This window comes from Pinus tabuliformis, chromosome 5_1 (assembly GCF_031772625.1).
Source record: "Pinus tabuliformis cultivar Carrire ecotype Pingquan chromosome 5_1, CPIR1, whole genome shotgun sequence".
Taxonomy (NCBI): domain Eukaryota; kingdom Viridiplantae; phylum Streptophyta; class Pinopsida; order Pinales; family Pinaceae; genus Pinus; species Pinus tabuliformis.
Genome location: NC_142305.1, coordinates 380338019 through 380410107, shown reverse-complemented (window position 1 = coordinate 380410107; position 72089 = coordinate 380338019).

Genomic DNA, 72089 nt, shown 5'->3' with positions numbered 1-72089 from the left:
AGGTAGCAGGGGAGGGTGCTGGAACCAGGTTTCTGCACCCTTGGGATGTTTTGATGTGGTTTGGAGGGGTCGCAAACCGTTCTGTGGCCTCGTGCCACTCTATACTAGTATCGGGCTTTCGCGCGGGTGTACCTTCTTATTAATGAACTTATTACAGATATGATTTTCTTGTACAGTCTTTAAGCAAACATTTAACAATAAAACCCAGTGTGCACAATTATAAAAAGATATAAATTCATATAACAGATGCATAAACCAGAATACAACAGATCCGTGATATTTCAAAAACAACTTATCTTTATTAATATCTTCTTTCCAGTACAACCTTCTTTCTGCCCTGCGCACACAGCTGTAGGGGTCCGCGCACACAACTGTAGACTCTATCAGGCCTTCGCGCACTCAGTTGCGAAGCCTCTATCTAACCACTGACACCCTTGACTCGAACTTATAGATGCAGAACTCTGATTACTTTTACCAACCCATAATACATCAGATCTAGCCCAGAACAAAAACTACCTTCTATCCTTAGAGCCTCGCTCTATTTATACATTCCCATGGTTCGCGGACCATGGGCAGACCGACTTACTTTTTATTATTCAATATTATTTTTGGGCGGACAACCCCTTGACTCGACCTATTACATTTCGCGCTATGAGAATTTCAGAGATTTACAATATTATTGCCCTAACTTCTAGGCTCTAAGCCCCAAAACCATTATGTGGGGCCTCTGCTACCCAACACTTTGTAAATGGCAATTTTTTCCATATTGATCTAATACAGAGACCCAAGCCATGGAAGCTGTACCAAGGAGATGTAGCCCAGGAGGGGTGAACTCCGTCATCAAAACATTGTTAAAGTGTCTCTTTGATGGTTTGTTGTACTTTGAATGTCTGTTGTTCAGTACTTGTTTTTGAAGCTATTTTGTTCATGTCTGTCACATTAAACTTGATGAAATTTACCTTTATCAATCACCAAACAACCTAAGGAAACTTATGCATAGGAAGAAATAAACAAGCACATGTTTATAAATCTATAATTGAAATTAGCATAGCAAAACTAAAATTCAATAACAGATCAAGTTGGTATTAGAGCAAAGGTTGATTTGCTTGACTGCTTGAGTTTTGTACAATTAGGGTTTTAATGGTTGCAAAATTGTGATGCTTACAAGGTTAAAGTTGCAGAGAGGAGAACGAAAATTGTTGGTTACAAATCCTAAGGTTATGCCCAGAAGAAGAATAGCCACAAGGCCACAGTCTCCACCACCCAAAGTTACAATTCCAGCCACACTTGAAACTCCTCAAGTTTTGCCTTCAACTGATATTGAAGAGGTACAAGCAGTACCAGTTTCTGAGCCTAAATCCACAACCATTATGTCTGGAGAAAGAGAGCTTGAAGGTCCTTCTTCAGAAGAGGAAGAATTCAAGAAATATTTCTTCACTTTAACTGAGATGGTTAAAGTCCTATATGAAGAGAGGAACACTAGAATGGTTGGAGAGAGTTCTAAAAGATCCACATGGAGAAGGAAGCTCAGAGGATAAAAAATATGAGAAGAAGGATTCAAAAGGTAATGGTGGAAAGACACCTCCAAATCCACCATCCTCATCATCTTCATCATCTCAGACAACATCATCTTCCACTACCACCACTGAAACTATCCATACTCATTCAAAAACCCCAAAAGGAAAAAATCCCTTACTCAAACTGGACATTAAATTTGAACTTCCCATGTACAATGGAGAGGTGAATGCAAAAAAGTTACACAATTGGATTTGCAAATTGGAGGTATATTGCAGAATTCAGAACCTTCAAGAAGATGACATAAAGATCCAGTTGGATTCATTGAGGTTAGAAGGAGCAACATTAGTCTGGTGGGAAGAAAAGACTCAAGAGGAAATGAAAATTCATGGTAATATATCCATTCCTTGGGTTGAATTTGTTTATGAAATTAAAAGACAATTTTATCCTTTAGCCTATATGCAAAAATCCATTATAAGTTGGAAAAATTTTAGGCAGCTTAAAGGCGAAATAGTCCAAGACTATACACATGAGTTTAGAAAGAGGGCTTTGTTGTTAGGAGTAAATTTGAATTCCCAAGATACACTGTTGAAATATATTGGGGGTTTACATTCCCATTTAAAACATACTATCCTTATGTTCAATCCAAGAAATTTGGATGAGGTTTGTGTGCAAGCTGCGCACCTTAAAGCAAGGGGAAAGAACATTTAGGAAGAGGGTAGTAAGAAGAAGCCTTTCAAGGGTAAGGAGAAAGAGAAGGGAGGAAAATGGAAGGGAAAGAAAAATTCAAGTGTGAAGAAAGAAGGGGAGAAAAGCATATGCCAACATTGTTCCAAAGGCGAGCATGATGAAGCCCACTGTTGGAAATTACATCTCGAACTAAGGCCCAAGAAACAAAAAAATAAGGGAAAACAAAAGACGACTGCTACCACACAACATGACCTTGGTTCAGATTCTGGTGATGAGACCAAGATTTCAGCCATGGTCACAAAAGGGAAAGAAGCTGTTGCAAGCACTAGTTCCTCACACAGTCAAAACAACACTCCAAATGAAGAATCAAGAATATAGTTGTTTCATGTGAGGGTAATTTCAAATCATACAAAGATTGATGCATTATTCGATAGTGGTTCACAATCAAACTTAATTTCAGAAGACTTGGTCAAAAAACTAAACCTTGAAACTGTACCTCATCATAAGCCATATCCATTGGGTTGGATAGTTAACAATGCAAACTTACAGGTTACAAGGAAGTGTTTGTTCAAGTTCACCATTACTAAAAAGTTCATTGATGAAGTTGAGTTAGATGTAGTTCCACTTGACATCTCAGGAATCATTTTGGGTAGTCCTTATTTGTATGATAGGAAAGCAATATTTTATTGCCATGAAAACAAATACTTATTGCTCAAGAATGGGGTGGAGTACATTATGGGAGCCCATCGCAAAACGTTGAACATTTCTTTGGTTAATGCACAACAGATGAAAAGACAAATAAATGCAAGTAAAAATTGTGTGATTCTCATGATCAAGGAAAAGAATGATATTGATTATGAATCTTTTGAAGGTTGTGATGACAAATTGAAATCTGATTTGTTTGATATGGTAAGAAAGCATGGCGAGATGTTTCAGGAACCAAAGGGGTTACCTCCCAAGAGGGGAATTCATCATGAGATTCAGTTGCAGTAGGATGTTCCACTTCCAAACATTGGCATGTATCGCATGTCGATTATGGAGAGCATGGAAATCAAAAATCAAAATCAATAATTGTTGAACAAAGGTATCATACGCCCATCTACTTTGTCACGTGGTTCGCCCATTGTTTTGGTGCCAAAGAGGGACGGAACTTGGCGCATGTGTGTGGATTTCCGTGCACTGAACAAAATCACGGTAAAGAATCATTATCCAATCCCAAGAATTGATGATTTTCTTGATCAGTTGAGGTATGAAAACTATTTCACTAAGTTAGATTTACGAAGTGGTTATGATCAAGTTAGAATAGCTGAAGAGGACATTTGGAAAACCAAATTTAAAACTAAACAAGGATTGTTTGAGTGGCTTGTTATGCCTTTTGGTATTACAAATGCTCCAGCTACATTCATGAGAGTAATGAATGATGTATTAAGACCATTTCTAGATGACTTTTTCATTGTGTACTTAGATGATATACTCATATTCAACAAATCCAAAGATGAATGTCATACATGTAAACAAAGTACTCGATGTCTTGAGAAAAGAACAATTGTTTTTAAAGATGTCAAAGTGTGAATTTTGGAAGACTTCTTTAGTGTATTTGGGACACATTGTTGGAGGAGGTGAGTTGAATATAGACCCCTCTAAAGTTGAGGCCATTCTGAATTGGCCCAAGCACAATACCGTTACAGGGGTAAGAATATTTCTAGGGGAAACGCAATATTGGAGAAAGTTTATTGCTATTTTTTCTTCCATTTCAACTCCATTACATGCATTGACAAGTGTCAAGAAATTCTTCCATTGGGGAGATGTATAGCAGAAAGAATTTGATGCTTTGAGGTAAAAGATCAGTTCAGCATCGGTATTGGCACTTCCGGACCTTAGATAGCCATTTGAGATTCAAACGGATGCTAGCGATTACACCATGGGAATAGTTCTTATATAGCATGGCAAGTCCATTTCATTTCATTCTGAAATTTTTAATGGAGCTTTAACTAACTATCCCTCTTATTAAAAAGAACTTTACGCATTGGTACAAAGTGTTAAGAAATGAAAACACTACTTAATGGGAAAATAAACCATTATCCTTACAGACCATCCACCATTGCAGTACTTACAGTCACAGTCAAAGTTGCAGCAGTCACGACATTTCAGATGGATGGGTTTTCTACAACAATTTCATTTGGTTATCAGGTATAAAAAAGGAATCTACAATAAGGTAGCTGATATGCTTCCAAGGCCTATTGTAAAATTCATCTGTTATACTCAAGCATAATTCTGTTTTGCATGAAAGTTACATTGAACAATATTCATAGTTACTTTCAAGATGTGTATGCAAGCTTGAGTCAAGGAAACCAAATTGAAGAGTTGGATTATCATGTACATAGCAATTTGTTGTATCATTTGGGTAATTTGTGTATTCCACAGGAAGAAAGAAATAGTATCATAAGAGAGGTTCACACTTCATTGATTGCTGGACACTTTGGTGTAGTCAAGATAGTAGAAAATCTCCAAAGGTATTATTATTGGCCACACATGTTCGATAATGTTTCTTGTTTTATAAGAGGTTGTTCTTTGTGTGCAACAAGTAAGCCTAGCAATAGGAAACTTGGATTGTACACTCCACTTCCTGTACCTTCACGTCCATGGGAGAGTATTTCAATGGATTTTGTAGGAGGTCTTCCATTATCAAGAAAAGGTCATGATTACTTTTATGTAGTTGTAGACAGGTTCAACAAAATGTGCATATTAACACCATGTAAAAAGAAAATTATAGCTGAACAAACAACTCACCTTTTCTTCCAAAACATTTGGGTTCATTTTGGTCTTCCTACTTCTATTGTAAGTGATCGAGATTCTTGATTTGTTGGGAATTTTTGTGATCTGGATTTAAACAAGAACGCAACAAAATACAGATATAACCATAAATACATAGATGCAGCAGAAATAATGCTTCATTTCATTAATGTAAAATACTGAAATATGATTACAAACAAAAATGGAAATAAACTAGCTAGGGCGATGGTAGCTTATGTCTGAGAAGAGATGTGGCGGCTACATGCCTCTGAACTGTGTTACAATGAGGCTCAGAGGCCTATTTATTGTTGAGAAATAATGGAGAACCCTAAACATCCAAAAACCTAACCCTAGAAGATGAAACGCCAAACTGTGGGCCCTATTTGGGTAAATTGGTACATCAATTTCCTGGGGTCGTAACTTTGGCGAACAATCTCCGTTTGATGTGTACCATAGCTTGTTAGAAAGATCTATTCGAGAAATACAACTTTGGGAAGAACAGCATAGGTCCATGAACCCATGTTGCTCCCAGTTTTCCCAAAAAATGTCGTTTAGGGCCTCAAAATAGCTTCGGAAGTTCAAGACCCGACAAACTGCTAAAAATTGTAAATTGTGCTACAATTAAGGAAACTGAAAAAATAAAAGAGACAGTTGTGGGGGTCCAAGTGGGATAGGTGGGTGGCCACCAAAATCCACCTGGATCATTCCTCCCCCCTTAGGAAGCAATGGTCCTCATTGTGTTGAGTTCCTCCCTGAGATGAGGAAAATTCTGCTGAACTGGGTCCCTGGTGAGCTGTTCTGCAACCTTTGATGTGTCCAGTAATGGTGGGAAGCATGGTCGAGGGTGGTCCACATTGAACACTTGGTGCAAGAAAAGGAATGGGGGAATTCTTTGATCCAAAGCATTGTTTCCCATAGCCTTGGTACTGGTGCAAGGACCATGTCGGAGTGGTCTGAGCTTCTGATGGGCTCTTGTAAGGCGTTCTTTCTGTAGATGTAACCAGACTTTGTCGCCCACTGGAAACTTGTGTGGAACTTGATGCTGATCCTGTCGTTGTTGCTGCATGGAGGAACCCTTCGCGGGGGTCATAGATGTGGCGGCGATCTTCCCCTTACTTTGGGAGCGAACCAAATAGAAAATGAATTTCCTAGTCTGGGATATGAGCTTGCTACCTCTCTTAGCAGTGATCAAAGAGGTGGTGGTAGGTGGGGCTACCTCCGGTATCTTGTATAATGAATTACCCAAAGAAATAATGACAACGCGAGGCCTTGACTCATACACAACATGTGGCCTCCATAAGTATGGCTGGACTAATAGTACATCACAAACATCCAGAGGTGCAACATCACACAATACCTCATCTGTGAAGGGCTTGATGCTGCAGGGAAGGTGGCACTTCTGGCGAACTTGGAGATCTCGTCCTTGGTGAAGCCACCTGATACTATACGGCTGCGGGTGTGGTGTAGTCGGTAGGCCCAACCGCTTCACAACCTCTGCTGAAATGAGGTTCTTTTGGCTGCCACTATCAACAATGAATTGTAGTGGCGAACCCTTCACCCACATTTGTGAGTGGAAAAGTCGCTCCCCCTCATCTGGATCTTTGGGCTCATTCTTCTTGATCTTGGTGTTGGCAATAGTGGAGCTGGGCTCCGCATCAATGATCTACTTCCCTTTTCCATTCCCCTTGTCGGGTTCTAACTCAAGGTCAGAACATGTATCTGATTCTGAAGCCTTCAACTCGGCCACCAACAACTTCTTGGCCCGACACCCACTTGTGTTGTGAGTGGGGCTCTTATGGAACTCACACCACTTTCTTGTGTCCTTCTTCCACTTCGTGGTGTTTTTCTTTTCTTGTGGCTTCGACTGGTTGTCTTGGGTTTCCCCGTCTTAGCTTTGTCCTTGGTTCTGCGATTTGGGGAAGCCTTTCCCTTGCTTCGGATTCACAGATCCAAAGTCTCGCTTCTTCTGTTTAAATTTTTGCTCGATCTTGACAACGTATCGGTATGCTGTGTCGAGTGAGAAGATGTTTAGGAATTCCATCTCGTCCTAGATGTACCTGTGTAGGCAGCCGTGGTATTTGAGTGCCAAATGTAGCTTAGAATACTTGATACCCAACTATGTGCGAAGGGTATGAAAAATGTTTGTGAACTCCCGCACATCTTGGTTCCTCCCCTGCCACAGCGTGATCCACTTTATGTATTTGTCCTCATAGCTTTTGACAAGGTAGTACTACTCCTTAATGGCATCCAAAAATGAATTCCAAGTGGGTGCGGCTGAAAACAGTGAGCTCGTACTTTCATCCTTCTGCTCGCAATAGGTTTCCCACCAGTCCTTGACATGGGGGACTGCTTTGAGAAGAATGAAAATAATCTTTTCCTGACTGGAAAAATCATGAACAGAAAAATACCCTTCTAGCAGATTTAACCATCTATCTACGACATCTGCGTCTATCTGACCCTCGAATATGGGGATTTCAAAATTAACTTGTACCTTAAAGGGTGTGGCGTTTCCAGAGTAGCTGTTGGAAGCTGATGCGTCGCCTCTAGGTAGCCGCTGAAGGATTTGGGCAAAGATGTCCATCATCACATTTCTTTGTCACTCGAGGGATTCTTCGAGCAAGATTTTGATAGGATCTTTTGCCCCCTCATCTTTCTTTTCATCTGCCATGGGAGGCCATCAGGATTTTTGAGGCTGGTCTTGCAAAGGTTCGACTAGTTCAAGCCCTAACTCCTTATATCCCGACCTCGTTGGGGACATGCAAAGAAAGATAGAGAAAGAGCAGACCACTATGATACCACTGATCCGGATTTAAACAGGAACACAACAAATTACAGATATAACCATAAATACAGAGATGCAACAGAAATAATGCTTCATTTCATTAATGTGAAATATTGAAATATGCTTACAAACAGAAATGGAAATAAACCAGCTAGGGAGATGGTATCTTATCTCTGAGAATAGATGTGGCAGCTACATGCCTCTGAATTGTGTTACAATGAGGTTCGAAGGCCTATTTATTGTTGAGAAACATTGGAGAACCCTAAACATCCAAAAACCTAACCCTAGAAGATGAAACGCCAAACTGTGGGCCCCATTTGGGTAAATTGGTACATCAATTTCCTGGGGTCCTAACTTTGGCGTACGATCTCCGTTTGACGTGCACTATAGCTCATTAGAAATATCTATCCGAGAACTACAATTTTGGGAAGAGAAGCATAGGTCCATGTGTTGGTTGTGTTATATTCTTTCCACGACTAGCTGTCGTAGTTAACCGGGGGGTTAGAAAGGGGGCAGAGCCCCCCCTTCATTGTGCCGATTGCGTAGCGGGGGGGGGGGGGGGGTCACAGGGGGTTTGGAAAATTTTGGTTTTGGACCCTACGTTAGGTTGGGTAGACCTACCTATGGTTTTGTGCATGATTTTCGCACATGGTTTTGGACGTGATGACTTTCGGTCCATGGTTTTGGACGCGATGGTTTTCGGTCCATGGTATTGGATGCTTCGGCATGTATAAATATGTATTGTAACATTAAAAGGAACATAATGAGAAAAATCAAGCTAGTAGTCCCGGTTTTCGGATCCAAGGGAAAATCTCTATGTATATGTGTTTTATGTGTTATGCTCTCGCATTGTTTATTTTGTGTGTTTTAAGAATTCGTATGCAGGTAATTTCTGTACGGGGTTAAAACCTACATTTGGAATTAGATCTGTTTTGGCTTCAAGGGGATGCCTTTGTTGCTGAGGGGTTTCGCTCGGGCTTGTGGTATACCTTGTTCAGTGGGAGATCTGCGAGATCGATTCTGGTGGTGAAAGAAGATGGCGAGCAGTGGAAATATAGAGATTGAGAAATTTAATGGTCAGAGTTTTGAGTTGTGGAAACTCAAGATGGAGGATCTGTTGGTGGATAAAGATCAATGGATCACAGTAGATCCAGATACTAAACCAATGGGAGTGTCCGATGAAGAATGGAAGAAGTTGGATCAGAAGGCAAAGAGAACAATACGATTGTGTGTCTCAGATTCAGTATTGCTGAATGTATCAGGGGAAGCTACAATGAAGGCTTTGTGGGATAAGTTAGGGACTTTGTACCAATCTAAGTCTCTAGTGAATAAATTGTTCCTGCGGAAAAAGCTGTATAACCTGAGGATGAAAGATGGAGACTCGATGACAGAGCATCTGAACACATTTAATACTGTGGTAAGTCAATTATTATCTGTTGCTATTAAGATTTTAGATGAAGATAAGTACATCAGTTTGTTGTGTTCTCTACCAGATTCATGGGATAGTTTGGTTATTGCAACAGGTAGCAATACAAATGCCTTGCAGTTTGATGAAATAGTCTCATCCTTGCTGAGGGAGGAAATGAGACGAAAGAATATGGAGAACTAGAATGGTGATGCCTTGTCTGTACGAGGACGGTCCTAGAACATAAACAAAAATAAGTCATCGAGTGGGAGATCTCAATCTAGAGGGAGATCTAAATCTCCAGGAAAACCTGTAAAGGTGGTTTGCTGGAAATGTGGAAAGGAAGGGCACTACAAAAGGGACTGTAAATCTAAAGCTCTTGACAAAGGAAAGGGATCTGATGATGCTCCTTTTGCAAAGGCGAAAACCACCTCATATGAAGGTGGGGATGTGTACTTGGCTTCTTCAAGTACACATGTAGATAATAAGGCATGGTTGATTGAATCAGGTGCATCCTTTCACTTCACTCCCCATAAAGAGTGGTTTTGCAAGTATGAGAAATATGATGGTGGTGATTTCTTCTTGGGGGATGACATGAAGTCTAGAATCGTTGGTCACGGAAAAGTAAAGTTGAAGTTGCAAGGTGGAAGGGTTAGAACACTTCCGAGTGTTCTGCATATTCCTGCATTGGCCAAAAATCTAATTTCCGTAAGCAAGCTGGATGATGCAGGTGTAAAAACAGTGTTTGAGAAGGATACCTACAAAATGGTTCGGGGAGCACTAGTATTGATGCGGGGAGTTCAGATTGGAACTCTGTACAAGCTACAAGGTAGCACTGTTATTGATGGGTGCAATAGTTCTGTGGTTCCTGAAAGTGGAGTAGAAAATCTAGTGGTCTTTGGAGAGAAGACCATGCTATGGCATCAAAGGCTTGGACATATTGGAGAGAAGGGCATTCGAATACTTCATGGCAAAGGTATGGTAGAAGGTATGAGTAATAGCTCTCTGGATTTTGATTTTTGTGAAAATTGTGTATAGTTGAAGCAGAATCGAGTGAGTTTCCCCTCTGGTGGTAAGAGGGCGAAACAGATATTAGAGCTTGTGCACAGTGATGTATTTGGACCTGTGAAGGTTCCATCACTGGGTAAGTCTGTGTACTATGTATCATTTATAGATGACTTCTCAAGGAATACATGGATATATTTCCTTAAGAAGAAATTTGAAGTCTTTGACAGGTTTAAAGAATTTAAGGCTCTGGTGGAAAACCAGACAGAGAAGAAGATAAAGGTGTTGAGGACAGATAATGGTGGAGAGTTTTGCAGTAAGGAATTTGAAGCATTCTGTAAGAAGTGTGGTATAGGATGGCATAAGACTACTCCATACACACCTGAGCAAAATGGATTTGCAGAAAGAATGAACACAATGTTGATGGAAAGGGCAAGAAGCATGCTCAGTGGTGCCGGGTTAGGACAGGAATTCTGGGTAGAGGCAGTGGAGACAACATGTTACTTGGTCAATAGATCACCTTCATCAGCGTTGGAGGATAAGACTCCACAAGAGGTATGGACTGGTAAGAAACCCTCTCTTTCACATTTGAGGGTATTTGGATGTGATGCATATGTACGTGTTCCAAAGGAGAAAAGAACCAAGTTGGATAGTAAATCTGAAAAGTGCATCTTTATTGGGTATAAGGATGGTTTAAAGGGTTATAAGCTTTGGAACCCAGTAACAAGGAAGGTTATGTACAATCGAGATGTGGTGTTCAGAGAGGTGAAAGATGTTATTAAACATGAAGTCCAACCAAAGGAACCTGAGAAGATAGAGTTTGTGCTTAAGGAGGAAGAATCAGAGTCTACAACAGAGGAGGAATCAGAAGATGAAAAGCCACAAACTCCGAGTGTCAGAAGATCAGTTCGAGAAAGAGGGCAGCTAGAAAGGTATAGTCCATCTACTTTATGTTCAAATTTTGCTTTATCTCTTACTGATGATGATCCCAGAACTGTGAAGGAAGTAGTAGATTTAGAGGATGGAAAACTCTGGAAAGAGGCCATGGTTGATGAAATGGCATATTTGCACAAAAATGAGGCCTGGGATATGGTGGAGTTGTCGGTTGGAAGGAAACCCATTGGAAGCAAATGGGTGTTCAAGAAGAAGACATATGTAGAAGGACAGGTGGAGAAATACAAAGCTCGGTTGGTAGCAAAAGGTTATTCCCAGGTGCCAGGAATTGATTTTGGTGATATTTTTTCTTCTGTTGCCAAGGTAGCTTCTATTAGATTACTTTTATTTGTTGTTGCTTCTTTTGATTTTGAGGTAGAACAGATGGATGTGAAGACAACTTTTCTTCATGGGGATATGGAAGAGGAGATCTACATGAAGCAACCTAAAGGTTTTGCGGTGAAGGGTAAGAAAGAAATGGTATGCAAGTTAAAGAAGTCTTTGTATGGATTAAAACAATCACCAAGGATGTGGTATTAGAAATTTGATACATTTGTACGGGGACTTGGCTTCACAAGAAGCAAACCAGATCACTGTGTGTATTTTAAATTAATTGGTGACCGTGTTATTTATCTGGTCTTGTATGTGGATGATATGTTGCTGGTCTGAAATGACAAAGAAATTATCTAGGATTTGAAGACCCATTTCTCCTCCAAATTCAACATGAAAGATCTTGTTGCTACAACTATATTTTGGGCATGGAAATTAAAAGAGATCGGACAAAGAGGAAGCTCTGGTTAAACCAGAGGAAGCATGTTGAGACAATATTGCAGAGGTTTAATATGTAGGATAGTAATCCGGTGAAGTTTCCTATTCCTGTAGGTGTAAATTTATCTACTGAACAGTGTCGTAAGACACAAGAAGAGGAAGAGGACATGTCTCGTGTTCCATATGCAAGTGAAGTCGGTAGCCTGATGTATGCGATGGTTTGTATTAGACCAAACATTGCACATGCAGTGGGAGTATTGAGCAGGTTTATGTCATAACCAGGGAAAGAGCATTGGACAACAGTGAAGCGGGTTTTCAGGTATTTGCGACACTAGTGATTATGGTTTGTGCTACCAAGGAAGACTAGGATTGGACAGAGTGTTGGATATTCATGGCTTTGTTGATGCAGACTGGGTTGGAGATCTAGATCAGAGAAGATCTACAAGTGGGTATGTGTTTAGCCTCTTTGGAGGTGCAGTCAGTTGGATGAGTAAGAAACAATCTGTAGTGGCACTATTAACTACAGAGGTAGAATACATGGCAACCACTCATGCAAGCAAGGAAGTATTTGGTTTCAGAGATTGTGTTCAAGTATGGGGTTAGTAGAGGGAGATATAAGGATAAACTGTGACAGCCAAAGTGCAATTTTCTTGGCAAAGAACCCTGCATATCATTCAAAGACAAAGCACATTGATGTTCAATATCACTTTTTGAGGGATATGATAGAAGACAAAAAGGTGTTGCTAGTAAAGGTGGACACTTTGAAGAATACTGTAGATGCATTGACAAAATCTGTGAGCTCTGAGAAGTTCTCTTGGTGTAGAGAAACAATGGGCATTGTAGGGCTGGATGATCCAAAAATGGATCCTGGATAAACCTCTAAGTCTAAAAGACTTCATGTAAGAGGTAAAAGGTGCCAAATGGGACGAATCCTTTGTAAATCAGAGGAAAATGAAAGTTGCAGGCTGTTCTTAGAAATAGTCTCATCGCAGAGATCTCCTCATTCTGAATCCAACACAACTTGAATGGGTGAGAACGGACTCCGGATGAAGGAGTTATTGTAAAATTAATATTGCCCAATGTCCTTATAAAAGTAGGCAATTTCATTAAATTTTGAACTATATCGAAAAATTTTGATTTTAGTATAGGTTCACGGGCCAATCCATAGCTGACACGTGGTAGGTAGGGATTGGGCCATGTGGCCTTGTTTGATTGGTCTAAAAGGAAATATCGCATCACAATTATTTATAAGGGAAGGACCTTGGGCCATCGGCGATTGCGATAAGCGATTGCTGCTTTATCGCATCACACAGATTCATGGCTGGACTTAACAAAGGCTGAGGTTGATGCGACATGCGATCGCCGATTATCGGCATCGCGGACCAAGCATTGGCGATATGTATCGGATCGACGTATGACATAAGGGATGGACCCCGGGTTGATGCAACTTGCGACTGCGATCGCCGATATCGGCGGATCGCTGTCGGCGATCCCAAAAGGGAAGGACCCCGGCCTAGTGACATGCGATATGCAATCAGCTGGACCTGATGGGATGATAAGCCAGATTCTATATATTTTCAAATATGTTGAAAGGTGGTTTTATATGTATTTCTGCATGTTTTATTGTATTGTGAAATACAAAGGAGCAGGCTAATTGCGATATGTGATGGCGATCCCCAGGCGGACCCGATGGCGCTATAAAGTGGGATTATGAATGTTTGAAGTTCGATATATTGGGTTTTATGTGGATTTCCCATGTTTTGACAGCGTTCTCTATGTAAACAGAGAATGACTGTTACTAAGGAATTTAAAGCGCCGATTGCCCTTCTATTCAAAACAAATGGCCACCATACCTTGGGACGTTATCAATGATGAAAACGTAGATAGGGAGGCGAACGGACGGATAGAGAGGAACAACCAGAGGCACGACCAGAGAGGCACGCAAAAGGAAGGCATTTTGGAGAACCAAAGAGGCTTTGGTAACCATCCACGAGAGCTGGAAGCTTTATTCTTGGTGGACTCGAGGAGTTCGAGCCATCTCGGGGGATAAATCCCATTGTTGTAGAGCTAGCGAGGGGGAGCTCAAAAACAATAATGATTCCAAAGAACCCAAGGAATAAAGAACCCGAGAGCAAAAGAGCCCAGGGATAGGGAGCCGAGAGCCAACGAGCCTTAATCCCAAGAGGGACAGAGAGCCACAATCCCACAGAGAAGCAGGAGGTGGAGCGAGAGAGGCCAGGAGACCCAGAGAGAGACCGAGATCCAGAGAGTCAGGGCTGGTTTGAATTCGAGCGCACTGTTAGCTTCAATAGTTGAGGAAAACGATTATGAGGGAGTCAGAGAAGCCAGAAGCTCAAAGGAGCTTAGGGCACTGACTGAAAGAATTAGTCCAGCGAAGTCAAGATCTGTTTTGCAGCTAAAGGACAACCAGGGGTAAGATAGTATTCTGAGCCCATTGGTTCATTTGTAAACCATATAGAGTTGAGTCACAGACTTGTAAAAGAATTCAGCCATAATCCAAAAGAGCCTAATCGAGTTTATTAGAGCTCAAGGAGACGTAGCCCAAGATATCAGGGCGAACTCCATATTACATTTTGTCTTATATGTATTGTTTACTGCTGCCTTATTCACTGTTATATGCATTTATGTATATGTTCAAGCATATTTAAATACCAACATACACAATAGATTTTAAAGCACATAACAACCAACAATAAAAACAAGCATATGCCTATACTTTAAAGCATTTCTTAATTCCACATTAGTTAATCAAATAAACTTGGGAATATTCAAGCTTTGGAAGTGGGAGAGGTTCTTGTAAGCTAGACAAGAAGCCTAAGTGCCCCATTTTCAGATCAGGTGGTATCGAAGCTTAAGATTGATTAACCACACCTTTAAGAAGGTTATATCAGAATGCTTGTTTGCAGACTGACTATTTGCTGAGTTTGCAGAGGTAAAGGGGAAGCTATTGATAGCTCAGTCCAGGAAGGACAAGAAGGAGAAGGGCTGAAGGCATTCTTCTATCCCAAAGGACCTCAAGGAAATCTTTGGAGCACAAGAGGTTTGTTGCAAAAGGTTTCTGAATAAGCTATTTATTTATCTTGTTGAAGTTTTTTTTTGTTCATTGGCATAATGACAACTTCTACAAATGTATCCTCAAATTCCTTCTCCATCACAAGAATCTTTGATGGATACATGAAGCAAGAAATGTCCACCATGATGGATATGGTGAGAGAAATGTATGAGGATGGAAGGAAGAGCAGTATGCTTAGAAAGCAGTTGAATTCCATGAAGGAATAGAAGTAGTTGCTTGCTGACAAATTGCAGGAAATGGAGAGGCAACTTCATATTGCAAATATGAACCCGAAAAGGATGCATGAGTTGGAGTCACAACTCTTTGTTGCCCAAGAAGCCTTAGTCAAGTATCAGCTTGAAGAAGAGGCAAGCCATTCCAGTTTGTCTTCAAATTCTTCTGAGAATGCTTGTATTGGTTCTTTTGAAAAACATACTAAAGGCATAGGTTCCAAGCTAATGTCCAAGATGGGCTATGAGGGAAAGGGCTTGGGAAAGCATGCACAAGGTATCATTGAACCAATACTGATTAAGGAAAGGCCAAAGTATTTGGGTCTTGGCTATGGACAGTCTTATGGAGAGAGTTCCAACGCTGCCATGAAGGCCATTGAAACCGTTCCAAGAAGGAGTTTCATTACAGGTCCTCTATCTCAAGAGTGTGAAGATTGTGTTCAGGAGGAATGCAATGGCTTGAAACATCATTTGCAGGGTGTAGGTGTTCAGAAGCACACCCTTGAACCAGAGAGTTGTGGAAACTCTAACAGCCTTGAAGAGATTGATGGGATTCCAAAGGGAGCCACTTCTTCATTTGCTTCACCTCCTTATGAAGACAATAAAGGTGAAAGAGGCAGGTATAAATTTGGTTCTAACCATAGTCCTTTTGATTTTGCAAAGCATGATAAATTTCCACATAGATATGGGAAAATAATTGCATGTTCCTTTTGTGGTTTGGATAACCATCATGTTTCTAGATGTTGGAAGAGAATGGCCACATACATGAAACTTTTGAAGGAAAAGAAGCAAGCAGCCAAAGGTCCATTGGACAAGGCAAATCATGCTGTCAAGAGGATGCATATGTGTTGCACTTACTGCCATAAGCAAGGGCATCTTGCTGAAAGGTGTTGGACTCTGAATCCAGCAATGCTTCCACTAAAGCTGAGGGAGAAGGTGGAAAGAGAAGATGGCAGAAATGGAAAGGAAGATTCCATGACTGATGTGTCTCAGAATGATTCACATATTGATGCTGATGTGCAGACAAAGGAAGGACCTTTGAAATGGATTGGTAAGAAATGGTTAGAATTCTTATCCAATTAAGATTGCATGTCTATTAATGCATCTATTTGCATTTCCTTGTTAATGGAATGCAAGTTGCAGGATTTTACCAAGAATGTGAATGGAAAAATTTGAGTAGGAGGCTTACTTTGTTTTGCAACATTATGTTCATTTCAGCTTCAAAAGTATAGTGTACTTAAGCAAAAGTTGAAGGATGAAATGCATACATGAGCATGAGATGCATGAACACAGGGATGTTGAGGCTTTCCTTGTATTTGGACATGTATGTGTGATTAACTTGCAGGGTTGATTGCTTTGACATGCATATGATGTTGACTTGAGAGAAGTTAACTTGGTCTCCAAATGGAGATAGTGATGAAGTATTTCATCTTTTTGAAAAAGAGTCCTAATGGTCTTTTTCTACATGCTTGACTTGAAGGGTCATTGTTTAAAGGCATGTTTTGTGGGCTGGTTATCTAGCCCATCATTTGTATGCAGATGTAAGACATGGATGTGTTCACAAGATGTGAAAATCTGTTTCTTTTGTTGAAGCATGAGTTTAGTCCATCCAGTTGTTTTCTGTATGCCTGTTGCTGTTAACAGTGTTGTTGGCAGGTTGTCAAACAGGTACAAATAAAAGTTTTGTGGAGCGGATGTACTTCACATTTTTTTGAGCCACCTTGGATCAATGATCAAGGAAAAGAAGATTAAACCACCTTCTGTGACCAGTACAACAGAAGTTCTGCAGGAAGACAAGGAGGAGGACAACTCTTCTAAGGAATACCAGCCCATCCAAGAGAAGGGAAGTGGTTAGAAACTTTGGTTAAAAGGCACTGTGCAAAGGCAAGTGTAGGGGAGGCTGAAAGAAGAGGGTGAGTCAGTCTCATTTATTGTTCAGATCAGTATATCAGTATTTTGGAGACCAAAAGTTCTTTTAGTGGGAAGGCGTGATCCAAAAATGGATCCTGGATAAACCTCTAAGTCTAAAAGACTTCATGCAAGAAGTAAAAGGTGCCAAAGGGCACGAATCCTGTGTAAATCAAAGGAAAATGAAAGTCACAGGCTGCTCTCAGAAATAGTCTCATCGCAGAGATCTCCTCATTCTGAATCCAATGCATTTTGAATGGACGAGAATAGACTTCGGATGAAGGAGTTATTGTAAAATGAAAATTGCCCAATGTCCTTAGAAAAGCAGGCAATTTCATTAAATTTTGAACTATATCAAAAATTTTGATTTTAGTATAGGCTCACAGGCCAATCCACAACTAACATGTGGTAGGTCGGGATTGGGCCATGTGGCCTTGTTTGATTGGTCTAAAAGGAAATATCGCATCGCAATTATTTATAAGGGAAGGACCTTGGGCCATCGGCGATTGAGATAAGCGATTGCCGCTTTATCACATCACACAGATTCATGGGAGGACTTAACAAAGGCCGAGGCCGATGTGACATGCGATCGCCGATGATCAGCATCGCGGACCAGGCATCGGCGATATGTATTGGATCGGTGTATGACATAAGGGATGGACCCCGGGTCAATGCAACTTGCGACTACGATCGCCGATTTTGGCGGATCGCTGTCGGCGATACCAAAAGGGAAGGACCCCAGGCCTAGAGACATGCGATATGCGATCAGTTGGACTTGATGGGATGATAAGCTAGATTCTATATATTTTCAAATCCACCAAAAGGCAGTTTTATATGTATTTCCACATGTTTTATTGTATTGCAAAATACAAAGAAGCAGGCCAATTGCGATATGCGATGGCGATCCCCAGGCGGACCCGATGGCACTATAAAGTAGGATTACGAATGTTTGAAGTCCGATATATTGGGTTTTATGCCGATTTCCCATGTTTTCATAGCGTTCTCTGTGTAAACAGAGAATAATTATTACTAAGGGATTTAAAGCGCCGATTGTCCTTCTGTGCAAAACAAACGGCCACCATACCTTGGGATGTTATCAATGATGAAAACACAAACATGGAGGCAAACGAACGGATAGAGAGGAATAGCCAGAGGCATGACCAGGGAGGCATGGCAAAAGGAAGGCGTTTTGGAGAACCAAAGAGGCTTTGGTAACCATCCACGAGAGCTGGAAGTGTTATTCTTGGTGGACTCGAGGAGTTCGAGCCATCTCGGGGGATAAATCCCATTGTTGTAGAGCCAGCGAGGGGGAGCTAAAAAACGATAATGATTCCAAAGAACCCAAGGAACAAAGAGCCCGAGAGCAAAAGAGCTGAGGGATAGGGAGCCGAGAGCCAACGAGCCTTAATCCCAAGAGGGACAGAGAGCCAAAATCCCACAGAGAAGCGGGAGGTGGAGCGAGAGAGGCCAAGAGACCCACAGAGACACCGAGAGCTAGAGAGTCAGGGCCGGTCTGAATTCAACCGTACTATTAGCTTCAACAGTTGAGGAAAATGATTCTGAGGGAGTCAAAGAAGCCATAAGATCAAAGGAGCTCAGAGCATTGACTGAAAGAATTAGTTCAGCGAAGCCGAGATCTGTTTTGCAGCTAAAGGACAGCCAGGGGTAAGATGGTATTCTGAGCCCATTGGTTCATTTGTAAACCAAATGGAGTTGAGTCACGGACTTGTAAAAGAATTCAACCATAATCCCAAAGAGCCTAATTGAGTTGATTAGAGCTCAAGGAGACGTAGCCCAAGATATCAGGGTGAAATCCATATTACATTGTTGTCTTATGTGTATTGTTTACTGCTGCCTTATTCGTTGTTATATGCATTTATGTATATGTTCAAGCACATCTAAATACCAACATACACAACAGATTTTAAAGCACATAACAGCCAACAATAAAAACAAGCATATGCCTATACTTTAAAGCTTTTCTTAATTCCGCATTGGTTAATCAAATAGACTTGGGAATATTCAAGCTTTGGAAGTGGGAGAGGTTCTTGTAAGCTAGACAAGAAGCCTAAGTGCCCCATTTTCAGGTCACTGGATAAATGGCTAAGCTCTCTTGTAGCCCCCCGTGGAAAGAAAACAACAAGTGGGAGAATGTTGGGTTGTGTTATATTCTTTCCACGACTAGCCGATGTAGTTAACTGGGGGGTTAGAAGGGGGGCAGAGCCCCACCCTTCGTTGTGCCGATTGCATAGTGGGGGGGTCACAGGGGTGCAGGTAACCCCACTCTATGGGGTCCGGGGCAGTGCCCCGGAAAATTTTGGTTTTGGACCCTGTGTTAGGTTGGGCGAACCTACCTATGGTTTTGTGCATGATTTTTGCACATGGTTTTGGACATGATGGTTTTTGGTCCATGGTTTTGGACGCGATGGTTTTCGGTCCATGGTATTGGATGCTTCGACATGTATAAATATGTATTGTAACATTGAAAGGAACATAATGAGAAAAATCAAGCTGGTAGTCCCGGTTTTGGGATCTAGGGGAAAATCTCTGTGTATATGTGTTTTATGTGTTATGCTCTCGCATTGTTTATTTTGTGTGTTTTAAGAATTCGTATGTAGGTAATTTCTGTATGGGGTTAAAACCTACACCATGGACCCATGTTGCTCCCAGTTTTCCCAAAAAATGTCGTTTAGGGCCTCAAAATGGCTCCAGAAGTTCAAGACCCGAAAAACTGCTAAAAATAGTAAATTGTGCTACAATTAATGAAATTGAAAAACTGAAAGAGACAGTTGTGGGGGTCCAAGTGGGATTGGTGGGTGGCCACCAACATCCACCTGGATCATTTTGGTCAAATTTGTGGGACTTGATGGACACAAAGTTGAAAAAGAGTACAACCTTTCATCTGCAAATAGATGGACAAACTAAGGTGGTCAACAGAACAATTATTCATCTTCTTAGAGGATATTGTAGCAAACATCCCAATTTGTGGGATGAACAATTGCACTACATACAACATGCATAGAATAGGGAGATGCATTCTTCCACAAAAACATCGCCATTTGAGGCATGTTATGGGTACTTGCTGAGCTCACCATTGGACTTCATCTTTGAGAAAGATGTCACCATCGATGGTCACAATGACATCGATAAGGTAAGGAAGTTCATAGAGAAAATTTAGTTGATATATCATACAGTGCAGGAACAACTTGAGGATAGTAAAAAAAACTACAAGGTAAGGCATGACAAACACCGGGTTAATCACAAATTTCAAGTTGGCGACGAAGTTTGGCTATATATTAGCAAGGAGAGACTTTAAGGGGAAGGTAAAAAGTTTAATCCAATCCGTTATGGCCCTTTTAGAATTATGGAAAATATTGGTAACAATGCATTTAAGCTTGATCTTCCTCCTTATATGCAAATATACTCTGTTGTTAATGTTGATAATTTGAGATTGTTTGAGCCTCCTTTGATTGATGATCAAGGAGAGCATGTTCAGCTACCATCAATAGATGATTTCTCGCTAGAATATATTGATGAACTTCAGCAGGATCTCATACTTGACAGAAGAACCAAGACTTCGAAAAGAGGGGATGTCGAATACCTTAGAGTGGGACTCAAGGGACAAAAGCCTTCTAAAGCCAAATGGTTGTAGATTGAGAAGGTGAGGGAGTTGTACCCTCACTTGTTGAACAATTGATAGTATCTTTTTGGGTCCAAAAGGCTTCTAGTGGGGAGGAATGATCAGGCGCTCAGTATTTAGCTCAAAAATAAAATTCCTTAGAATGGATTGAAACTTGAACGACTGCGTCTGTCTCAAAAAATGATCCTAACACAAATTGTTTCATTGAAAACCGAGTTCGTATGAGGAAGTTATTGAGTTCTGTTCGCTTTGCTAAATAGGCGAAATTTGCAAAAAAAATACACAGTCACTGCACAGTCAATAGTCCGTACTAATGATGTGGAAGGTGACTGCATAGGGTCAATTTGGTCAACATTCAATCACAATTTGACAAGTGATATATTCTCATTGGGTTTCAGATTGGTGCGTTGGCGCGGTTCTGTTGGTTAGTTTTTGGACCAATGAAAGAATGCCACGTGGAAAGCCCGAAGGCCACCATGTGGCACCTCCCAACGACCTAGGGCTTGACACTGTTCAACAAAAATATATTGGAGGCACCGGGGTTCGACCTTGTGACCTCCAACACATAGTCCACAACTCTATACCACCTCTTCTACCGCTTGTTCCTTACCCCCAATGTTCTTCGTTTATAATTAAAGTTAAACAGTTATGGAATGAGCGGTTAGGGGAGGGCCAGCCCGTAGGCTAGCCCTCACCATGTGATCGCGACAAACGGTTACCGTAAACAGTTTTGGTGGCGGCTCCACAAACCCAAACCCGCAACAGTCACTGCAGCATGTGAATACAAATGCAGTTAACACCAAACAGTTAAGGTGGGCGACTCCATAAACCGTCACCTTAACAGTCAGTGCGAAACATGTGAACAGTTCAGGGTTACGATTAATGTTATGGTTAACTAACCCAGCGGATAATGCGACACTGACCACGACATGTGACACTCCGACGAGACAGCCAGTGGTTTCGAGAAATGGTTAGCCTAATTCGCATGATTAGCTCTAATCATTCCAGTTAAACCCGACTTATATTTAATTAATCTGGAGTTTAAAATGGTGGTGTTTTAGCGGACTTCGACAATTTTGGCGCCAACCCCAAATTTAGCGGCCCTAACTGGAGTTATTTTAGATTTAGAGGAAGGGAAAAACTGTCAGAGGCATAATTGGAGCAATTTTCGACCAAATTGACACTAGGAAAAGGTGTTCCTATCTAATTTCAACATTATGAACACATTGCTGCAGGTATCAGGAGAAATAGAGCTTTGTAAACAACATTTTTTCCATATTGAGCTAATACAGAGGCCCAAGCCATGGAAGCTAGACCAAGGAGATGTAGCCCAGGAGGGGTGAACTCCTTCATCACAACACTATGTTAAAGTTTCCCTTTGATGGTTTACTGTACTTTGAATGTCTGTTGTTCAATATTTGTTTTTGAAGCTATTTTGTTCATGTACGTCACATTAAACTTGATGAGATTTACTTGTTTCAATCACCAAACAACCTAAGGAAACTTATGCACATGAAGCAATAAAGAAGCACATGTTTATAAATTTGTAATAGAAATTAGCACAAAAAAAATAACATTCAATAACAAATCACTACTTGTGATCCTATGATATGTCATTCCAAGTTAATCATGGTTGCTTCATGATCGGTTAATGTTTTTCTAAGTGTTTAAGCCTTCTTTTGAGATTCTAACTTTCAAAATCACTTTCTTACACATGCATAGTTCTTGTTGTATTCATAAGCACACCGTTTCTATGAATCTCATAAATCAATGTCTATCTCCTATAACAAGCATTGTGCAGTCCTTAATGGTAATGTTTGTGCAGTCCTTGGAATTAGTATCTACACAACCTCTAAAAATAGTGCTTGCACAGTATCTAGAAATAGTGACTGCACAGTTCTTAGAGATATTGATTATGCAACCCTCAGTGGTAGGCATTGCACAACTCCTGGGCATTGTGCAGTTTTTGATGACAGTGTTTACGCAACCAGTAAGACAATAACTTTGAAATCCATGTCAACAGTTAGTGTGAAACCTCAATTGGCATCTCTCTACATCTTAATTGTAATGTTATCTTCATTCTTGTGGTTTTTCTCAATTGTCAATTTTGCGCATCTTCACTTTCACAAGTGTCGCTTTGCGTTTTCTTCTCTCTGGTATGTGTCACTTCCAATTTTTCTAGCTTTTGCAAGTGTTGTTTTAAATCTTTCTTATTTTTCAAGTGTCGCTTATGATTGTTTTCACTCCTAAATGTGTTTCATCTTAGTGCACCACTATAGGAAGCTCTAGCGCACTCTCTGCATTAAATAATCATATATATCATAAGGATATGCGCTAGACACTCCCATAGCTTAGTGCACTTTCTAGTTGTAGTCAAGACTTGTATCGTAACTTATCTTTCTAGTGTCACAAAGCTATGTTTCAACTGTTGTACTTAGAATTAAGTGTCACTTTGTTGTAATTTCAAGGTATGCTTGTTGATTTTGGGTATTGAGCATGCTTTTGGCTTGTGTTGATGTTATCTAAGTATGGGATCACTGTTTCAAGACATGTTTTCATGTCTTTCTCTCTCTTGTCTAGCTGATCCCACACTTAGGAATTTTTGGAGCATTCGCTGTATTTGCAACTTGCTATATCCCTCCTCGTACTGTGCATTGCATAGTATTAAGTCCTAGTGAAGCACCCTTTCCTCCTGGAACTGTGCATTGCACAATCACTTCCTCCAATGATTACGCATTATACAATAACAGTGCTCAGTCCTTGCCTCCTGTCCCTGGAAACTATGTAATTCTCTCTCCCATTTAGTCTTCCACTATTCCCTGCACAATATTAGTCAAAATCCAGGCCTCACTGCCTCCTCGACCTTCATGGTTGTGCAATCCTTTGGCCCAGTCTTCCTTGAACTGTGCATTTCATAATAACAGTGAGCAAGCCTGCCTCATTACATCAATGCCTCCCTCAACTGCGCAGTTTTGTCTTCCAGTCCCTCAAACACTATGCATTGTGCAGTCATAGTGACTAGACATTCATCACTACCTCCTGGAACTGCGCACTTCACACCCCCTTTGTTGTTGAAGAAAAGTGTAACTAGGTTCGGTATTTGTAAATGAAATTTTGATCTTTGTACTTGTCAAGAAAAAAAAATATTATTTTTGTAAATTAAATGAAAGAGTTTCTTGCTCATTTCATAAGTTTGGAAAAATTCATAAAGTCAAAGTCATATGTAAGAAGCTCTTCTTGAGTATTTATGTAATGTATATGGGTCAATCTAGTGTCAAAGAGCCCTCCAAGACAAACACCATCCTCTAAAGAAGAATACTATCAGAAAATGATGAAGAAATAGTCATATAACTGTCAAGTTGGCTCATAAAAGGTGACACACTAGTTTAGTGGTCATGTCGGCTTATTTATGGAGACTAACTACTATATATACCCCGTTGAACTTCGCAGAACAGTGGAACAGAAACTCGGACATCTTTGAGATTTCGAAACATCTTGCAACTTTGGATAAGGAGCAAAAATATCTTCGCATACACCTCTGAAGTCTCGGTCAAGCACAGTGGTATAGGGTCTCAGATGAGGTGCATGAATACTAGTCTCTGCAACTTCGGGTATAACTACAATACATAATTACAGTGTGATATTCTCGGTGGTAGTACTCTCAACTATGGAGCTCTCAGTGCAAGAGGAGAATCACAATCATGTTCTGGGCATAGTTATGATAATAAGGATCTTAGTGATACACTCAACATGCTCTCTAATCAAGTTACAGTCTTCATATAGTTGTAGAAGCTCGGTGATCTCACAGTGATGCATTCACATACTCAACACAGTCATAATTTCGGTAATATAACATTCATGGTCTCTGTCATAATGAGGACAAGATCATGATCTCGGTGCACAATATAGAAACCTTGTTGACATGATGAAGATCTCAAGTAAGAATGAAGCAATGAAGGAGCAACAATCATGACCTTGGGGAGCCTAGGTACAGACCTTAAGAAGATCTCGGTACAGTTAAGACCTTGATGAAAGTGCAAAGATGTTACAGCAGCAGTGAAGATCTTGATGATGACCTCAGTGGTGCAGCAATGATGATTATCTCAATAGTGACAAAGAAGAGGATTGGTGTCTTGGTCTTAGAGTGGCATAGTAAGTCAAGGGTCATGGTTTGAATCTCTATAAGAAGAATTATGTGTGGGTTTTCCTCTCCAAGAGGGAGAGGTTTTGGCCTTGGTAGAATGCCAACATTTTGTGTTCTCTTCTCTTTGGTTTTGGTAGCTATTTGATGAAATAAGAAACACACATTCTAATAATGTCAAAGAGAATATTGTGCTAATAAGAAAATTAAAAATGCCTCGCAAATAGTTATCAAGTCAAGAAGAATCTAATTAACTACATGTGCCCTAGATTCTTCAACATGGTATCGGAGCTATGGTTGCAGTCTAAGGAAGGGCAGAAAAGAGACATACAAAGATCTGTATTCGAGAAACATCAAAGCAAGGTGGAAGGTTTGAAGGAGAAAGTCTACAACAATACATGGAGCATCAACTTCAGTGATTATATTCATACACTCAACTCATGTTCAGTTTGATGGAATGTATCAGTACCATTCCTGGGATCCTCACTTCTTGATCACTGAACCTTCTCTATGAAATAAAAGACAATCTTAGCATAAATTATAGACTCAGGGATATATATATGGTAAAACTGACCCAAGGAGTGCCTCTCACAATCCAGGTTATGCCATTGTCTCAATCTACTGCAACGAGGCAGTTTCGGTAATAAGACAGTCTCTCTATATAATACTACACACAGTTTAGTTATCTATTAACAAGTTTGGGCTCTCCATACAATGCCTCTCTACACAAATCATATGTACAATGCATCACTGTCTCGGGACAATGCCATTCCAATACACTTATCACAGTCCTAAATTTTGTCTATGATCTCAATGGCATAGTGCTCAGATTAGAACATAAGTCTCTCTATCGTAGGTTGTATAATGCTTGATGTAGGCGCTTGCTGATACACTCCGAGGAATATAGAGTGTGATAAAGTCCACTTGTGGAATAATAGTATCACTAGCATGTCAACAATATGCTCAAATGTAGAAGTCGAAAGTACCTTAAAAGATGAATTGGGAGTCAAGATGATCTCAAAACAGTCTCGGTGATGTCAAGATCACAAATGTCATGATGCTAGAAGGTCCCCAAAGAAGTTTTGGTAAAAGGATACTAGTGGTTCATGATGGGCAGCTCAAGCAAAAGAAGCATCAAGGTGAAGATCTCCTCTTCACATGCCAAGTAAGTATCTTTCATGTTTTTGGTTTAATGACTTTGTTTTGCAAATAGAAATATTGGAGGATAGTCATAGTTCTCATGAAAAAGGTCCTTGCATAGAATAAGGAGGATTATCATAATCCTCATAGAAAAGAGAAGTCATTAATATCTATGGAAAGGTCTCTGAAGATCAAGTAGTGCTTGAATGTATCAAGAGACTCATAGGAATCATATGAAGTCACTCAAAGGTCCTCACATGCCAAAAGAGGAGACACAAAGAGAGATATATGAAATACTAGAAGATATATTCTCTGAAATCATGGTAAAGAAGGTCACATCACTTAGACCTACACAAAAATTTGGTCCACTAAGAACAAGCAATAGAGATATGTCCAAAGTCCAATGATTTGGATGCCAAGAATATGGACACTACAAAAGGGATTGTCCTAAACTTAAAAATGACAACAACAAAAAAAGAAAAAGGGAAGAAGCTCATATAACTCAAGAAGTGAAAGAAGAAGACAAGAAGCATAAGAAGGAAGATCCACCAGATCTCTACTATGACTAAGTCAACCTCTTTACTTAAATTCTTCTTTCAAAATTTTGAGTAGTATAGGAGCATGTAGAAATAGAATAGAATGCATGGTTAAATATATCTTCTAGAAAATAGGAGCATGGTGTAGATATAGCTCGAGATATTCATGTAAAAGGAGCACACCTAGTATAGGACCTCTTCCGCGATGAAATAATAATTGATCATGATTAAGATCTTAGAAGGCTTCCATCATCATGAAGAAGAAACATTTGCAGGATAAGGGTCTTCAAGATCCTCTGATAGAATCTTCAAAAGGAGGTTCATAAATAAGAGTAGATGTCTCATTGGGTGTCCCACTGAGACACCCAATGATGCTATACAAACCAGTTACCAATCTGATTCTTCTTATGAGAAATTCTTCAGATTGAGAATGACAAAGTATCATCGTAAATACCTCCCTAGTTAAGAGGGAGTGTTGAAGAAAAGTGTAACTAGGTTTTGTATTTGTAAATGCAATTTTGATCTTTGTACTTGTCAATAAAAAATAAATATTATTTTTGTAAATTAAATGAATGAGTTTCTTGCTCATTTCATAAGTCTGGAAAAAGTCAAAGAGTCAAATTCATATGTAAGAAGATCTTCTTGAGTCTTCATGTAATGTATATGGGTCAACCTAGTGTCAAATAGCCCTCCAAGACAAGCACCATCCTCTAAAGAAGAAGACTACCAGCAAATGATGAAGAAATAGTCATATAACTATCAAGTCAGCTCATAAAAGGTGACACACCAGTTTAGTGGTCATGTTGGCTTATTTATGGAGACTAACTACTATATATACCCCGTTGAACTTTGCAGAATAGTGGAACAGAAACTCGGACATCTCTGAGATTTCAAACATCCTGCAACTTTGGATAAGAAGCAGAAATATCTTCACATATGTTAGAAAAATATTATATATGACAGAGAAATGCAAGACATATAATATGCGGAAAAACACAAACACATAAAACCAGAGAGACACAGATATACGTGGTTCACCCAGTTTGGGCTACGTCCACCTCGAACAGTCAGTCCTACCTTTCTATTATCGAGCAAAATGAAGAGACACAACCTACAGCAGATCCATTGTAATATCCTCTGTTTTCTCTCACAGTCTCACCTCTTTGTTTCTTGCTCTGAGAATACACATATATTCCACAACCTAAATACAATACCCTCATACAAATAGAGGGGTTGCCTTCTAGGGCAAAAAACCTAAACTAAACATAAATTCTACTGTTAAATCATCCGCCTAATGAATGGCCCAGATTGACTAGAAATTACTATACTTTTACAAGGCAATTTTAGCTTCGGGGGCGCTGCCCCGAAACCCTCGCCGGGGGACCGCTGGCCCCAGACTCCCCCGCATGGAGGGGTGTACAATCTTCTTGGGGTATACATCTGGCTGAAACAAAGACCTCTAAATTAGGATGATAATCATGCTCCACACCCAACAACATACACCTCTGAAGTCTCGGTCAAGCACAATGGTATAGGGTCTCGAATGAGGTGTAGGAATACTAGTCTCTACAACTTCAGGTATAACTATAGTACGCAATTATAATGTGATCTTCTCGGTGGTAGTACTCTCAACTATGGAGCTCTCAGTGCAGGAGGAGAATCACAGTCACATTCTGGGCATAGTTATGATAATAAGGATCTCAGTGATACACTCAACATGCTCTCTAATCAAGTTACAATATTCATATAGTTGTAGAAGCTTGATGATCTCAAAATGATGCATTCACATACTCAACATAGTAATAATTTCATGAATATAACATTCATGGTCTCTGTCATAATGAGGACAAGATCATGATCTCGGTGCATAGTATAGAAACCTTGTTGACATGATGAAGATCTCAAGTAAGAATGAAGCAATGAAGGAGCAACAGTCATGACCTCGGGGAGCCTAGGTATAGACCTTAAGAAGATCTCGGTATAGTTAAGACCTTGATGAAAGTGCAAAGATGTTACAGCAACAATGAACATCTTGATGATGACCTTAGTGGTGCAACGATGATGATTATCTCAACGGTGACAAAGAAGAGGATTGGTGCCTTAGTCTTGCAGTGGCATAGTAAGTCAAGGATCATGGTCTTGGTGTTCGCCAATTGGAATCTCTATAAGAAGAATTATGTGCGGGTTTTCCTCTCCAAGAGGGAGAGGTTTTTTCCCTTGCAGACTGCCAACATCTTGTGTTCTTGTCTCTTTGGTTTTGGTAGCTATTTGATGAAATAAGAAGCACACATTCTAATAATTTCAAAGAGAATATTGTGCTAATAAGAAAATTAAAATTGCCTCACAAATAGTTATCAAGTTAAGAAGAATCTAATTAACTACATGTGCCCTAGATTCTTCAACATTTGCCTCCTCCTTATTCCTGCTCCTGTCCCAAATTGAATTAGTGAATTGCATGAAGAAGTTGTTGGGTGTGGAGCCTAATTATTCATCTTTATTCAAAGGTATAACTGCATTGGAGCCCAGTTCGTAATGGGGCGGCAATGCCGCCGGTTTTGTGCTGCCAGGGGGGGGGTGCGACAATGATTCATTAGATCCCCCCCCCCCTTACAGGGGCTCGGGGGAAACATCCCCGAAGCTAAAAATAGAAGTAAAATTGCCTTGTGAAATGTTGTAATTTCGTAGTCAATCTGGGCCGTTCATTAGGAAAATACCCGATGGTAAAAGTTATGTTTAATTTAGGGTTTTTTTCCCTAGAAGGCAACCCATCGCTATATATGAGGGAATCGTATTGCGACTATGTATATGTGTGTATTCTGAGTGAGAAAGAGAGAGGAGATTGTGTGAGAGCGAAGAGGGAATTACAACAGATTTGTTGTAGGTTGTATCTCTTCATTTTGCTGGATAATATAAAAAGAAGAAATAGATGTTTCTCCATGGATGTAGCCCAAATTGGGTGAACCTCGTATATCTGTGTCTCTCTTGTTTTATGCATTTTCTGTGTTTATATTTCTGCAATTTTTTATGTGTTCAATTGCTCTATAATATATAATTTTGTAACAACTGGTATCAGAGGCGAAGGTCTATTTGGCTGATAAACTCACAGAAGAGAAGGGTTCCTAGTTCGAGTGGGAGTGTTATATTCTTTCCATGACTACCCCACGTGTTATCACCAAAATAGGACCCTCATAGGCTGCTGATCAGACTATCTCGGTGTAACTATTTCAAACCAATCTTTTAGCTAAGGCTTAGCCTCCTCAGCCTGAGAGGGCTCTCTCAAAGGGTTAATGATTTAGATTAAAGATATGAATAGATGGCTAACTCTATGGTTTGTAATTGTATATGTTTATAGGTTGAAAGATGAAGGCTGGCTACCATTGGGTTGTGGAGTCAAAGTATGTTTCAGTACCACATCAAGATTAGCTTAACATGAAGTCAGGGCATAGAGAGTTTTTATGCATCAACAAAAAAAAGATACAATGCAAGGAAACACAGTTTATAAATACATGAAGGAAGTTAGAGCATGATTGATGAGTTCTAAGTAACATGTATTCATACCACTGCAAGTAAGTGAAAGAGGAAAGACATGAGACAATATGACATTAAAAAATCTCTTTGAATCCTGAATAGTGAAGCCAAAGCATTCTACCTAGCATGGAAGTCAAGGCATTATAGAGTTCAAGTGCAGAAATGAAAATACAAAACATTGAAACATAGTTAGTTTATCTATGAAGGAAGTCAGAGCATCATTGATGCGTTCTAAGTATCATAACTAAAAACCACTGCAATTTAAGTATTGGAAGATTCCATCATAACAAGAACATACAAGAACTCTTCATGAATCTTGAGTTGTCTAAGTAGAAATCTGCATTAGGTTAAAAATATACACAGTCTGCACATAGAGCAGCAGCTGAGCCAAAAAGTCTCCAACCCTTTGCTAATTTGACCTCTTGCTCTATATAAAGCATTTAAAATTATGATTCCATCATCCCTCATCAATATAATTCGAATTTTCCATCAGTGACACCTATTCTAACCATAAAACAAACCATTAATTAGAACTAGCTGTTAACTAGGAGTGCTAGTGACCTAATACAACTAGGAGTGTAACTCCTTATCATGATTACAACAACCTTATCTAAGAATTTAAAGCATTATTTGACAAATTTCAACCTCAAGAAGTTTAATTTGATGAAGCCTCCCACGTGGTCATCTGACTGTTGAAGACAAACCTAGAAATTAGGGAACATGTTTCCTTGTTTTTAGGTTTAGGATCCCTGAAAATGGCACGTGGGACAGAGCCTTTATCTCCTCATCCATGACACATTTTTTGAAAATGAAGGAGGTTTTTGTATTCCATGATTTCTAGAACAAAAACCTTTCTTTTTTTTTTAAATACTTCTCTAGCTGTCCCGAATCTATCCTTGAAAAACACATGTCAAACAGGAAAAATCCGTTCTCTGAATTTTGGGTTTCAAAGAAAGCTTATTATCTCCCAACTGAAAACACTTATGAAGAAAGTGAGATAGGTTATTTTATCTGGAGAGTTTATGAAGAGAAACCTCCTTCATAATTCCAAAATACCTTTTCATGTGACCAAAAACTGATCTTGAAAAAGACTGCTAAAACCAAAAGACCAAGCTTGACTTTCAGCAGTTTTGTAGCACAAGTTTAACCATAAATTCCTCCCACCTCAGAATGAATTTGAAGAAACTGAAAGAGGTTTTTGTATTTCAGCATGTTAGGAAGAAAAGACTCTTTCATTTTTCAAAATTGAGTTCTCAACTGCTCAGGAAACCTTTTGGAAGTTAACTAGTAAAAACAGTTTTTCTGCTGAAATAGGCTGCTTCAGGGGTTTCGTAGCGCACTACGAAAACTTCTAGTTCAGTGATTTCGTAGCGCAAAACTGGTTTTTTACACTGTCTATTCTATGAAAACACCTAGAGTGAGTTTTTCACTATGAAAACCTTGATACAAGTTTGAAACATGGAATTTTAGGTGATGTGGGACCAGTGATGGGCAAGAACGGAGTGTTGACCCTATTTGACCATACCAACAAGACTCTTTTATAGATCTTAGACACGAAAACAACCATGGAAAGACTAGACCAAGACTATCATTAACCCTTTGGAATCAAACTGATGTCAAAACACATGGTGAGGCTTTTAGGACATGGAATGACGCTATGAAACTTTTTGGAAAAGAGAATGACACTTGTTGAGATGAGATGACTCAAAACCTATAAGACTATGACTAGAAACAAGGCAAACTTTCCAAAGCTTAGAAACAAAAATTTTAGGGTGATAATAGTGGCTCCACTAGGGATAGTGTGCCCTTGTGGTATACTAAGAACTTGTAGCTCCAGTACCGCTATCCATCCTCTAGAATAAAACTCTGAACTTCTGCCCAATCTGCTCCTCAAGCCTTTAATGATTTCTGAAAGAAGAATTCAAACTACACCTACTGAAACAGATGCTCAATCAACCTACCTTGAGCTTATTTGCGCATTCCTACCTACCCTATCAGCTGCAATCTCCACTTGTAGCTCAAGGAACATGAAACTTCCAATGAAGCCAGTCGTCGATCTGATCTGACACTTGAATCTCTTGACTGTGCTTGAAGCAAAAATAAGCAAGATACTGAAATAACCAAGGTAGCATGAGGTGTAACTATTCTTCAAGATGAAAATATAACTGGAAACCTGAACAGTAAATCTTTTCCATGTAGTCAGCTATAGGGTCAAAAAACACATGGTTAGTTTGATGATTCCCATAACATTCTATATCTTCAAACAACTGATCCTCAACTACACAACATTTATTTGACAAGCTATCCAACTACTTTTCTGAATGATTCCAACAAACAATGTAATTTTCCTCATTATTATCATCATTCTTTGGTGTAAGCTGCTGCAAGGAATTACAAAAATGAACAACCTTTTCCTCTGCCTGAGGGTCATAAAAAGTTTCTTCCAGCATTTCTTCTTGGTGTTTGTAATCATGTTCATCTTGATAATGATCCGAAGACTGACAAGTCTGCTGCATCTCTACATCAATCTCAGAGGATGTAATATGATTTTCATAAGTAAACCCCTGCTGATCTTCATGCTGCATTTCATGGGATGTTATACTTTCTTCTTGGTGTTGAAATGTATTGTTATGAAGAGCCTCTAAAATTTCTTCATCCATAAATTCATCATCAGCATAACAATCCTCCAAATACTGAATAAGACTTAAAGAATGTTTACAACAATCTTTGAGCAACAATAAGGAAGGATGACATTCTTTATACATCTCATAGAATTCATCATGAAAGTTAGCAAGCAAATATATTGAACCATTTTCCAAACTTTTGTACCAAGACCATGCTTTTCCTTCTAAAGTGGTCATAAACATCCTCATGAGACAATCTTCAGGAAACTGAACCTTAAGATTGTGTACATGCATATGAAACCTAACCAAATGAAGAGCAGCATTGTCTTTCTTTTCATATTTGAATATCGAAAGATCCTCTAACCAATCAACCTTTGGCATAGGATTTAGAAAACCAGGGATATGAGACCGATTCATAGGAGCATACCTGGCATTCATTCTTGCAGTGGAACTCATCTTGAAACTTCATCAAGCTACTGATCTTCTAGTAGTGGAGTCACCTTCCAATTTCTTATTCGATGTGTGGAGTCGCCAAGGTAGTTTTGCAGCCTCAAAAAGATGTCTGAGCTCCTGCTACCTTCAGAAGTTCAGCCTCTAATTTCGGGAATGAATAGACTTCAAGCTCTCGGCAGACGCACCAAAATGTTATCACCAAAATAGAACCCTGATAGGTTGCTGATCAGACTATCTCGGTGTAACTATTTCAAACCAATCTTTTAGCTAAGGCTTAGCCTCCTCAGCCTGAGAGGGCTCTCTCAAAGGGTTAATGATTTAGATTAAAGATATGAATAGATGGCTAACTCTATGGTTTGTAATTGTATATGTTTATAGGTTGAAAGATGAAGGCTGGCTACCATTGGGCTATGGAGTCAAAGTATGTTTCAGTACCACATCAAGATCAGCTTAACATGAAGTCAGGGCATAGAGAGTTTTTATGCATCAACAAAACAAAGATACAATGCAAGGAAACACAGTTTATAAATACATGAATGAAGTTAGAGCATGATTGATGAGTTCTAAGTAACATGTATTCATACCACTGCAAGTAAGTGAAAGAGGAAAGCCATGAGACAATATGACATTAAAAACTCTCTTTGAATCCTGAATAGTGAAGCCAAAGCATTCTACCTAGCATGGAAGTCAAGGCATTATAGAGTTCAAGTGCAGAAATGAAAATACAAAACAGTGAAACATAGTTAGTTTATCTATGAAGGAAGTCAGAGCATCATTGATGAGTTCTGAGTATCATAACTAAACACCACTGCAATGTAAGTATTGGAAGATGCCATCATAACAAGAACATACAAGAACTCTTCATGAATCTTGAGTTGTCTAAGTAGAAATCTGCATTAGGTTAAAAATATACACAGTCTGCACATAGAGCAGCAGCTGAGCCAAAAAGTCTCCAACCCTTTGCTAATTCGACCTCTTGCTCTATATAAAGCATTTACAATTAGGATTCCATCATCCCTCATCAATAGAATTCGAATTTTCCATCAGTGACACCTATTCTAACCATAAAACAAAACATTAATTAGAACTAGCTGTTAACTAGGAGTGCTAGTGACCTAATACAACTAGGAGTGTAACTCATTATCATGATTACAACAACCTTATCTAAGAATTTAAAGAATTATTTGAAAAATTTCAACCTCAAGAAGTCGAATTTGATGAAGCCTCCCACGTGGTCATCTGACTACTGAAGACAAACCCTAGAAATTAGGGAACATGTTTCCCTGTTTTTAGGTTTAGGATCCCTGAAAATGGCACGTGGGACAGAGCCTTTATCTCCTCATCCATGACACATTTTTCGAAACGGAAGGAGGTTTTTGTATTCCATGATTTATAAAACAAAAACCTTTCTTGGTTTTTTAAAATACTTCTCCAGCTATCCTGAATCTATCCTTGAAAAACACGTGTCAAACAGGAAAAATCCATTCTCTGAATTTTGGGTTTCAAACAAAGCTTATTATCTCCCAACTGAAAACACTTATGAAGAAAGTGAGATAGGTTATTTTATATGGAGCGTTGATGAAGATAAACCTCTTTCATAATTCCAAAATACATTTTCATGTGACCAGAAATGGATCTTGAAAAAGACTTCTAAAACAAAAAGACCAAGCTTGACTTTCAGCAGTTTCATAACGCAAGTTTAACCATAAATTCCTCCCACCTCAGAATGAATTTGAAGAAACGGAAAGAGGTTTTTGTAGTTCAACATGTTAGGAAGAAAAGCCTCTTTCAGTTTTCAAAATTGAGTTCTCAGCTGCTCAAGAAACCTTCTGGAAGTTAACTAGTAAAAACAGTTTTTCTGCTGAAATAGGTTGCTTCAGGGGTTTCGTAGCGCGCTACGAAAACTCCTAGTTCAGTGATTTCGTAGCGCAAAACTGGTTTTTTACACTGTCTACGCTACGAAAACACCTAGAGTGATTTTTTCACTATGAAAACCTTGACACAAGTTTGACACATGGAATTTTAGGTGATGTGGGACCAGTGATGGGCAAGAACGGAGTGTTGACCCTATTTGACCATACCAACAAGACTCTTTTATAGATCTTAGACACGAAAACAACCATGGAAAGACTAGACTAAGAATAACATGAATCCTTTGGAATAAAACTGATGTCAAAACACATGGTGAGGCTTTTAGGACATGGAATGACGCTATGAAACTTTTTGGAAAAGAGAATGACACTTGTTGAGATGAGATGACTCAAAACCTATAAGACTATGACTAGAAACAAGGAAAACTTTCCAAAGATTAGAAACAAAAATTTTAGGGTGATAACAGCACGTGTGGGGGAAGAAGTCCCCCTTGTACATTGCGTCGGGGGGTGGTAGTCCCCCTGCACAAGGTCCAGGGCAATACCCGGGAATTTTTTTGGACCCTATATTAGGTGGGTGGACCTACCTATGGTTTTGTGCATGGATTTCACACATGGTTTTAGGCATGATGGTTTACAGTCTAAGGTATTTTATAGATCTGGTCAAGGGAACTACGGTTATGTTCTAATCCAGGGTTAATGGATTGGGGTTTATGGATGCTTTGGCATGTATATATATGTATTATAACATTGAAAGGAACATAATGAAAAATCAATCTAGTAGTACCAGTTTTGGGATATAGGGGAAAATCTCTGTGTATATCTGTTTTATGTTTTACACTCTCACCATTATTTATTTTCATTTTTTAGAATTCATATGCAGGTAATTTCTGTACAGGGTTAAAACCTACAGGGAGGTATGGCAGAAGATGGTAGGTTTAGGGTCGAAAAAATTAATGGCCAAAAGTACCAGCAGTGGAAGATGCAGATGGAAGATTATCTATATAAAAAATATTTGTACCTACCATTGAGAGGAAAGACAAATAAGATGACGAGTATGACAGACACAGAATGGGATATTCTCAACAGAAAGGCACTTGGAACAATATGGTCGTGCCTAGTGGCGTCGATAGCCTTTAATATTTCAAAGGAAACAACAACAAAGGGTTTAATGTCAGCATTGGCCAAATTATATGAAAAACCCTCAGCCTAAAATAAGGTATTTATTATGAAGCATTTATTTAATATGAAGATGTGAGAACATGGATCTGTTGCTGATCATTTAAATGAATTTAATACAATTACCAGTCAGTTAATTTCTATAGGGGTAACTTTTGATGATGAAGTTAGTGCTCTGTTATTTCTATGCTCATTCCAGAATGTTGGAATGGTTTAGTTATGGCCATTAGTAACTCTATCTCTGGATCTAGTACTTTAAAGTTTGATGATGTTGTCGGTGCAATCCTTGGTGAAGAAATGCGACGGAAAAGCTCCGTGAGACATCAGGTAATGCTTTGATTGCAGAGACTAGGGGAAGAAAAATGGAAAGAGGAAAGAGCCCAGGATATCACAGTAAGTCAAGGAAAGGCATATCCAAGTCTAAATCAGAGATAGTGTGTTGGAATGCGGAAAGAAAGGACGCTTGAAGAAAGACTGTGAGTCTCGAAAGGGAAAATAAGGAGACGTGCAACAAGAAAAAAATCATGAAGCAAATATGACAGGTGATGTGTTGCAAGATGCTTTGATTCTTTCTTAAGAAAATATTATTGATGCCTATGTGGTAGATTCATAGGCCTCATTCCATGCCACACCTGATAGGAAACATTTTAATGATTATGTTCTAGGAGATTTTGGACAGGTTCGTTTGGGTGATGATAAACCTTGTAAAATCATTGGAATGGGTAAAGATATTATAAAACAACAAAATGGAAACCAATGGCTATTGAAGGAGGTAAGTCATGTTCCAGATCTGAAGAAAAATATAATTTCAACAAGGCAATTGGGAGGTGAAGGTTTTGTAACTACTTTTACAGATAAAAGATGGAAGGTCACTAAAGGAGCCTAATAATAACAAAAGGAGAAAAAGTTGGTACATTGTATTTATGCAATGGTATTTATAATTTTGTTAATGCTTTAACCTCTACAGGAAAAGACACAACATTGTGGCATCATATGCTCAGGTACATGAGTGAGAAGAGGATGTAGATTCTTCACTCAAGAAATTTGTTGCCAGGTTTGAAGCATGTTGATTTGGAATTGTGTTTATGGAAAACAGAAGAGAGTCAGATTCTTCAGAGTTGGGAAAGAAAAGAAGAGCGAAAAATTAGAACTTGTGCATACAGATGTATGGGTACCTACTGATGTATCATCTCTCGGTGGCTTTCATTATTATGTTACTTTTATTGATGATGCAACCAAAAAATCCTGGATTTATTGTATTTGAAATAAACCTGATGTATTTGATACTTTCAAGAAATGGAAATCTTTGGGTGAAAATGAGGCAGGAAAAAGGTTGAAGTGTCTCAGTTCAGACAATGGAGGTGAATATTCCAGTAAAGAGTTTGATAAGTGTGTTCAGAGCATGTAATTCACCAAGAGAAGGCAGTTCCAAGAACGCCACAAGAAAATGATGTGTTAGAAAGGATGAACAAGACAATCATGGAGCATGCAAGGTGCATGAGATTGCATGCAAGATTGCCTTTACAATTTTGGGAAGATGTTGTAGATACTGATGTTTATCTAATAAACATAGGGCCTTCAAGTTCCTTGGATGGAGGTATTCTAGAGGAGGCATGGACAGGTAAAAAGGTAAACTACTCATTTTTAAAGACTTTTGGCTATCAAGCCTTTATCCACATTAATAAAGAAAATAGAAAAAATTTTGAGGAAAAATCAAAGAAATGTACCTTTATTGGATATGGTGTTAATGATTTTGGTTATCGCTTATATGATTATGAAAATAAAAATCATTAGGAGCAGAGATGTCATATTCAATGAAAAGGTTTTGTATAAGGATCAGATGCAAGAAAATAAACAAGAAAAAGAAAACAAAGAATACACAGTGCTTGATGAGATCACAAAAAAAGTGAAGGTGCCTGAAAATCATAATGATCAACAATTAGAAAAACAACAACAAACACAACAATAACAAGCACCTCAAACACCTGAAAGTGGTGTTAGAAGATCTATCAGGATAAGTAGACCCCTTGAATGATACTCTCCTTCATTATATTATGTATTTTTGATTGATTCTGGTGAACCAAAATGCTATGAAGAAGCAGTGCAAGTAGAAACCAAGAAGAATTGGGAGCTAGCCATGAAAGAAGAGATGGAATCCTTGGTACAAAACCAAACTTGGGACTTAGTCAGGTTGCGTGCAGGTAAAACAAAATTGTAGAATAAATGGGTTTACAGGTTGAAGGAAGAATATGGAAGTAGAAGAAATTATAAAGCTAGACTTGTGGTGAAGGGTTTTGCACAGAAAAAAGGTATAGAATTTGATAAGATATCTTGTCTCGTTGTTGAAATGACTTCAATTAGAACTATTTTAAGTCTAGCAGTAGCAGAAGATTTGCATCTTGATTAGTTGGATGTAAAGATGACCTTTCCCCATGGGGATTTGGAGGAAGAGGGCTATATGCAGCAACCACAAGGATATGAGGTCAAAGGGAAGGAGAAACTAGTGTGTGGGTTGAAGAAGAGCTTATATGGCTTAAAATGGGCTCCAAGGCAGTTTATGTCTGAACAAGGTTATACTAGAAGTCACTCTAATCATTGTGTTTATTTCAAAAGGCAAAATGATGGCAGCTATATTATATTATTATTGTATGTAGATGACATGCTTGTTGCAGGGTCTAACATGTAGGAAATAAATGTGCTCGAAGGAAAATTGGGAAATTCATTTGCAATGAAGGATTTGGGTGCTGCAAAACAAATCCTTGGTAGAATAACTAGAGACAGGAAAAATTGCAAATTAACATTGTCTCAGAGTGAGTACATACAAAAGGTGTTGGAAAGATTTAATATGTAGAATGCAAAACCAGTTATTACACCTTTGGCTAGCCATTTAAAATTACGTAATAAGATGTGTCCCAAGACTCAGGAAGAGATGGCTTATATGTCTAAAGTTCCATATGCATATGCAGTTGGAAGCTTAATGTATGCAATGGTATGCACAAGACTTGATAGTGCACATGTAGTGGGAGTTGTAAGCAGGTACATGAATTATCCAGGAAAAGAACATTGGATGGCAGTGAAGTGGATTCTCAGGTATTTGAGAGGTACCACAAATCAATCATTATTCTTTGGTGGTTCAAAAATTTCTCTACACGGATATGTTGATGCATATATGGTATGTGAGAGAGATAACAGGAGGAGCACCATAGGGTATGTGTTTACTATAGGTGGAACATTTGTTAGTTGGGTTTCAAAATTGCAAATTGTTGTTGCACTCTCAACAATGGAAGCTGAGTATGTTGCTGCTACAAAGGCTCTCAAAGAAATGATTTGGTTACAAAGTTTTCTAGATGAATTGAGTAAGAAGAAAGAATTGGGAAGGTTGTACAATGAAAGCCAGTGTTCCATTCATCTTGCAAAGAAATCTGCATTTCATTCCAAGACTAAACATATACATCTCAAGTACCATTTCATACGGTTAGTGTTGGAAGATGGTGTTAGCATTATGGTACATGTGTTGTCCTTGATGGAAACCCACTCACAGGTCAGTTCAGATTTGATAAATGGAAACTCGCATTGTAACAAGTCAATTAAGAGGTAACAGGGTAATGGTACAGAAGAACAGGATGATGGGACAAAGGACTACAGATCATAATCAAGTAATTGAAGAAAACGAATGTTTTAAGTTGTATACGGTAGTTCACTTAGTCCAAATAGTGTATACAAGCGGGTTCACAGAAAAAATGGCGCGTATACATGTGCACACACTTTTACAAGAGGAAATGAGTGTATGGGAGTGAAAGTTAAGGTTAATGAATATCAAGGGTCCATACCATGGTATTAGCCCACAATATTGAGCGGAATAACGGTTACTTGATCCCATCTAAGAATACCATAGGTTCTAAGTGTTGTTTTGGTCTGAGGTATTGAGAAAGGCTAAAACTATATAAGGAGGAGAAGATCAAAGGGCTAAGTGTGCAAGTGAAAGGGTTTTTTCATGAATACATCTATCAAAAGTATATTTATGTTGTATAGGCTATGGTTATGATATGATTTGAAATATCTTGTGCACCTTTGGATACAATTTTGGATCAGGATCATGAGACCTGAAATGACTTATCATTGTATGATCTGATAATGGATGGGATAGATCTGAATGCTAACGCATGTTTTATCCTTTAAATGTCATGATCTAGGTATGTCTGAAGTCTGGAATAGTTACAATGTTATAAGTTATTATTTGCAGATCTATACATTGGTTCAACTTGGTGAAGGCGCATATACACGCTGTTTCGGCACTTTCAAGTAGCGTATGCAGAAGAAAAGCTTGTTGTTCAGAGAAGACTGATCTATCTGATTAGTGCTGCTGGTTTACTTCTATTTGTAAATGATGTCTTCATTAGATCTGAAATTAAACCTGGTTGTATAAGGAGATTGACTCTGGTTGATTTATTGATTGAGTAGGAAGGGTGAGCTTTGTTGCTATCTATTTAGAACTTTGTAATTTGATAATAGATCTTCAAAATGTCACTAGTTGGTACAGTTTTTAGTTTAGAGGTTTTATGAGTCAGTATCTTTAGAGGTATACGCAGGCTGGGTTAAAGGAAGTAGCGTATACATCCAGGTTGGCTTCATTGAAGTAGTGTATACATTCTGTCATATTAATTTTTAGGTTGCAGTTGGTTCTGTTTGGTGATGCAATGTTTTGGGTTCAGCTTTGTGTTCTAGTGACAATGATCTGATTGTTCATATTGACTGATTTTTGATAGATGCAGTTGTATTTTATGGTTATATTATAGTAGTGGTTGATATTGAGCTTCAATGTTACTAATGGGTCCAGTATGAAAAATTGATGAAATGTGGCCTACATATTGTGTTGTTGTGTACCAGGATTATCCAGTGTGAAAATTTATGAAACGTGGTCCCAGGAGGAAGAGTGAAGGTAGTAGCCTTCTGTAGGTTGGTGCCTACGTACTGGTAAACATATCAACTAGTATAAGGTAGTAGCCTTCTGTAGGTTGGCGCCTACGTACTAGTAAACATATCAACTAGTATAAGAGCTAGGGGGTTGGAGCTCCCTTTCAGTAGAAGCTAGAAAATGAGTGAAGGTTGTAGCCTTCAGTAGGTAGATGCTTGCATACTGGAAAAGTCTGCACCAGTACAAAACTTGTAAACACCTTTTATTATAAGAAGATTGAAGACTGAGATGACAACAACAATGGTTTTTTCCCACATTGGGTTTCCACCTGAAAAATCCTGGTGTTCATGTGTGCTGCTTATGTGTGTTGATTTATTTTGTTCTTACTACATATGTTTACTGCTTAGTAAATGCATCACACTCTGATTTAAGACAATGAATTAGTTGTTTATCAAAGTTTATTATATATACATTGGTTTCATTCTTTATAAGTGTGGACATACGAGGGTTGGTTTCAGAAAAATAGTGTATACAATTTGAAAAGGAAAAACATCATTGTGAAAGTTAAAATACTGATTCACCCCCCCCTCAGCATTTTTCCCAACAATTGGTATCAGAGAAGATCCCTTAGAAGAAGCTTGATCGCTTGAAGGGAGATCTCTCAAGATGAACAATCATGAAGGAATGGGATCTATCAGGCAACCAACCTTCAACGGAAATAACTTAGCATATTGGAAGATAAGAACCAGAGCCTTTCTTCAGTCACTTGGAGCTGATGTTTGGGAAATTTTGGGAGGATACCAATATCCAGGAGCAGTCCCCAAAGATCCAACTGAAAAGAAAGCATATGAAAACAATGCCAAAGCCGTCAATGCATTATTGGGAAGTCTATCAGAATCAGAATTCATTAAAGTCGTGCAACTCAACACAACTAAAGAAATATGGGACAAAATCATCCAGAGCTACGAAGGAGACTCCCAGGTAAAATGTGCTAAGATACAAAATATCAAAATTCAATATGCAACTCTCAAGATGCATAGTGATGAAAGTATTGCTGTTTACTTTTTATGAGTAGATGAGATTTTAAATTGTATGAAGAATCTGGGTGAAGAAATAAAGGAGGCCACTTTAGTAGAGAAAATTTTAAGATCTCTATCTTCTAAATTTGAGTCAAAAGTATCTGCCATTGAAGAGAACCAGGATCTCCAATCTATTACTGTTGTTCAACTTCATGGAATTTTAACTGCCTTTGAAATGAGAAAATGAGGTCCATCGGATATTAGAGAAGACGCTTTCAAAGCCTTGGAAAAGGGAAAAGAAAAGGAAGATTTCAAGGAATCAGGATATACATCAGAAGAAGATGAGGTAAACTTTGTGAAGAAACTTCTACGGGGTTTCAGAAGATTCAAAGGTAAGCTTCCCTTCAAATGTTTTGCTTGTTGTAGAGTTGATCATTATGATGCTAAATGTCCTCATAAAGATAATTATGACAAAGGAAAGGAGTCTGCAAAAGGTAATATAAAAAAATTTGTCAATAGAAGAAGTTATTATACTCATGAAGATAGTAATGAATTGTCTAATAGTGATGAAGATGAATCTGAACAAGATATTAAACTACTCATGGCTTATGCCAATGATGATTTTATGGATGCCTTAGAAGAGGAATATTTTCTTGAAGAAATCACTCAACTTAAAATCTGTTTGGAAGAAAAGAATATGGTCATGGACACTTTGACACATCAACTCACTGAAAGAGAAAGCACAATGAAAAAATAGAATGTGAAGTAGTGGGTCTAAGAAAAGAACTTGAGAAGACAAAATCTCTGAATCTTAGATTTGTTAAAGGATCAGAAACCTTAGATGAAATCATCAAGGTTCAACGTTCTCCTCTTATAAAGACTGGTCTTGGATATATTGGAGAAACATCCCAACCAGAAAAGCCTTCAACCATCACCAGAAGCTATCTTGATGCAGCAAAAACTAGTGAACAATGTGTCAATCCTTAGCAAAAGCCTAAAGGTACTCCCCAGGTAAATCATGCTCATTTTACTCCAAGGGTGAACATCAATAGAAGCACCAACCAAAAGGTGAACAATACCAAAAGATTTTATGATAACTTAAACTTCTTCTTTAATGGACAATGTTTTTCATGCCATAACTTTGGTCATAAGGCTGTTCAATGTGTTGCTTACAAAACTATCATGACCAGAGAAGCAAGAAAACAAAGGAGCATGACAGGAACGAACAAAATCTCTTATAATAATTTTTCTCCTCTTGAATATTAAATTGAATGTTCATTTTGAAATAACTTTGGTCATGAAGAATCTGAATGTAGGAGAAAATTTTGGCCAACAATTCAAAAGGAAGAAACGTCATCAAATTCCAAGGTATGGAAAAGAAGGAATTTCAGTCAGAAAGATGTGGCATAGATCTGTTTGCAGAAGGACAAGAAAATCAGTGGTACACTGATAATGGATGCTCTAAACACATGATAGGTGATAAAGATAAACTCCTTTCGTACAAAGCTTTAGAAAAGGAAAAGAATGTCTCTTTTGAAAATGACACACCAATTGTCATTAAGGGTAAAGTTTCTATTTATTTGAAAGAAAAGGTTAAAGATGGAAATGTTATGTATGTTGGTGGTTTAAAGCATAACTTATTGAGTGTTAGTCAAATGTGTCATCAAGGAAATTAATTTGTATTTCAATCAAAAGAATGTGTGGTTTGTGAGCTTGACATAGGAAAGACCATAATCAAAGGTACAAGAACTACAAGAAATCTATATATACTAAAATGAGGTCAAGAAAAATGTTATCTAAGCAAAACAAAAGAGAATTGGTTATGGCACAGAAGATTGGGGCATCTAAGATTTTCTCAAATAATAAAAGCATACTGGCTTAAGGCGGTTTGTGATCTTCCAGATATCATCATCCTAGAAAATACCATCTGTAAACCATGTCAATTCGGTAAGAAAACTAGAGTTCAATTCAATGCCAAAGAAGGATCAACAAGTAAGCCTCTTGAACTCATTCATATTGATTTGTGTGTGCCAACAAGGAAAATTCACCTCGTGGAGAAGAATACTACATTTTATTCATTGATGATTTTTCTAGAATGTGCTGGATTGGTTTATGTTGTAGCAGCTACAAAAACCCTCCAAAATTTTTCCTTAGCTTCATTTTGGAGCCTGCCTACCAACCATCCTCAACAACATGTCTTGGATCGTCAAGCATATAGGCTTCAGTTGTTTCTCAGTGTCTTGTCCACCTGTGCATGTCAGTTTGTTTCAATCCCCGTACAAGCTATCTTTCTGGACTTAGACCATGTGCTAGCCAAGCAGCTCCCCCATAAAATTGCACAATTCTGAAGGGGAGCTAGCCTTCCCTCCACAAATTGTGCAAATCAGCTGGCCAGCTTGATGAGCTCAAGAATTTCAAAAATCAGTCTGTCAAGCTTCACTCAGAAAATTGCACAATTCTGGAGGAGAACTAGCTTTCCCTCCAGAAATTGCGCAAATCAGCTTGGCAGCCTACTGGGCTCCAGAATTGCGTAGAGCAGTCAGGCAATCTTCCTCCAGAAAATATGCAATCTGACCCAACATTGTTGCTCAGCCCAAAAATTGCACAATTCTGGGAGGCAGTCACCTGCTGACCCTAGAAGTTGCGTAATCCCTCTAGGACAACTAGCCTAGCTTAGCCCAGGAACTGTGCAAATTTTCATCCCAGGCTCGCAGACCAATGCATGTGCCTTCAAGTTGACCGGTTCCCTCAAGGATCGATAAAAATTGATTTTCATGCATGGACTTCCATTCCCAAGGTAGAATGCAAAGGCATCCCTAGATTTAGGGATCTATTTTTAGAAGCTGGAGGTTACATGCAATGCTCATTTTAGAAACCTCCCACCAAGTGTCGCTTTTCCTAGATTTGTGGCATGCGCGTCATAACCTCGATTTTATCAAAACTTATGAACTGGAGGCTACAAAGCTCATTCCTCACATCAATCTTGCAGCTTTGACATCCCACATTGCATCTAGGAGTCATGGGCACATTCATATTAGCTATTTCGGGGTAAGCCCACTTTTCATGTCTTGTGTTGTGTTTTTGTCACTTTTTGTGTTTCAGCTTGTGTGAGTGTTGTCTGCTTGATTTCAGTGAACGCTTGCTGTCATTTTTATGTATGTTAGCTTGTAGAAGCACCGTTTTAGTTTTCATTCGCATTTGACTACTGTCGCATGCATGACACTGTTTTTGCACGGATGGTCACCATTGCGGCGACTCGCTTTACACACATGCATGCTATCCCATTTTCTGAATCTTGCACTTACAGTTTGCATGCATGATCATTTGATGTTGTTTACCCTCAGTATCACCATGCATTCATACTTCTCATGTTTTCAATCGCCCGTCGGTGAGTCTGAGATGCCTCAGCCCGAACCTTCGCCTTACTCGGCTAGCATTGCCCATTTCTGGAAGTGAAGGCTCTGCCTTCCCTCTGGAAATTGTGCAATTCTGGCCCAACACTAACCTCCAGGCTTGCATTGCGCAATTCTGGGAGGCAGTGCCTTGCTGGCCCCAGAAACTGCGTAATGCAGTTTGTTGGTTTGCATGTCACTATTGACTGAAATTGCACATTGCGTAGTTTTAGTCCTCAACAGGCAAGGCTGGATTGTGCATTGTGTAGTTCCAGCAGTCAGTCATCCTCACGACAGCTTGGACTGTGTGTTGTGCAGTTTTGGCAGTCAGTCTCCCAGCCTCCCGGTGAAAATTGTACAATCTTCATAGACAGTCACACATGTATGTTGCATGTCATTCCTCCAGTTTGTTTTGGTTTTCGACTACAAATTACTTTTCATGAGTGTTTCTATGTCTCCAGGTATCACAGGTGTTTGTCTGCCTCTCAACAGCAACACATGTACAATGGCTTCCAGGAGAGCAGAGTCGAAGACATCGTTCAGATCACGACTGGGGATGAATTCGATCAAGTGTCTATGAACTTGCCTATCTATGAAGACATCAAGTTGTTCATGGACAATGATATCAAGATGAAATGGAAGCAGCGTCACAATGAGTAGCACCTTCAACAACAATAGAAGGTAGCACACCTGCATGCAACAAATGCAAGAGTAAGGTTATTGACAACACAAAGGCGGAACAAAGTTGCAAGCTCAAGTAGATCCACTTGTGATGAAAGCAGCTTTGGAGAATGAGGCTATGAGGTGATGACATGATGAGAGGATAGCATGAAGATATAGAGAGAAACAAAGATGGAGTTGTAGGTGCTGAAGTGGAAACTCAAGGGAGAATAAGAGCTGCATAGACAAGAGAAGGAGTTGCAGCAGGAACAACCACAACAGGAGGCACAACATGCACAGACTGATGAAAGTGCGCCCATACTGGTTATTGGACCCATCCAACAGCTGGCATGGAGTAGACAGGGTGAGAATTGTTGTCGATCAAATGCAAGGGTATTCAGGAGCATGGATGTCATTGTGCGCATGCATGCGATCTCACCCATTTGGCACACTCACCAAAGCGAAGACAAGAAGAAAGTCTGACTGGAGCTGAACATGTATTTCAACAAGTTGATGCGCATGGTCACCAACACACACTTGGAGATCAGCACAGACACATGCATCAATGTGTTGCTGGTCTAGATGCACTCAAGATGATGATGCGCATGTTATCAGATGAGTTGGACAGAGGAGCCATATCAGTGTACTCGGATGCAACGGAGGCAAGAGTTCGCTTTTAGTAGGATGTCACCATTGAGCGCACGGACACCATCACGGATGACCAAGCTCGACATCAGTCTTCCACCATCGATCATCGCAAGGATGGTGAAGATTTTGTCTTCCCATAACTGTCTGAGTGTTAGTGATGTCTTGCATGGCTTGCTCAAGCCTATTTTTTCTCACATGGGTACATGTGCAGAATGTATGTAACATCTTGTCAAGTGGAAGTTCAAGTGTCGATAGTTGAATATAACAGTCATAGAGTAGTTGAAGAGTCATGAGGGTAGGTGAACAATCACGAAGGGGAATGTCAAGGGTCACCCCACCCTTGGCTATATATTGTACCTCATAACTCAGTGTAGAGGCTTTTGGTCAGCCAAGCTTTCGATAGGAGTATCTTAGAGAAAGCTTGGAGAGTATTGTAACGAGCCTTGGATTCTCCACTGTGCAGAGCTAGTATATCTCTTTGGAGGAGCAGGCGACAGTGACTGTAACGTTCCGCTATTGGGACTAGTGGTTGGTCATGGTTATACTGTATGATTGGAACTTTCACTTCTCAATATAACAGATCCAACACGTTTCATGCATATGTCATATTGTATTTCAGTTATCTTGTTTACTCTAAATGATATATGTATCTGTTTGCTTACACATTTGTGTATAGACTCTTTCTGTATATGTATGTATGAATCTTAGTAAAATGTGCAGTTGGTTTAACCATCACTTTGAATTGTCAACTTACTTGCCTTCCAGTTCGTGATGCATCCTTTCTCATATGTTCCCTTCTTAGCCACATGCTTTCACAGGTTTCCCAGGGGCGCACTCACATCACCCTCCATGTGTTAGAACCGTTCATTCACCTTCCTTGACTTGCTACATATGTCACACCCTTGCTACCAATAGGGATATCTTACTTGCCTCTGCGTGCAACTGCGGTAAAGGTGATACCGTACGACCCACCGCTGGGACTCCTACACCAAACAGTCTGAGGTCTAGCTGGGACTTATTACCAAGGAGATCCCGTGACATGTTGGTGGGTCCAACACCGTCAACATTTTGGCGCTAGAAGGAGGGCCATATGACAAGATGTGTCCTCTCATCCTATTTTGAACCTTTGCACATCTATCATGGATTCCGTTATACTCACCCCTCCACGATGTTTTTCGCATGTCGAACCTCTCGACATCACGAGGGAGTTTTCTGATCTCTTGTCCAAATTCACGTATGATGGTGAAGGCGAAGTGGCTTGGCCTGTGTTCTTACAAGACTTCTTTTCCATGCTTGACAAGGTAGATGAATGTTCTGATGAAGAGGCCAGCCTGCTGCTTGCATACACACTTCGTGAATCCCCACAATGGTGGTGCTACAGTCTGCCTCCTGGTAGCATGCACTCACTTGAGCAGTTCTGTGATCTCATTGAATATACTTTCCATCATTTTGATCTAGAACCTCTTGACAAAAAACTATTACAACAATGGAAGGCCTCGCATGAATCGCCTATGGATTTTTGGCAGCGCTTCTGTGATTTTCAATTTGAAGCTCCGAAAAGCCAGATGAAATTTCCATATCTTTGGGATAGATTCGAATACTGTCTTAACAAATCAGTCCATCCCAAGAACAAGTTGTAGATCAAGCCCCGCTCAACATACTTCGATGATGGAGTTGCATAATCACAAACAGACACAGTCGTCGTCACAAGCGGCTGTCTGCCGTCCCCTCATCAAATAACTCCACCATCGCAGAGTGATGTGGGAGAGAATGCACACACATCTGTTCAACCATCACATCCTCCCGACATCATTCCTTTCGATTTTCACGCAATCTTGGTTGCGAATCCATTGGGTTCTCACATGTATTTTGTACCTCAACCTCTGCCTTCGTACTCAGATGGTCCTCCGGATGACACTGCCTTATGTTCTTCCATTCCGGACTCTACACTTGTTGTGAATGAGGATCAAGCCATCGACAGAGTTGGTGTTGCACAACAAACATGTGCTGTCATTCATGGAGAGTATGACTAGGAGATTGAATATCCACTGGCAACAGAGGACCATCCCTGTCTGTCCGTACCTCCTCCGTTTTTTCTTGACATCCTTGATGATCTTGCCATCCTTGATTTTTCATGTGTATCCTCGTCCACGGATGCACCCATTGTTGATCATTCGCAAGACACACCGTATGGCAGTCTAGACAATAGAGAGGACCCATCATTGATTGAACATCCACTTGATTTTTCATCTGCTTTTTCTGAAAACGCAGAGGGTGAACATCCTTGCTTCTCATCTACCCCTTTGTGTGATTCATCAAGTCATGAGGATGCTGACAAATATCCTGAATTTTCTGATCTTGGTTGTCGTGATATATCTACTTCTTCATCCGATCACGATATTGATTCAACTGTTGTTAATCTATCTAAGACACTGGTCTACGTTGATCTATCTGTCGACGAAGTTGAAACCCCGCAGACTGTTGAGGCACTTCAATCCAAGCTGATGGTTATGTCAGGCCCTCGCTGTCCTGAGGTTGGTTTCACTTCCGATCAGGAAATTGTTGAAACACCCAAGGCTCGTCATCACTCATATGTATGCATTGAAGATCAATCTCACACACAGATTATGCTTCCTCCACTCAAACTACAGGACCCCATTGCTTTTTCATTGGAGGAATCTTACACAACAAGCACACTTTCACAACGTAAGTGGTCTACCTTTCTCATGTTTGCTTGCATGTCACAGTCAAGATAATGCATACACTTAACATCTGCTCACACTGTAGCACAATACCATGGAAATTCCACATAGTGCATGTCATGCACTTTCACTCACTTAAGTTCTGTGGACGCTTTTAAACTCAGAGTGTGTTTGTCTTCATTGTTATATCTTTCTTTTTTGCTGGTTCACACAGTTGTCTTGTTCGTGAACCATGCCTTCACCAACATGGGTTGACCAATGCACTGGTGGCTGCATTAGAAGTATCACTTCACGTGGGTAGACCCATGCACCGTTAGCTTAGGAGTAGAAGTAGTGTTTATTTGCTTACATGGTTGTTTGCTTCTTACCCTGCATGTTTGTTTTCTTTCTTTCTTGTTTTCTTACTCACTTTTCTTATGCATTTACTTCTTCTTCTACTTTGTTTTGTGTTTGTTTTCTTGTTTATGTTCGTAGGTTGGTTTCACATGGACTGTGTGCGACTCTTGAATCAAGCAAGGCAAACTATAAAAGGACTTGTACAGTTATAAATACTTGGTTGTTTGTCATCTTGTCTCTGTATGAAGAACTTGTTATCTTCAGTCCATGATACGCCAATGGAAAATACGTACTGTTTGAAGTGAACCTTGGTGAAAACACAACGCTTGCGTGCTAACTAGTGTCACCTACTCTAGTCGGTTGTTTTTGGGTTAATCCTTGTCATTTCAATCAAGTAGAGTAAGGTGAGGGGGAAAACCTTAACAAGAATGTCAGAGGTATACATAAACTACTTATTTGAAGGAACAACCTCTTTTGCTCTCAATAATTCAAGATCCCTCTTCCGCCTCTGAAATGAATAAGTGCTATACAGTTACGAAAATGAAAATGAAAAATGAAAATGTAAAAAAATTTTGAAAACTGAAAAATGAATAATGCGAAAGAAGAGAAAGGCTTCCTGTGCAGAGAGGTGATGCAAGTAACTTCGTCGGGGTATTGACCAGGCTCGTTGGCAGTGGAGCGATGCTTGTGTCCTTGCATGACTCTGCCGGGTTACTGTCCAGGCCTGCTGGCAGTGGAGTAACACCAGAGATGAAACTAAAACTTTGAAGATCATATGACTTGTGCACCAATATACCCCTCACCCCTAATCGAAACAATTGTATTGACTTGGCTTGGAATGTGTGTCGACCGACCAAGGGCTTAGCAGATGCTACATTTTACAATCAAGAAAGTGTGGAAACCAAGATGAATAGAGAACTGAACGATACTTCCAGAGGTGTTATACTTTCTTTTCACGAAAAAGGTCCATTCAGAGAGCTGGAGTTCTATCACTGTGTCGCCAAGTGTTGTAGCAGCTACAAACACCCTCCAAAATTTTGCCTTAGCTTCGTTTTGGAGCCTCCCTACCAACCATCCTCAGCAACATGTCTTGCATCGTCAAACATATAGGTTTCAACTATTTCTCAGTGTCTTTTTAGCCTATGCATGTCAGTTTGTTTCACTCCCCTCACAGGCTGTCTTTTCAGACTTAGACCATGTGCTGGCCAAGCAACTCCCCCAGAAAATTGCACAATTTTGGAGGGGAACCATCCTTCCCTCCAAAAATTGTGCAAATAAGCTAGCCATCCTGCTGACATCAATAGTTGCGCAAATCAGTCTGTCAGGATTCCCTCAGAAAATTGCACAATTCTAGAGGGGAACCAACCTTCCCTTTAAAAATTGCGCAAATCAGCCTGACAGCCTGCTGGGCTCCAAAATTGCGCAGAGCAGTTAGGCAGTCTTCCTCTAGAAAATTGTGTAATCTGACCCAACACTACTGCTGAGCCCATAAATTGCACAGTTCTAGGAGGAAATCACCTGCTGACCCCAGAAATTGTGCAATCCCTCTAGGACAACTAGCCCAACTCAGCCTAGGAACTGCACAAATTTTCATCCCAGGCTCGCAAATTGATGCATGTGCCTTCAGGTTGACCGGTTCCCTTCGAGACCGAACAAAACTAATTTGCATGCATGGACTGCTGTTCCCAAGGCAACATGAAATGCATCCCTAGATTTTTGGATCTATTTTTAACAGCTGGAGGTTACATGCAATGCTCATTTTTAGAAACCCCCTGCCAAGTGTCACTTTTCCTAGATTTGTGTCATGCGCGTCATAACCTCGATTTTATCAAAACTTATGAATCAAACACTGCAGAGCTCATTCCTCACATCGATATTGCAACTCTGACATCCCACATTGCATCTAGGATTCACCGACACATTCAACTCATCTATTTTGGGGTAAGCTCGCTTTGCATGTCTTGCGTTGCGTTTCTGTCGCTTTTTGTGTTTAAGCTTGTGTGAGTGTTGTCTTCTTGATTTCAGTGAGCACTTGCTATCGTTTTGATGTATGTTAGCTTGTAGAAGCACTATTTTAGTTTTAGTTCACATCTCACTGTTGTCGCATGCATGACACTGATTTTTCACCGACGGTTGCCATTGCAGAAACTCGCTTCATACACATGCATGTTTTCACGTTTTCTGAATCCTACACTTACTGTTTGCATGCATGATAATTAACTCTTGTTTACACTCAATATCACCATGCATTCAAACTTCTCATGTTTTCAGTCGCCCGTCGGTGGGTCTGAGCTGCCTTAGCCTGAAACTTGCCTTGCCCGGCTAGCATTGCGCATTTCTTGAAGTGAAGGATCTGCCTTCCCTCCAAAAATTGTACAAGTCTATCCCAACACTAAACCCCAAGCTTGCATTGTGAAATTCTAGGAGGTAGTGCCTTGCTGGCCCTAGAAACTGCGCAATGCAGTTTTCTAGTTTGCATGTCACTGTTGACTAAAATTGCGCATTGCGCAATTTCAGTCCTCAACAGGCTAGGCTGGACTTTGCATTGCATATCTCCAACAGTCAATCAACCTCCAAACAGCCCAGACTATGCCTTGCATAGTTTTGGCAACCAGTCTCCCAGCCTCCCAGTGAAAATTGTGCAATCTTCATAGACAATCACGTAGGTATGTTGCATGTCATTCCTCCAGTTTGTTTTGGTTTTCGATTGACAGATTGCTTGTCATGAGTGTTTCTATGTCTCTAGGTATCATAGGTGTTCGGCTACCTCTCAATAGCATCACATGTACAATGGCTTCCGGGAGAGTAGAGTTAAAGACACCGTTCGGAGCACGACTGGGGATGCAGTCGATCAAGTGTCTATGAACTTGCCTATCTATGAAGACATCAAGTTGTTCATGGAAAATGATATCAAGATGAAATGGAAGCAGCGTCATAGTGAGCAGCACCATCAACAGCATAAGAAGGTATCACACCTGCATGCGACAAATGCAAAAGGAAGGTTGTTGACAACATAGAGGTAGAAGAAAGTTGCAAGCTCAAGCAGATCCACTTGTGATGAAAGAAACTTTGGAGAATGAGGCTATGAGGTGACGTAAAAATGAGAGGATTGCATGAAGGCAGAGAGAGAAACATAGAAGGAGTTGTAGGTGCTGAAGCGAAAATTCAAGGGAGAAAAGGAGTTGCACAGATGAGAGGAGGAGTTGCAGTCGGAACAGGAATAGTAGGAGGCACGACATGCACAGTCTGATGAAACTGCGCCCATACAGGTTATTGACCCATCCAGTAGCTGGCATGGAGCAGACATGGTGAGAAATGTTGTCAATCGCATGCAAGGGTATTCAGGATCATGGATGTCATTTTTCACATGCATGCGATCCCACCCATTTGGCACACTCACCAAAGCGAAGACAAGAAGCAAGTCCAACTGGAGCTGAACATGTATTTCAACAAGTTGATGCGCATGGTCACTAGCACACACTTGGAGATCAACACAGACAATATGCATCAGTATGCTTCTGGTATAGCTACACTCAAGACAATGATGTGCATGTTATCAGACGAGTTGGAAAAAGGAGCCATTTTAGTGTACCCGAATGCAACGGAGGCAAGAGTTTGCTTTTAGCAGGATGTCACCGTTGAGCGCACGGACACCGTCACGGATGACCAAGATTGGCATCAGTCTATCACCGTCAATCATCGCAAGCATGTTGAAGAGTTGTTCTTCCCACAACTGTTCGAGTGTTAGTGATGTCTTGCATGGCTTTCTGAAGCTTATTTTGTCTCAAATGGGTACATGTGCATATTGTATGTAACATCTTGTCAAGTGTAAGTTCAAGTTTCGATAGTTGAATGTAATAGTCATAGAGTAGTGTAAGAGTCATGAGGGTAGGCGAACAGTCACAAAGGGGAATGTCAAGGGTCACCACACCCTTTGCTATATATAGTACCTCACAACTAATTGTAGAGGCTTTTAGCCAGCCAAGCTTCCGATAGGAGTATCTTAGAGAAAGCTTGGAGAGTATTGTAACAAGCCTTGGCTTCTCCATTGTGTAGAGCTAGTATATCTCTTTGGAGGAGCAGGCGACAGTGAATGTAATGTTCCACTGTCGGGACTAGTGGTCGATCATGGTTGTACTATATGATTGGAACTTTCACTTCTTAATATAATAGAGCCATCACGTTTCATGCATATGTCGTATTGTATTTTAGCTATCTTATTTACTCTAAATGATATATGTATCTATTTTCTTACACATGTGTGTATAGACTCTTTCTTTATATGTATGTATGAATCTTACTGAAATGTGTTGTTGGTTTAACCATCACTTTGGATTGTTAGCTTACTTTTCTTCCAGTTCGTGATGCATCTTTGCTCGTGTGTTCCCTTCTTAGCCACATGTTTTCATAGGTTTCCCAGGGGTGCACTCACATCACCCTCCATGTGTTAGAACCGTTCATGAACCTTCCTTGACTTGCTACATATGTCACACCCTTGCTACCAACAGGGATATATTACTTGCCTCTGCGAGCAACTGTAGTCAAGGTGATACCGTACGACCCACTGCTGGGACTCCTACACCAAACGGTTTGAGGTCTAGTTGGGACTTCTTACTGGGAGGTTCCCTGACATGTTGGTGGGTCCAACACCATCAACAATTTACTAAAGAATAAAGATGGAGCATTTGAAAAATTTAAAGTCTGAAAAGATTTAGTTGAAAATGAATTAGATCTAAAAATCAAATGTCTCAAATCTGATTGGGGAGGAGAATTCATATCAAATGATTTTTTTTAATTTTGTGAACAACATGGAATATAGAGACAGTTCTCTATTTCCAGAACTCCTCAACAAAATGGTGTGGTGGAAAGAATGAATATAACATTTCAACAAACGGCTCGAGCTATGCTTGATGAATCTGGAACACTTGACAACTTCTGGGGTGAAGATGCACATACTGTAGTAAATATTCTCAACAAATCTCATGTTCATGTAAATAATGATCAAACTCCATATGAAATTTGGTATGGTAAGCCTCCTACTGTAAAACACTTCAGATTTTTTGGAAGCAAATGTTTCATCAAAAAGACTGATGAAAAACTTGGTAAGTTTGAACCCAGAGCAGACGAAGGAATATTTCTTGGTTATTCATTTAGAAGTAAAGGATACAAATACTATAATAAGAGACTTCGAAAAATTGTTGAATGAATTGATGTTGTAATCGATGAAGCATGCAGAAGTTGAGAACAAGTGACATTAGCAAAGGAATATGGTAATGATGAAGACAGGGAATGCTTTCCCATATCAAATAGAAATGATATAGAGGAAGAAACCAATGAAGCATCAGAATAAGATATATTTGACAGGGAAAAGGCTCCATCCAGGTATGTTAAAAAGAATCATCCAGAATCTCAAATTCTAGGAGAAAAAGGGTCTGGAGTACAGACAAGAAGAACTCTTCTAGGAGCTTCTAGTTATCTAGCAATATTATCCTCCATAGAACCACAAAATGTCTATGAAGCTAGCAGAGATGAATGTTGGGTTATGGCCATGGATGAAGAACTAGACCAAATTGAAAAGAATGATACTTGGGAATTAGTTCCTAGACCTCATGATAAAAATGTTATAGGAACAAAATGGATATTCAAGAATAAGTTGAATGAAAATGGATAGGTTATTAGAAATAAAGCAAGGCTTGTTTGTAAAGGGTATGCTCAGCAAGAAGGTATAGACTTTGAAGAAACTTTTTCACCTGTTGCTATACTTGAAGCCATAAGAATGTTTCTTTCTCTTTCAAGTTTTTGAAAATTCAAAGTGTATCAAATGGATGTAAAATTTGCATTTCTTAATGGAGATTTAGAAGAAGAAGTATATGTTGAACAACCAGAAGGATTCATTCTGGGAAATGATGAAAAGCTTATATAAAAACTCAAAAAGGATTTATATGGACCGAAACAAGCTCCAAGGGCATGGTATTATCGGCTTGACAAATATCTTCAATAACAAGGTTTCACAAAAAGATTTGCAGACAACAACTTATATACAAATATTGAAAATGATAAACTACTAATTATTGTTGTTTATGTTGATGATATCATCTTTGGAAGTAATGAAGAATCTATGAGTCAAAACTTTGCTTCTGTTATGAAACAAGAATTTGAAATGTCTTTACTTGGAGAACTAACTTATTTTCTTGGTCTACAAGTACAAAAAACAAAATATGGCATCTTTCTTTCACAAACTAAATATCTCAAGCAGATTCTGAAGAAGTATGGAATGGAAGATTCAAAACCAGTATGTACTCCAATGGTAACAAGATGTAGTCTCAGTTCTAATGATGAATCTCCTACAGTGAATCAACCAATGTACATATCTATGATTGGAAGTCTACTTTATCTAACATGCACCAGATCGGATATCATGCATGTAGTAGTAATTGTTGGAAGATTCCAAGCCAATCTAAAGGAATCACATCTTCAGGCTTTAAAAAGAATATTCAAATATATCGGACACTCCCGTTGGTTTAGTACCCAGATCTACCGCGATCCACTAATATTTATCCACCAAAAACTCCTCCATCTTGAGTTTCCATAACTCAAAACTCTGACCGTTAAATTTATCGATCTCTATCTTTCCACTGCTCGCCATCTTCTTTCACCACTAGAATCGATCCCGTAGATCTCCCATTGAACAGGGTCTACCACAGGCCCAAGCGAAACCCCTCAGCAACAAAGGCATCCCCTTGAAGCTAAAACAGCTATGATACCAAATGTAGCTTTTAACCCCGTACAGAAATTACCTGCATACGAATTCTAAAACACAGAAAATAAACAATGTGAGAGCATAACACATAAAACACATATACACATAGATTTTCCCACTGGATCCCAAAACCAAGACTACCAGCTTGATTTTTCATTATGTTCCTTTCAATGTTACAATACATATTTATACATGCCGAAGCATCCAATACCATGGACCGAAAACCATCGCATCCAAAACCATGGACTGAAAACCATATGTAGGTTCGCCCAACCTAATATAGGGTCCAATTTTTTATTTTTTTTTTATTTATTTATTTTTATTTTTATTTTATTTTATTTTAATTTTTTATTTTTTTTATTTTTAATTTTTTAATTTTTATGTTATTTTAATTTTAATTTTTTAATTTTTTTATTTTATTTTATTTTTTATTTTATTTTATTTTATTTATTTTTTATTTTTTTTCGGGGCATTGCCCCGGACCCCGTAGAGGGGGGCTACCCACCCCCCTCAAACCCCCCAGACAAGGGTGGCTACTGCTCGCCCTGTGACCCCCCCCACTGCGCAATCGACGCAACGAAGGGGGGGCTCCACCCCCCCTCTAACCCCCGGACAGGGGGGGCTATCGCCCCCCCTGTGACCCCCCTGCGCTGTGCAATCGGCGCAACGAAGGGGGGGCTCTACCCCCCCTCTAACTCCCCGATTCACTACATAGGTTAGTTGTGGAAAGAATATAACACAACCCAACAATCTATGATTGGAAGTCTACTTTATCTAACATGTACCAGACTGGATATCATGCATGCAGTAGGAATTGTTGGAAGATTCCAAGCCCATCCAAAGGAATCACATCTTCAGGCTTTAAAAAGAATATTCAAATATATACAAGGAACTCAAGGTTTTAGTCTATGGTAAACTAAAGATACAAATATCACTCTTCATGCATATACAGATGCAAATTGGGCTGGATATCTTGATGACCGGAAAAGAACCAGTGGAGGTGCATTCTATATGGGATCACAATTATTATCTTGGTTCAGCAAGAAACAAAGTTCGATTGCCTTATCTATAGCTGAAGCAAAATATGTGGTTGCTGCATCTTGTTGCACACAACTACTCTGGATGCAAACATTACTAGATATTCAAATCACATGTTATCCACCCATCTCGATTCTATGTGATAATACAAGTGCTATTAGTATTTCAAAAAATCTAGTCATGCACTCCAAGACCAAAAACATACCCATTAAGTACAACTTTCTATGCGAAAAGGTGCTTGAACAAAAGTTTAAGTTGGACTATGTTCCCTCCAAAGAATAGGTTGTTGATATATTTACCAAACCGCTTCCCAGAGAAGCATTTGAATATCTCAGACAAAAGATGGGAATTGTTTCTGCCTCATCCTGTTGTTAAAACCAGTTTCATAGGAATGTTTCCTATACATGGGTTTCATGAAGCAGAGTTGCGTATATACACGAGTTTCTATGACTGCAGTAGTGTATGTGTTTTTCTGATAGAAAAATAGTGGGGCAGACTCAAAATCAGTTTTGACATGGGTGTTCAGTGTGATATTGATGGTTACAGTTTGCTGATATGCTTTTTTCATTGTTGTTTATTTGATTGATGAATATGCCTTGATGAAAGAATTGTTGACAATGCATAGGTAGCACAGGTTTAGGGGAGCATTGGCCTTCAAAAACATTATGCATTGTTGGCATCATGGTTGTTGAATTCAACTATGGTCTCAGATATTCATATCATTTGTTGTAAATGTCATGTAAAGACCTATGGTGTAATAATATGTCTCTTTCTATCATATTCTATTAATGAGTCATTTTGGACATATGATGTAATTTGTACCCCCACTATGCATGGGAAGGATGATGTAATAATTGCAATTTTTCAGTCATGTATGAACATTTGGTATATCCCCACTTGGTTGGGTGATTGATGTATGTATGAGTCATTGGTGAAAGGAAGGTCATAGTTGAGTTATACAGTCCTGTTATTCTTTTGAAAAATATTTTTGCAGACTCTGCATGTGCTTAGGGGGAGCATGGACAATATAATGTATCTCAGCATTTACTAAGGGGGAGAATATCTTGGTCCGCCCTTCGACCTTGATGCCAAAGGGGGAGAGTATCTTGGTGTTGCTTGATATATCTAACATGTTCTACAACTAGAAGTGATCAACAACAACATGGTTGCCATCAAGTCCAAAGGGGGCAGATTGTTGGCATTATGGTACATGTGTTGTCCTTGATGGCAACCCAATCACAGGTTAGTTCAGATTTGATAAAGGGAAACTCACATTGTAACAGGTAAATTCAAAGGTAACAGGGTAATGGTATAGAAGAACAGGATGATGGGACAAAGGACTACATATTAGAATCAAGCAATTGAAGAAAAATAATGTTTTAAGTTGTATACACTGGTTCACCTAGTCCAAATAGCGTATACAAGCGAGTTCACTGAACAAAAGGTGCGTATACGTATGCACACACTTTCACAAGAGGAAAAATGCGCATGGGATGGAAAATTAAGGTTAATTAATACCAAGGGTCCATACCATGGTATTAGCCCACAATATTGAGTGGAATAACGGTTACTTGATCCCGTCTAAGAATACCACATGTTCTAACTGTTGTTTTGGTCCGAGGTATTGAGAAAGGCTAAAACTATATAAGGAGGAGAAGATCAAAGGGCTAAGTGTGCAATTGAAAGGGTTTTTTCTTGAATACATCTATCTAAAGTATATTTTATGTTGTATAGGCTATGGTCATGATATGATCCGAAATATCTTATGCACCTTTGGATACAATGTTGGATCAGGATCATGAGACCTGAAATGACTTATCATTGTATGATTTGATAATGGATGGGCTAGATCTTAATGCTAATGCATGTATTATCCTTTAAATGTCATGATCTGGGTATGTCTGAAGTTTGGAATAGATGCAATGTTATAAGTTATTATTTGCAAATATATACGCTGGTTCACCTTGGTGAAGGCACGTATACATGCTGGTTCGACACTTTCAAGTAGCATATGCAGAAGAAAATCTTTTTGTTGAGAGATGACTGATCTATCTGATCAGTGCTGTTGGTTTACTGTTGTTTGTCACTGATGTCTTAATTAGATATGAAAGTAAAATTGATTGTACAAGGAGATTGAGTCTGGTTGATTGAATGATTGAGTAAGAAGGGAGATCTTCGCTGCTGTCTATGTAGAACTCTGTAATTCGACAATATATCTTCAGAATGTCAATGGTTGGTAGATTTTTTAGTTCAGAGGTTTTATGAGTCAGTATATTTAGAGGTATACGTAGGTTGAGTTAAAGAAAGTAGTGTATACATGTAGGTTGGCTTCATTGAACTAGTGTATACATTCTAACATATGAATTTTGAGGTTGCAGTTGGTTTTGTTTGGTGATGCAGTGTTCTGGGTTCAGCTTTGTGTTCTGGTGACAATGATCTGATTGTTCATATTGAATTATTGTTGATAGATGCAGTTGTATTTTATGGTTGTATTGCAGTAGTGGTTGATTTTGAGCTTCAATGTTACTGATGGGTCTAGTATGAAAAAATGATGAAACATGGCCTACATATTGTGTTGTTGTGTACCAGGAGTTTCCAGTCTGAAAATTTATGAAACGTGGTCCCTGGAGGAAGAGTGAAGGTAGTAGCCTTCTATAGGCCGATGCCTATGTATTGGTAAACATATAAGGCGATACAAGAGCTAGGGGGTTGGAGATCCCTTTCAGTAGAAGCTGGAAAATGAGTGAAGGTTGTAGCCTTCAACAGGTAGATGCCTGCATACTGGAAAAGTCTGCACCAGTACAAAACTTGTAAACACATTTTATTATAAGAAGATTGAAGGTTGAGACGATAACAACGGTGGTTTTTTCCCACATTGGGTTTCCATCTGAAAAATCCAAGTGTTCATGTGTGCTGCTTGTTGAGGCAAATTAATTACCTATCATTTAATTGTCAACCTGAGGGTTTCGTAAAACTTGCGAGGCGTGCATGCACTGTATATGCTAGAAATTAACTTTCAATTTAGATCAATCTAACTACGAAACCAAATAATGACAAACAAAATTCACCTATTCTAATTCAACAATCAACTCCAAAGAAATTATAGTAATGACAAACCAAATTCACCTATTCTAATTCAACAATCAACTCCAAAGAAATCGTAGTACAATTATAGTACAATGCGCGGAATTGAAATCTTAATCTTTAAATCTTGCAGGGATTGAAAAGCACACAACTCTTTCAGAAATGAAAGCAAAAACAATCATTCTTAACCTCTCACACAAGAAAATATATGAAAGCAAATAAAAACAAATGCTCTTAACTTCTAGGTAGAAAGCAAGTAAAAGCAATCACTCTTAACCTCTCACACAGGAAAATATATGAAAGCAAATAAAAACAAATGCTCTTAACTTCTAGGTAGAAAGAAAATAAAAACAATCACTCTTAAACTCTCACACAGGAAAAGTAATGAAAGAAAATAAAAACAAATGATCTTAACTTCTAGGTAGAAAGCAAATAAAAACAATCACTCTTAACCTCTCACACAGGAAAAGATATGAAAGAAATAAATCTTAATCTATGAAAGCAATAAATCTAAAAAAAACAATAAATCTTACACATTGCAGGTGGCCAATCCAAAAGTATGAGAGATGGCAAGTTGAGAGGCTCCAAATGCAAGCATAACCAAATCAAAGTGAACATCACTCATGAGCATGGTGTCAAATCCAAATTCTATATTCAAAACATGGGCATTTTCCCAACTTTACACATGCCTTTGAAAGGAGGAGGCTCTCCTATTTATACAAAAACATAAGAAGCTACCTCATTAATGGAGGTCCATTATTTTCTCCCTAGATCCCTAGAAAATCTCATAGAGTTACACCTCAAATAATTAATGATGAGACACATATCCTTTTTGACCTTTATCCAAATCTTCTTCCATATCTTGAAGGGAATTCGAACTTGAGCATTGGAGGCCACATAAGGGTGCCTTGGAAGCTTCCAAATGACCTACACATGTCATGAATCTCAAACCACTTTTAAGTATTAGCAAGTATATGTCATTTTTCTAAGTTTTAACCATTTAATTCACTTATAATACTAGAAATCATTAACTTTTGGAAAACACAAATGGAACCCATATAATTATGAAAGTGGAGGCTAACGAAAGATTATATGGCTATGGAGTTGTGACATGTGAGTGAAATTGTGGCAATAAATGTGAAAGTGGATGATATTTTGAAGATATTTTGGAGACTCTACATACCCCCCCATTGATGTTATTCATGTCCTCATGCTATCTATTGCATTTCTTAATCATGATTTTCTTTTGAATGAGCTTGGCTTATATCAATTGTCCTTAAACTTTGCATTTGAAAATTTCATTTCTTTTTGCAAATTATTCCTTGTCATACATTGAATTGCAACATGTTTGGTTGGTTCTTGTGTGACAACCAAATTTTAATTGGTATTGGTTCTTGTGTTTCAATACATTGTTTCTTTTTGTTTCTGCAAGATTCATTGAACATATTTAAGAATGCATCTTTAAATCAACCATATAATATGCTTATCATTGAAGCATTTATTTGCAAATCACATAGCTTTTGAACCATAATGCAATTATAACGATTAGGACAAGTATGTTAGATGTAATGAAGTGAAATGGAATGAAGTGATATGGATGTGATAATAAATGGATGTCCCTTCCCCCCAACTAATGGTGTTTACAATTTTATTTTTTTTAAATGAGAAAGGAAATATGGTGAAGTATTTTCCAAAAATTATAAATTCAGTGTTCAAAGGAATTCTATGATTAAAAGCTAGAAAATAACATACCTTTACTTACCTAGGAAGTGGAAAAACTGTGTATATGTAGAGAAGTTGTAACTGTTGCTGGATCATGGAATAGAATGTAAAATTTCATCTGCTTCTTGGTTGCATAAATGGTGGATGAGGTGGTGAAAGTGGATTCTTTATTTCTACTGCTAAATCTACTATATCTGCTGCAAAATGCTGAAATGATATAGTCTTCACCTGCTACAAAACCCGATGGTACAATTCTAGTCATGCGAATGAATGTGTTGTTGTCGAGCATGAAGAGAAGTCATTGGATTACTGACCATTAATGAATGTCGTTAACCAATGTGAGACAAACTCACCATTAATGCCAATGAGTGCTAAGGTACCTAAGTACATCTTGAAAAGTTCGAATAGATGAGCTGATGTCGAGCCCCTTGAAAGATCCAATGATCAAGGGAAATTGATGTATTTCCATGATTGTCGGCGAGAGAACTTGTCATTGATGCATACAAGCCTCATTGTACTAATAAGGACTCTAGCCCTGAACCTAGATAATGTGCTGATGTCGATAGGCCAAGACTTGTTAGAAGGGAGGCATTATGAATTCCCCATCATCTAACGCGAGTATGAAATAATGATTTTGGAAGGACTATGAATGATTTTTTTTTGCAGTGGATCAAGATTTATTTAATGGAAAGGAAAATGACAAGAGAGTAAACAAGTGAAAGGAAAGAAAAATGAAAAATCAGCATGTAAGCGAGATGAATGTCTCTATTAATGGGTTAATGAATGGAAATTATGGAAAATGTGAATGGAAAATGTAAGTGGAAAATGTGAAGGAAACATGTGACTCTTTGCAAGGAAAATGGACATGACAATGTTTAGTGAAAAATGCTTGAATAGCTTGGAGAGGAAAAATGATGGCATTTATGGATGATAGAAATGGATTCAATTGGTTCATATCTCTTGAAATTGGTCGTAGAAAACCAACCATGCATAAATTGGCTTCCTTCAATACTCTGATTTCCCTGGAACCTGAAAGTAAACATGGCACTAACATTGCAATAAAATGTAAGTATGTTCAAAGAGAAGTGATCAATTTCTTTTTGATACATACAAAAAAATTGCATAGTTAACAAGTTCATGATGTGTCTTCATTTCAAATGGTTAGTCCAATTTCATAATTGCAATAATAAATCCAAATTCTAAAAGAAAACAATTTCCTCAATTTATGTTTGAATCATAGCATTTCATAAAGATAAAGAAATATTATTTGCAAATGCTTAATGATTCCTGCAAAAGAATCTTCGATAAAAAATTCATCAATGGATCCTGTAGATAAATCACCTTCATAGTTCTTCTTGTTTCCTGCATCATGCTTGAAAACATAATCATTAAACAAAACCAATAAATTTTGATCATGATTTTTTGATTAGAATGCATTGTTGACAAGTAGATCATTGAGTTAAATACATAGCTGCAAAATTGTTTTTCAGCTACATAATTGTGGTTTAGCTGCAGAATTATGTAGTTTCTATAGCTAAAATCTTGACCAGAAAGTTAAGTACACACAACTATGCATTTTTGTTATGAAAAAATAACCAGTCCAATCTTCAAATTGATCAATACTTCTTCCAGAAAAATTAGCAAATAGATTTTTATTTTATTTTATTTATTTATTTATTCTTTATTATATATATATATATATATATATATATATATATATATATATATATATATATATATATAGATATATATATATATATATATATTTATTGCTTCGATAGGTGTGTTTGAGTGGACCATCAGAACAATATTTTTCTCAATTTGCTCCATATTTCGCATCAAATTTTTTCGACAATTTTTCTCATGACAATTTTCTTGAAAAACAATAAAATATACAATCTAAAAAAAATTAAAGAAATATTCACAAAATGAAATATATACAAAAAAAATTATATGTACAATCAATATACAAAAATACTTTTTCATAAAACATAACATATTTAAATATATAAAACACATATATAAACATTGCAAAAACATTCAAAAAAAAAGAAAAAACTTATAATAAAACATAACAAAACACTCTAAAAAACACAATGTAACATAAAAAAACATAACAAAAATGATAAAAAAAAAATTGCCATGTAAAAACGTTTTCTGTGTATTGGGCATGGTAGGGATTCGATCCTATGATTTCTAAGTAGATTTCTTCACTAGGGTTTCTTTATACCTTTTCGTTCCTTCTCCTCCTCTTGGTGATGATGCTGGAGCTGTGAATATGAAGGAAATCAAACAGAATTGTGCACAACAATCGCGTTCAGAAAATCATCCAAAACTGAAATCTACAGTCCGAGCATACTAATGAGAAGTGTAAACAAGGTAGACAGTGCTACAGTCTGATGTAATATAACTTTGAAGTCCCCAGTCAGTTCTCGCGGCCTTGTTGAGAAGGTTAAAATCAGCACACGTTGGGACTCCATTAAGGCTGTTGTAAGAACACATGATACCACTGGCACGCCCTTCCTGCACACAACTCTTGAACAATGGTTGATATGTATCCAACAAGTCTTGTTGGCTAATCACAACATCAAAAAAATATGCGAGTATGGCCCTTCTAGTTATCCATGTCATAAGCTCTGTAATGCTTGCAGCATGCAGAAGCTCTCAAACGAGTAGAAGAGCTTGCCTCAGAGGAGGAATTGAGGAGATCACCCTGCAACCAATCCATAGATTTAGGTTAAGAAAATCACAAATTTGATTTTTTAAACCACTATAGCATCCAAAACCAGATCTGATCCTTGCATGGCCGCAACTATCTCTGTGCATTAATCAAAAACCGTTTTTTCTCATGCAATTTGCCAAATAAGGCTCCAGAGAACCCCGAATATCTCCCAATCAGTTACGAATTTTCTAAAATCATTCCTGGGTTTTATAATTGACCCCATTCTGAGAAAACCCCACATTTTATTTTTTTGAAATTTGTTTTCATTTGGCCAGAAATAGTGTTTTAAAACTAATGTTTTTAAGCTGCTACACATTTCTAGTAAATGCTTAGGTAATTGCTAGGTCTTGAAATTAAATAATCCCTATTTCTTCTCATGCTAATATCAAGCTGCTATGAAGCACAAAGCTTGACTGCCTCTGCTGGGAAGCAGTACATTGAGGAGTTGGAAGATGTTAGGTTGAAACTGTCCAAAGTTCAAGCTTCAACAGATGTGAGTGAAGCATGATTTTCACAGTTTTTGACAGAGCTAGATGAGAGACAGGTTACAATGTTAGGAAAACGGGTTGTTGAGTTGAATGAAGATCTTAAAACAAGGGAGAATTCTTAGTGGAACATGGAGGCTATTGGCTTACATGAATGGCCTATTCTGGTGAAGGTACCATTCCTGGCAACGAATTTGATCGTCATGATGCTGTCAATATTGACTCAAGTAATAGTCTGCTCAAGTATTATCGACCACAATATCTTGTAAATGATTTGGCACAGCAGAGTGGTCCTTCAAGAATTTGAGGCCAAAGGTTGAAAGGAATTGTATTGAAGATATTAATGAATCTCTGGGAAGTGAATGGCACAGCGGTAGCAACCAGAGACATGAAAAAGTAGATTTGCTTTGCTTGCCAACACTAAACATGTTGTGAATGGAGCGTGCCTACATTATTTTGATGATTAATTGGATTCAGTTGCAACACGTCCATTAGATCCCTTCATTATTCAAAACTAAGAAGAAACCCTTATCTGATATTTGCATTATTAATTTTCCAATTCTTGATTATGGCAGAGTGGATATTCTTTGCAGGCATGTCTCTTGTCATCACTTCTTTGACAAGAGATCCAGTGTTTTTGATCCTAAATCCATGGGAAGAAGAGATCCTTAAAGTGAGGAGTTCACTTTGGAAAAGATCCAGGATCGTGATGGATGCGCTAGAATTAAATCAAGTTCGACTGCAGAAACGACTCATTTCTGCAACTCCTCAAAATCGAATAGATATGCAGCAATTTAAAGCGAGATCTTTTTTTTTTTTTTTAAATGATGAATTTTGGATTTTGATTTTTAAGTTAATGTAATTTTTTCTTTCTTTACAGGTCGCATGAGAGCCTAAATTGTCAATTCTTTTGGGAATGAAAAACAGAGAAGAGATTTGATTTCAAAATTTTCATTTTCCTTATTCAAAACATATATATATATATATATATATATATATATATATATATATATATATATGAAAATCTAACGTGATTTATTATTATTATTTTAATTATTTTAAATCAAAACATGAATTTTTTATTGAAAATATTTGTGATAATGAAAGAAATGCAAGAAAATAAATAAAATTCTAAAAGATTTTAAAGTCTAACAACTTAAAAAAATGCAATCAAGAACTTAAAAAAAATGCAATCAAGCTTGATTTTATTTCCCTATTTTATCCTACTTGAAAGATTTTTTTTTTTTGCTTTGTTTTTTTTTTAAGTATATGAATGTTTCCAATGGAGCCATTTACGGATTAGACTTTCTGGAATGTTCATATCCAAATTTGCAAAATGTACCTAATTGTGCATGAGGACATGGAAAATTGTTTTAACCTTTAGATTTTCCGCAAAGATCTCTTGAAGAAGGGATGAATGTCGTGGCGCAATCGCGTTTTGATACCATTCCTCAATGTAGTCCTTGTGCTCCAAAGAATGTTTAATCTCCATTCTAGATCCTTTCATCCATAAATGGTTAATATTGATTTTTTTTATAATTTTTTTATAAAAATGATATGATTCATGCATCTACATGCTTTAATCCTGCATCTAGAAAAAACTGAAAAATGAACTCTAGACCGAAAGCTAGTTCCTATGCACACTTCCTCGACAACGACGCCAAAATGTTGAGACAAATTAATTACCTATCATTTAATTGTCAACCCAGGGGTTTCGTAAAACTTGCGAAGCATGCATGAACTGTATATGCTAAAAATTAACTTTCAATTTAGATCAATCTAACTACGAAACCAAATAATGACAAACCAAATTCACCTATTCTAATTCAACAATCAACTCCAAAGAAATTATAGTAATGACAAACCAAATTCACCTATTCTAATTCAACAATCAACTCCAAAGAAATTATAGTAATGACAAACCAAATTCACCTATACTAATTTAACAATCAACTCCAAAGAAATTGTAGTACAATTATAGTACAACGCGTGGAATTGAAATCTTAATCTTTAAATCTTGCAGGGATTGAAAAGCACACCACTCTTTTAGAAATGAAAGCAAAAATAATCATTCTTAACCTCTCACATAGGAAAAGATATGAAAGCAAATAAAAGAAAATGCTTTTAACTTCTAGGTAGAAAGCAAATAAAAACAATCACTCTTAACCTCTCACACAAGAAAATATATGAAAGCAAATAAAAACAAATTCTCTTAACTTCTAGGTAGAAAGAAAATAAAAACAATCACTCTTGACCTCTCACATAGGAAAAGATATGAAGGAAAATAAAAACAAATGATCTTAACTTCTAGGTAGAAAGCAACTAAAACCAATCACTCTTAACCTCTCACACAGGAAAAGATATGAAAGAAATAAATCTTAATATATGAAAGCAATAAATCTAAAAAAAACAATAAATCTCACACATTGTAGGTGGCCAATCCAAAAGTATGAGAGATGGCAAGTTGAGAGGCTCCAAATGCAAGCATAACCAAATCAAAGTGAACATCACTCATCAGCATGGTGCCAAGTCCAAATTTTATATTCAAAACATGGGCATTTTCCAAACTTTACACATGCCTTTGAAAGGAGGAGGCTCTCCTATTTATTCAAAAACATAAGAAGATACCTCATTAATGGAGGTCCATTATTTTCTCCCTAGATCCCCAGAAAATCTCATAGAGTTACAACTCAAATAGGTAATGATGAGACACATATCCTCTTTGACCTTTATCCAAATATTCTTCCATCTCTTGAAGGGAATTCGAACTTGAGCATTGGAGGCCACATAAGGGTGACTTGGAAGCTTCGAGATGACCTGCACATGTCATGAATCTCAAACCACTTTTAAGTATTAGCAAGTATATGTCATTTTTCTAAGTTTTAACCATTTAATTCACTTATAATACTATAAATCATTAACTTTTGGATAACACAAATGGAACCCATATAATTATGAAAATGGAGGCTAATGAAAGATTATATGGCTATGGAGTTGCGACATGTGAGTGAAATGGTGGCGATAAAGGTGAAAGTGGATGTATTTTTAAGATATTTTGGAGACTCTACACTGCTTATGCGTGTTGATTTATTATGTTCTTACTACATCTGTTTACTGTTTAGTAAATGCATCACACTTCGATTTAAGACAATGAATTAGCTATTTATCAAAGTTTATTATATATACGCTGGTTTCATTCTTTATAAGCGCGGACATACGTTGGTTGGTTTCAACAAAATAGTGTATACAGTTTGAAAAAGAAAATCATTATTGTGAAAGTTAAAATACTGATTCACTCCCCCCTCTCGGCATTTTCCCAACAGATGAACAATTGAAACTGGAAAAGATACACACTAGCCAAAATCCTGCAGATATGTTAACAAAAGTTGTAACCAGGGAGAAATTGATATTCTTCTTGGTTTTGATTGGTCTTCAAGTATGACGATGAATATGAGAAACAACCAGGTCCAAAGTGGAGTCATTGTCCAGCAAATGAAGTAGAGGTGGAGTTGCTATAATCAGTCTCCAAGTGGGAGATTATTGGATGTGGAGGCTGATTATCTTATTTATTCAAAGGTATCGCCACATTGGACCCCAGTTCGTAATGGGGCGACAATGCCACCCTTTTTTGCACCACCAGGGGGTGCGACAACAATTCTTTAGAACCCCCCCAGTAGGAGTTCAGGGGAAGCACCCTCAAAGCTAAAAATAGATGTAAAATTTCCTTTTAAAATGTTTTAATTTCATAGTCAATATGGGTCGTTCATTGGGCAGAGATCTAATGGTAGAAGTTATGTTTAATTTAAGATTTTTTTCTCTAGAAGGCAACCCGCTATATATGAGGGAATTGTATTGCGCTTATGTATATGTGTGTATTCTGAGTGAGAGAGAGAGGAGATTGTGTGAGAGAGAAGAGGGAATTACATCAGATCTATTGTAGGTTGTATCTCTTCATTTTGCTAGATAATATAAAAGGAAGGACTGGATGTTTCTCCATGGATGTAGCCAAATTGGGTGAGCCTTGTATATCTATGTCTCTCTTGTTTTATGCATTTTCTGTGTTTATATTTTTGCAATATTTTATGTGTTCCATTGCTCTGTAATATATAATTTTCTAACAACTGGTATCAGAGCCGAAGGTCTATTTTTTTGATAAACTCGTAGGAGAGAAGGGTTCCTCGTTTGAGTGGGAGCAATGGCAAAAGATGGTAGGTTTAGGGTCGAAAAATTTAACGGCCAAAACTACCAGCCGTGGAATATGAAAATGGAAGATTCTCTGTATCAAAAAGATCTGTACCTACCATTGAGCGGAAAGAAAAAGAAGCCGATGAGTATGATAGACACAGAATGGGATATTCTCGACAGAAAGGCACTTGGAACAATATGGCTATGCCTAGTGGCGTCGGTAGCTTTTAGTATTTTAAAGGAAACAACAACATAGGGTTTAATGTCGACATTGGACAAATTATATGAAAAACCCTTGGTCTCAAATAAAGTATTTCTTATGGAGAATTTGTTTAATATGAAGATGTTAGAAGGTGGATCTATTGCTGATCATTTAAATGAATTTAATATAGTTACTAGTCAGTTAAGTTCTGTAGGGGTAACTTTTGAGATGAAGTTAGGGCTCTGTTATTTCTGTGCTCATTTCCAAAAAATTGGAATGGTTTATTTATGGCCATTAGTAACTTTTTATCTGGATCTGGTACTTTAAAGTTTGATGATGTTGTTGGTGCAATCCTTAGTAAGGAAATGCGACGGAAATGCTCTGGTGAGACATTAGGTAATGCTTTGACTGCAGAGACTATGGGAAGAAAAATGGAAAGAGGAAAGAGCCTAGGATATCGCAGTAAGTCAAGGAAAGGCAGATCCAAGTCTAGATCAGGGATAGTGTGCTGGAAGTGCGGGAAGAAAGGACACCCGAAGAAAGACTATAAGTCTTGGAAGGGAAAAGAAGGAGGCGTGCAACAAGAAAACAATCATGAAGTGAATGTGACAGGTGATGTGTTGCAAGATGCTTTGATTCTTTCTTTAGAAAATATTATTGATGCCTGGGTGGTAGATTTAGGGGCCTCATTCCATGCCACAACTAATAAAGGAAACATTTTTATGATTATGTTCAAGGAGATTTTGGACAGGTTCGTTTGGGTGATGAGAAACCATGTAAAATCATTGGAATGGGTAAAATTTTCATAAAACAACAAAATGGAAACCAATGGCTATTGAAGGAGGTAAGGCATGTTCCTGATCTGAAGAAAAATCTAATTTCAACATGGCAGTTGGGAGGTGAAGGTTGTGTAACTACTTTTATAGATAAAACCTGGAAGGTCACTAAAGGAGCCCTGGTAATAGCAAAAGGAGAAAAGGTTGGTACATTGTATTTATGCAATGGTATTTCTAATTTTGTTAATGTTTTAACCTCTACAGGATTAGATACAACATTGTGGCATCATAGGCTCAGGCACATGAGTGAGAAGGAGATGCAGATTCTTCACTCAAAAAATTTGCTACTAGTTGAAGCATGTTGATTTGGAATTATGTGAGAATTGTGTTTATGGAATACACAAGAGAGTTAGATTCCTCAGAGTTGGGAAAGAAAAGAAGAGCAGAAGATTAGAGCTTGTGCATAGAGATGTATGGGGCCCTTCTCATCTATTATCTCTCTGTGGCTTTCATTATTATGTTACTTTTATTGATGATGCAACCAGAAAAACCTGGATTTATTGTATTCGAAATAAATATGATGTATTTGATACTTTCAAGAAATGGAAAGCTTTGGTGGAAAATGAGACATGAAAAAGGTTGAAGTGTCTTAGATTAGAAAATGGAGGTGAATATTGCAGCAAAGAGTTTCATAAGTACAATTAAGAGCATGGAATTCGCAAAGAGAAGACATTTCCAGGAACACCATAAGAAAATGTTGTGTCAGAAAGGATGAACAGGACAATCATGGAGCATTCAAGGTGCATGAGATTGCATGCAGGATTTCCTTTACAATTTTGGGCAGATGTTGTAGATATTGTTGTTGTCTAATAAATATAGGGCCTTCAAGTTCCTTGGATGAAGGTATTCCAGAGGAGGGACAGACAGGTAAAAATTTAAACTACCTATTTTTAAAGACTTTTGGTTGTGAAGCCTTTATCCACATTACTAAAGAAAATAGAACAAAGCTTGAGACAAAATCAAAGAAATGTACCTTTATTTGATATGGTGTTAATGATTTTGGTTATCTCTTATATGATTATGAAAATCACAAAATCATTAGGAGCAGAGATGCCATATTCAATGAAAAGGTTTTGTATAAGGATCAGATGCAGGAAAAGAAATGAGAAAAATAAAATAGAGAATACACAGTGCTTGATAAGATCACATAAAAAGTGAAGGTGCCTAAA